We start from the raw sequence: 72,089 nt of genomic DNA, 5'->3' as shown, positions 1-72,089 counted from the left end.
TGACGTACTTGCCATTTTTGCGTCTCGCTTCCGTTCACACAATTTTTTACTTCAATGTAAAACCTAGTTTTGAACAACTTTTCAAACATGTATAATCCCATGTCTCGATCAATTATATCTGAAAACTTACTGACATACTCTCTCCCAATCAATGAGATCTACGATAGTCTGCGTATATTGCATGTCTCAACTTTCATCCAAAGCCGAGAAATTTCATAGTATATGTGATAAACCTGGAACCTCGGGGTTACCAAGAAATGCGGATTGTCAGTGAGAAACTCTGCTCTGGCGCCAGGTGACTTTGATGCCGAGTTGCAGGGACTAGGTGCACCGACGGCGCATCAGGGGAATGAAAACGGTCTTACCAGTATTCTTACAGTTTGTGCAGAAAAATCATAGGATGAAAAACCAGGCGCCATTATATAAATTGCAAGACCCTTCTGGATGGTATAGAGATCGTGCGCGAGTACAAGTAGCGTCGTGAGTGGCCAAATTTGTCCCTATCGATGGGACTTACGTTAACGTTGACGAGCAGTTTGACAATTATATGTCATTATTTTTACAAAAAAAATATTTTTACCGAAAAAATGCTAATTTCCGAGTAAAACTTTATTTTCTGTCTCTATGCGACAGGGCGATTCATAACAATCGGTTCGTTTCGTGTCATGGCGTAGCGACAGAAGTTTGTAATTGGCTGAATCATTGGTGAAGATAGGGGAAAATGACCGCCGGTTGAAGAAAATACGGTCGATTTAGCGCTATCGTGAATTTCGCGCACGGTTTCTCTAAGGGTAGGGCGTTAGACAGTATGGCTGTGCATAGCTGTTAGCTAGCCAAACTCTTAACCAGTGAAAGAGTTTCAAAGCAAAAGGTTAACGGCAACGACAGTAACAATTTCCGGTAACCCAACCTACTTTTTATGTCTCCAAACTGGTCTCAATTAATGATTATAACGAGTCTCACTCTCACTCTCCCTGTTTTCCGCTCCCGAAAACCTGAGATCACACATGAGTTGGCTTTAACAGATGGCAGAAAACCCGTTTTTCACTGGTGTCATGGTTTGCTAGTCTAATGCGAAGACCCTAAAAAAGCAGCGCACAAAGTATGTTCTTAAGATTCGGGTGGTTGGCATTCGGTATAAGAAATGGTTGACAACTTTAAGGTACAAAAAACAAAAAAGCACCAAAAAAGTTCTTTGGCGCAGCGGGCCAACTCACAAGCAAAGAGGGGTTAAGATTTTCTTTTTTGAAACACGGCTGCCTGATCGCAGCCATTATTTATGTCGAAACCCTGTCACCCTTTTCCAAGGGTCAAGTTTTGGAAGTTCTTGAGTGGGCTCCAGGGTGCCCTGCGAACAGCCACGAGGGGTAGTCGTAAACATTGCGTCAGTCACTCGTTATAAGGCTAAGTGTCAAATAATATTTACCTTTAAACTTTATCCTCCTCGAACAAACCATTACAACTCTGCACTTTACGGTTCCAGCAACCGGTATTTATAATAGTTCAGGCAGAAACGTTGAATTTATGTGTTACTTGTCATGGATTCTCACATTTCTCGAGCTTAGAATCTATGGATCGTTAATTTCTCAATTCGCAACATGTTTCCAGGTCTGATGTCCAGTGAGATTTGTCGAAAAATGCATTATTGGCCTGTACGTAGAAAACTGTAGTGTGCGAGGGAAAATCTAGAAATGAAGCATTTGTCGCGAAGAAATTACTTTACGGGGTCATTTAAGTGCAGCCTGTGCATCAAAGCGCTCGTTTCAGGAATGCAGACAAATACGTTGGATCTTCGTACCGTGGTAGGGAAAAGTGGATCGTATCAAACCAATCGCATTACTCCCATACCAAACTTCCGCGTGGTAATTGATGAAGTAGATGAATTTCCCACGCTACATTGATTTAGTTTCACGAGAGAGAGAAGTAGGATTTCGGGGATGAACCATTCTGGCAGCAAATGTTTTAAACTTGCTCAACACAGTTGATTTGAGTCACTTGAATAACTTTAAACCCATCGAGCCGTCTGATGTCCTTCAATCCTGAAGTCAGGTTTAATGTATGTTCTTTCTCAAGATAAGAAAATCCCTCGTAAACTTTTGAACATTGAATTGTTATTATTCATCATCTCGTCTAAGTTCGTTTCACCTCACTGATGTAGTTTAAACTCGCGGTACAGATAATTCGCCTTCTGAAAGCAGACCGGATGAAACCGCGCATATTGCAGTAAGAGAAATAACTTCTTTATAATTTACAATTAGAGTGGCATCAATTTCTGAGAGATATCGATACACAGAGTTCGCTCCGCATATATTTTCTACGCTACACTGCTGCAGGTAATTAAATGAAATTAAACATGACTTCGGAACGCGCTTTTATAACGTTCGAAATCAATTGTAAAGGCGCCTCGTATTGGCGTGGTACTCTTAAAAGATGGAATGCAGTTGAACGTTAGTACAATCTTGCCCTTACCAGAATATTCGAGGATCCTGAACAATTAACCAAATTTGCGTGAATTCGTAAAAAATGATAGAGCCAGGTACACCTCCTGATTACCTAGTGAGATAGAAAATAATTTTGATCCCTGCACAGAAACTGCTTACAGAATGGATCAGACTGATAAACGGATGGAGCAGAAGTTGCCGCGAATTTTCTCAACTGTGGCAAAAATGATCGCAGCGTTGGTCTTGGCGATAACTTGATGAAGATTGCCAGAAGATCAAAGACAGTTTATGTCGTCGTTTTTTCAGCAATACATTAAGTTGAAAAAAAATATCGTACCGTGCGGTGAACGCATATGTAAGTAGAATGCGACGATGCGGTTATGGTAGCAGTAGCAGTGGTGGAGCCACTGATCTTTTTTACATACTGGCTAGATTATCTTTTACAGTGATTTAATACAAACCCACTGCAGAGTGAAGTTAGTCGGTGAGTAATCAGTCCAGAGATCGGAAGATTGTCAGACGATCGACCTTGAACCGGTCTGTGGCCTTCCTTCGAAACACGGCGAGATTTTAATCGCATGATGTTATGTATTCTTCATTGGGTGGCACGGCTAGGATCAAATGCTTTCCTCGAATCAGCGACCTAGGAAACCATGCATGTGTTCCAGTGGTTGAAGACACTGAGTGAATTACGCTGTGCAACTGCAGCATTTGTCCCATTTTCTTCCCATTCGATCTCATGTAGCGTATACAAGGTAGGCATCTTACAAGGCCGTTATTAAAGAAGAGAAGAGGTTGTTGGCTCGAGTTGGCGTTGTGCAACGGTCACGCCGGATCTTCGCATCTTCTTTATGTTTCGTGTTTTATTTCCATCGCATCATAATTCTTTTGCTTCCTTTTTTCTCGAGGAATCGATGGCGGCCTGTCCGTGGGCGCTGAACCACCGAGGAACTGGTATGCTGTATCCAGAGTTCGCAACATACGTACTGGATCAACTTCTGTTTTAAAAGAAACTCTGGACAAGATGAACGTAGGCATCTGCCTAACAACAAATCGAAGGACTGTAAACAAGCGATCAATATTATCCAGAGCAGTAATGATCATCTTATGCACTTTTACCGCAACACATCTTAGCGCTGCGTACATTCGATTAGTAAGTACAGTTTACAGACAGTACCTGATAACGAATCAGCTGAAGCTCATTATTTTTCAATTTTTACGACAGTTTCTAACTAGTATCGAATTCCATTGGATCCAGCTGAACGTCTGCATACATGATTCTATCGCTTGGTCCTCGAACATCCACCGCAGAGATTGAAACACGTAAATGATAATCGAAGACTGACGCCAGCAAAGACGAGATAAAGTCAACAACGTGTGAGACTTGATTGTAAATCACGATGATTGGGATCACAACGAACAAGGACACGTGCATTACGTACAGAGTTTTTTTATTAGTCAGCAAAGGGTAATGTTTGCTTCGAGTTTGAGATCTCGAACTGGATTTGAGCCTAACTTGACTGGTTTACTATTCTAACGTTACTTTCATAACGAGTGAAAGAATCAGAGAGCGAAGTAACAATCATCAGTACAGTTGGTTCGTTGCAGGTGCAAATATGAAAAGTTGACACACTTCTTGTCTGGAATACCCGGGTCACATATCTTGCAAATCTTTGAGTCAGGCAGAGACTTCAACGATCTTGGCACAGATGTGTTTTCGAACGAATGGCCTTTGTAGGAACATCTTCGAATCGCAGAAGCAATTGACGATACATCCTTTATCCAGGACTAGTGGTAAGTTATGTAAGCATTGCCACACGATTTATATGTACATACTTGGTTGCATGACAGTTAGCTTCACCATGTGAATAAGTGCACAGAGAGACAGTTTCAACATTTACTGTATTGGCTTTTTCAAAACATAAAGTAACCAAAAAAATGGCGTGAAACAGCTTAGTTTGTTCGCTGAGCTAATTAGTAATCACGAATTCTGTTGAAGTACAAAAACTGCTCATAAACTTCACACTGATATTTCGGAGTAATGTGGCACTATGGTTCCGCAAATCGGTTACAAATAATTAGTTTAACATCATAAGGGATGAGTTTTACGTTTTTAACAGCACACCAACGATTTGCAGTATCTATTTTTATTTACTCACCAATACCATGTTACCTTATTTATAGTACAAACGCAGTATGATGTTGTTGGTCATTTTATGGTCATGATCAGGTTAATAAAGTGTTTTTACTTTGGATGTATATAAAATGATATATTGAATAAATTGGATATAAAGAAAATCGAGGTTGTGTAGAACGTATTCACACAAAATGATACAGCGCAAGACTACCAACAGAAAAAAAAATTTTAAACACGAGGAATGCATAGCGGCTGGCAGCACGTCACGCACCACACTAGTCGAAACATATTAGAAATATAAACTCTGCTTTGATTTATACCTGTATGTGACGTATTATCTGCACGCATGCGCAACCGAATAAGTAATAAGAGCGAATATTCAAACGTTCCCAACAAATGTTTATAATAATGTACGTTAATTATTACGCGTTTTCAGAGGTACGTTACCTTTCGAATTCAGAACGTAATATTATTTTTCTATCTAGTTTTTTCTACACATGTGAAAGAGGCGCATATAAGAAAGATTTCTGAGCTCTCGTCTCATAATGCAGCCATACAATAAGCACTGTAATACAGATGAAGCCATGAAAACGTGCAAACTTCACGAAAAGAATAAATACCTGGTCCGGTTTTACATGTTTCATTTAGCATAACAGAATGTTATACTTGATGAAATAATGCACATGGTTTTCCATATACTCCCTGGAGTGCATAAATCATCATGTAGCTTATTTCTTCCCGCTTATCACTCTAGAACACTGTTAAAAGCCATTACTATTAGTGAAAGTAGCACATAACTAATGTAAGACTAACAAGGACCGGTAGGTAGATCGACTCCTCCGATTTCGATCTAGTTAATATTTGTTGCAGTCCATCGAAAACTAAGAGATGCGTATATTTTTTTACCTGCTAATAAACGGTTTAGAGAGGTGAAAAAGACTTCTACAGATGAGCAACCAACAGGATGATTTCTCGACATGCTTGATGGATTTAAATAAACCCAACGCTGGAGTGTTTCTATTCATTAACAAAAAAGTTCAGCGTTGGTTTCATTTAAATACATCCAGCGCATCAAGAAATCACCCTGTTGAGTGCCAATGTTTGGGGGTCGTTTTCACCCCTCTAAATCCTTTATTAGCAGATAAATAAATATACGTATCTCTTAGTTTTTGATGCACTATAAAATATACGAACTAGATGAAAATCGGAGGGGTCGACCTACCCAGGGTTCCTTGCAATACTTTTTCAGACTTAGGCTGTTCTCCGAGGAAATTATTCAAGAAGCCCATTGATCAAATGTGCCTGGAAGTTCCGAAGGGCAGTTGTGAGAAAAATCTTTTAACACGGCCGTTGTTGAGTTCACAAAAAATAGTCACACGACATACATAATAGGTGAAGTTAGCTTATATTTTTACCTTATTCTCGATTTTAATCTGCAGTCTATCGATTACTTGGTAATTATTAACTACCATGTTATTGTATAGTTGTAAATATTAAATGTAGGATACAACTATAAATACGGTTTGCAAAATCCGAATAAGGCTTTGGGATTGAAACGTAACTCCCATGTTTCCTTTTGACCTCTGAAACCAATAAATATCTTCCGCTCAATGTACAGAATATATTGACCAAGTATAATATATAACTAAATGAAAAAAAACCATTCCAGTGATAATCTTAAGGAAAGAGATGAAAAGAATCGGTCGAAGAGGAATGCCGCAGAGCCTATTAATTGCTTGACCAAACTCCCAGATCTCATAAATTCTCAGCTGCTTTTTGCAGCCAAGGGCGGCGAAGACGACGAGAGTGCAATTTTTACGGCTCATGTAGTGAAACGGCAGTCGACAATTTAGTACCAGAGGAACTGGTCGGAGGTGTTCTTTGTCGAGCCTGAAAGAAACGTGACAATTACAAGGAAGTCAGCTCGACCCTTGGTTAACTGGGAAGTTAAATAGACCAAATGGTCGACGGTGATTAGCAGAATCATCGACGCGGAACTCACCGATCCTCCCTCTTGGCCACATCGTTCTTTCTTCTTCATCGACGGATCAGTTTCGTACCATTGGGTTTTTGCTATTACGTAATAAGATTTATCTCGCAACCGATCAGAGATGATACCCAGTCCTCGAGCCGCCGGAAGGTCGATCAATTGTATAGCCCATACATATTTCTCTCCCGTGGTTACCGTACATACTTTCGTGCAGCCGCTTCGCTTTGCGTCATTCAATTATAAAACAATCAACTGTACACATTATATCTGCTACCTTCACAGAGTCATCGGTACGAAATAATAAGATATGACGACATTCTGAGACTTGCGTTCTATACCCAAGTGAATAGGTACCCCGTGAAAAATCCGGTACCAAACGAATCCCGTAACCTCGGGTTGGAATCACTGATTGAACAGAGGAATCTCTAATCCATCCTGATTGGAAATTTAGCGCCTCCATTTGACCCTACGTAGGAGCTCCTACGTATAGTTTAGAGGTAGTGAAGTAGGTTCTATTTTAATGCAATATCAGACCCTACTTTGACGCTAAAATGTCCGAAATTTTGCGATTGAACAAGTTTAGGCTGAAAGTAGGGACTGTTTAGAACTTCCTTTAACCCTCCAGAGCTAGGGTTAACCTGCTTGATTGAAACTCTACTTTAACGCGGAAAACCCTACCCCGCTGATAAAGGTGAATCGATTTTGATTAATTCTGAATAAAATACAAAAAATACGATTAAAACATGTAAAATCGAAAGAAAATCTCAAATTAGCGTCAAAATAGGTTCAATTGTCTACGAAGATCGTCAAAGTAGGGTTTGGTACTTGAATTTTTAGGAGTTAGAGGTTCAATGTAGGGTTTGTTCTTGAAGTTTTAGAAGTTAGAGGATCAGTGTAGGATTTGCAGGTTTAATTTCCTTCAAAGTAGGTTTATATAATTCTCGGTAGGGTCAAATGTAGGCGCTAAATTTCGACTTGGGATAGGCCGTCTTAGATTGCATCCATACACAATACGAATGATTTTCGACGAGAACAGAGTTTCGGTTTCCTAATTTTTATAATCATGAATCCAGTCCAATCCAATCCTGGTTTCGAATCAAGTGTGGTAATGACTTTTGTTTATCTAATCTTGAGATAACCACTCAATGCTACTTTGTTAGCAGACCAGTACGTCAACAGACCCAAAAAATGAATTATAAAACAAGAACTAGCATTGGTATGAAAACATCATGAATCCTGACTATATAAGTTCGGTATTGTTTTAAAAACGATTTTGATGAATTGAATAATACGATATGACCTACCCGGTCTTACTCACAGATCACAAATTGCAATGAATTTGTGGCAAAAAACTTTGTGACGATATCTCGCAGCAAGTTCGAACATTAATCAGGGCCATTTAGGAACTTATACTCAATTTTTATTCCACTTTGTTTCACTGATTGCATGGGTACAACAATTAACTCTACAGTTTTCACACTGTCGTATTAAATACTCTTCGAAGCGTGTATTGTTGATGAGACATTTCACGCTACGAGGTATGTAAATAAAATTTTAGCTGCTGAAAATCTTAGTAGTTACATCTCCAATATCTGATTGTCACGATTCAATTGCGTTGAATCGTGGATGAATCAGAAACCGTAAAACATAATGAACTAACCGAAGTGAACTTTGTGCTATTTCCTTTGCGCAAGTACGATACGTCAGACCCGGTTAATGGATATTGAAATTGGCTATCGTTTAATATTCTTGAAGCAAATCTAACCGATTTCGGTATAATTCCGATCGAGTAAGCAATTACTTTCATCTAGCCCCTGAAAATACCCTGTCATCAAAATTCAAACTGTTGCAAAGATGGTGCCATAGAATTCCAATTGACTCCTCAAGCATTACAGCTTCCTGATAAAAACGAATAAGTTTTCCATCAACAGCTAAGGAAGAAGGTTAACGGACTGAAAATGAGCCTGAAACAGCTGGTACGTAAAATTTTTTGCCGAAGCTCAATATCCTGAAAGGGCCGTACAAAAAATCGTCGTCATTTTTAGTAGGAGCCGCATTGCGCAAATTTTTTGGCCATCGAAACAGATCGAGTGGCGATATTACATCGTGTAACCTAAACCTGCTCAATGGACCGGGCAGTAAATTTCCAATTAAAATTTTCTTGTCAAGCAGTTTATCATATCCACTACTATTGATCACCGGATTCCATCTATTACGTTCGTCGAGTAGACAACATATTCATTTTTACGGCATGGGCATTGAAAAGTCCACTTTTTGTGGCATTTTTCGTTCCGTAAAGTGACGCTTTATACGGCAGCGAACAAAGTTGCGGAATAAATCTTTATTCCGCAGTTTTGATGCGCAGTTCGAAGTGCGCATCCCAAACTGCCGAATAAAGTAGCTTCGTCGAACAGATCGCGACATAACCTCACTCTTTGTTTTGCTTTTCAATGCCCATACCGTGAAAAATATTGTATGTGGCATGCCCGTAAACTGTTTTTTGACTCGGATAATTTCAGTACTCGCTTCCGGCTCGCTTCCAGCTCGCCTTCAGCTCGTCCTGAAATCTTTATCCTTGCCAAAAACAAGCGGTTTACGGGCATGCCACATAAATAGCTATTCTAATGAAGCGTATCTGTTTGTAAGCTCGATTGAAGAGGTTCAAGATAGGTTCTTTTACTGTTACACTCAAGTGTCAAAAAATAACTTCTGATAATGTAGAAAGATATTTGTTTGCTAAGAAAAAAAGATTCAAATAATATGAACGAAGCTCACTCATCCGTCACCAATTTATTCAACTCCATTTCCATAATATTGGCTTTTCTGTGCGTTGCAATATCTTTCGGAAAAGACGGAAATTTTGGTTCGACCTTCACTATTTTAAGCACGCGATTGAAATTAAAAGGTTCCGGTGTAAGATTATGCGTCGAAATATCACCGTTAGCTAAATATCAACTCAGGCAGGAGAAGGATGTGGACGGAAATTGGGTTTCTTGACCTTTTCCGTCTCGCACGTCGGCGGCAGGAGAATTTGGCCATAATAAATTCCTCCATCTCCTTGTTCTGGCTATGATATTTTCCGTTGCGTGCATCCAGATAATAGATGCCACAAATTACGAGGTGTAATGCCCGTGAATATGATGAAACAGGCCATTGACATTAAGTTTCGGCTGGGGCTGTTCTCTCACGTGTATTGCTCTTACTCTCTAGAGGTCTCGGGTTATAGTTATGTGGAAACAGCAACAAATCATCTGTGTCCTACCCATCTACCTCGTTTGAAATTAGTCTTGAGCAGTTAAAATTGATCGGCGTGAAGTGAATTTTATAATATGTACACAAACAACAGTCAACTGCTGACGCTGATCCAACGAGTAACAGGTATTCAAAGTTACATTCAAGTCTAATTGGCGATCTCCTGGCTAGCAAAAATTTTTTTCATACACAAATGTTACATATAAAAGTTTCTATGTCAAAGAAAAAAGCAAACCGGCTAATCGACGGTACACGAGTGTTTTGGTGTGCTATTTTAATTTACGGTATAAAAACTGCTCGTAATGTGATAAACTTTATAATTAACACATTGTTAGGGGGTATCATTAGCGCCGACGGGAAATTAAATTAAAAATTCTTACTTCTGTTGCATAGTCTTGAGGATATAAAAATCTCATGGTGCTATAAAGGAGACCAGCGCTGTTGTTAGCTTTTTTTCAATCTTATAGTTCCAATGGATCAGTCGTGGCAGCATGTAAGCGGTTTATTGACATGGCGAGAGCAACTATAGACTTGTGTATAATATAATACGAGACCGAGATGCACAGCGTATCGAATTACTTAACAATCTCCTCATTCTAGGTAGGGAATTTTCTTTTAATTTACTTGCAGTCTCCAAGGTGAGCAATTACGTGTTTATACCTGCATGCGGCTTCAACGCAATGAGAAAAGTCGTAATTAAGTTCCGAAAAACTCCGAATAAACGTAGACAATAATTGCATGCAGGTGCAAATGAGATAAATTCGTTGAGTGGCGAAACAAATCATCGGAAGATAAATGAATATAATTGAATAAATTATAATAATTCACCTGTTTGATCTTTCTGCCTCAAACATAAGCCGCTTTTTACCTCACGGTCGCTGACTCTTATAAATCTTAAGTTTACCGATTACCGCTGATTGAGAAATCCTGAAATTTATTCTTTTGTAACGTGAAGGTAGTCACTGAAGTGTCTATAAGGTTTGAAAAAAGATTCGGAATATGTAGTACCGTGATTACGGCTACTAACAGCAATAACGAGCGACCTTATAACGCGAAACAATTGCTGGTAATAGTCGTCAAGTACACGTATTGATTACTTGTTTAAAAAACCATTCAGTATGCTCATAGTTCTCCTAATATGGATATACGACCACATTTCCAATGGCTATTCTATTCAAAGGGCTGAATCAAGGGCTTCAATTACCGTTGAGTTAATTCTATTCACGTATACATGGCAGCCTGTCTTTATTTATACACTTATATATTTACATTTGTATACAATTTAAAGCCTTTGATATCATATTCCACGTGCCGCAATCGTAAAATAGAGCAAACATTGTTCACTTATGCATAAAAAACATGTATAATCAAACTTTGTACGTTCTAGATTGAATGAAAACATATTCTTCACGATACCACACTTAGTCCATCATTTCCATAATTTCAAGTCTCGCGTATGTAGCGCAGAATACACGATATTATCATGGGGATGTTCATTGTAAATAAGCATGTGCGTATGTCTTACTTCGATTCCGTAAGCTTTGATACGAAGAAGCTCCAGGATCCCTAAGAAACAAATGCAAGTGGCATCACCTGTTGCGTAAAAATTTGTCTGGTATTTTGAAAACGATTCCTGAAGAATGCAGCACTGAAAGAATCAACGTTATTTTTCTCCTCGAATTTGAAATTTTGATTTGATTGAATTTTCACTTTGTGTTTATCGTTATTTTCGATCGTCACATTACACACGACTTGCAAATACATGCTGATGTACTGAGAGCCTTCTTTAATTACTACGACTTGTTCAACTCTTGAAACCTTGAAATATTTTGTATCCTGATTGATGTAACTTGCAGTATTTCAAAGATGTAACTGTTCACATAATCAGTCAAAAGTGCATATTATTAAATTTTTCAATATTCCTAGGGTGGCCTTCTTGAACCCACAGCATTGGTGTGGTACTGGCTACTATGACCACATCGCCAATTGGTTATTCATGAGCCAAGCTCGCAGCAACTCCCAAAAAAGCGAGAGTCGACATATCCGAGTCACGTCACAGCATTATTTGCCTACGGGTGTCAAGCTCCTTGGAACTACAAAGTCGTTACAACTGGCGGACTTGCTGGCCAGGCCATTAACTCCTGTCGTTAAGTATGAGAAAACTGTTTATCTTGTCCAACGAACTCTGCAAAAGTGGAGAAAAGGAGACATAAATTGGTGCAATTCTAACAAATTCTCAAATAACCCGAGGGAGCTAAATAATGAAAGATTCTTTGGGTTTTCTTCTATTGGAAACTGGCAGAAAGTGGAAATAGCGCCAACGATGTGATTAAATTTCTTACCCTCTAGCCGCGCGGTAACATGTCAGTAGTTACCAGTCCGATACCAGTCAAAAAATTGTAGAACTGCCACGCAGTTAAATAATAGAAGACACTATAACTCCAACGTACCGTTTCTTGAAGATTATGAATTCCATAATTTGATACAAGTACACCAGAGACTATAGCTGATGACACAAGTCATGCGTTCGCATTCGAAGCCAGTCGAGGGGCCAAAAATTGTTGGTAGGAAAAATATAAGCGTCCGAATGAGAGTGATGTTGGTGTTCCTATTTGGATATTGGCCAGAAGATAGACTGCATGCTAGAAGAAGCTGAAAATTATTCGAACAGATACCTAGTAAAAATCGATTATGTTCATCAGAAGTATGGCAAAGCACTGCAGTAACGAGTATATATGCGGATCGTCTCGAGATCAAGGATTCTACTTCCGGTTGTTATTACACAGCCGGTTGATTATACCGCAAGATCAAGTATCTACCATATAATAAGGCAAGGAAGCTAAGATTGAAACACATACCTAAATTGGATTAGAAACACCACAGCCTGGATTGAAGAGGTTTACAGCTACAATAAAAGTATGTTACGCAAGCGAATTCCGTCGCTGCACTCCCGGAGATTCTAATTACAAATATGGGTACCTACCGTCTCGCAAGGTGGATAAGTCGTCACAGAGGCCACGTGAGACTCACAGTATCTACCAAGCAAACGAACTTACCAAGTGGAAAGTTCAGATCTCAAGATAGGCTCCGGAGGACCAACTATACAAGCGAACAAAAGTGCTTCTCGGTTTCTTCTCACACACATAGTGACAATGAACTTCCAAGACCACGCGACGAACAGACGTCGCTTTCCGTGCTGTTTCCAGCTCTCGCGATAATAAAAGTCATCGTACTGTATCTCAGTACTCGCAGTAAGACCTGTAGGCAAAAATACTGTCAAACCTTCGTTACCGTTAGACCTGAGCAGTACCTAAATGTTCGGCTATTCAAAGGTCACTACTGAAGGTTTTAATATCGTTCAAATGATATTCTTTGCAGTTGTACCATATTGATCGACAGTAATTTTTTTTCCACGAATATTTTCAAACAACATTGGTAGATCATTGATCGATAGAGTACACTGTTATTTTGTCGAAGGTTGTTCATGATATCAAAGCCATTGTGTAACGATGAAGACTCACTTATTGATTGTCACTATTGACTGCTGGCTTGACAATTCATATAAATGCAACAGTAACCAATCGCCAATTGCGTCCGACCACAGTTAAAACCAAGCCTTCCAAATTCGCATTGAAAGACACCTGAACCATGGACCGCAACATGCAGATGAGACGAGCTTACCGCAAAGATATGAGAGAAGGGTTGAAGATGGGGAGGCACCAAAGACCATCTAGAGGTCCTGCAGTAGCCATGGGCAAGTGTAATCTGATCCCCCGGACAACCGTTCGGCAACATTGGTTGACAGTAAAATATCAGCAACTGGTAGTGCTCACTATAGTCTTGGTACTCGGGCTATCCTCAAGATAGCATCGAGACAGGTAGGAATAGAGCTTACCACAGTACCTACCCGAGGCTCACGCCGAGCTTACGCCGAGGTCTACTGTTAGCCAGATGAATGATAACGGGGCTGGGCGCAACGCAATGTGAGTCGTGGTACAATAGACACTAGGTACGTGTGTATACACTGTGGAGAAAATCTATTGGTCAGGAAGGAGCCAGCTTATTCCTAAATAGAAGTAATATCAAATCGATAACTCTGGTCACAAGCTAGGATTATATAATATTGTGAGATTCAAATATTAGCGCGCTAGGCGATGACGTTTTAAGCACGGTGTCGATGGGTGGGTGGAAGTATAGAGATTTAGCTTTGAGCAGACACTCTGCGAGAAGGCGTTCACACGATCAGTCACAAGGATAATAGATATTCCTCGTAGAGTCATATTTCAATTTCTTTTTAAAGTCTTTATAATTTCACTAAATATAGCGTATCGTCGATGTGACAATAGTCCAATCTCGCTCTCAATTATAATATAACAAATTATCATACATCGAACCCTGTAGGAGGACATGTGTTAGAGCAACGAGGATTATCTTAACTAGAGGACCTCATTTTTCTCGACAACTTCACATAAGCACACGATCGTAAGTGTATCGTGCAACGGACCGTTATTCTTCATCAGAAACTCAGTTAAGTTTAGTACCTTAACGATTGATACATAAATTTACTCTTATCTTGAAAAATTGTGTTTAACTTAACTTCACTCTCTCATGTAATTTAGCGTCATTTGTACAACAGAATTTAAATTTATTAGAATTAAAAGCAAAGAACAAAAAATGTTATTTAATATAAATATATTTGGCTGATCGGTGCATTTTAAATGAATGAATGTGTAATAATCTCGCTAGTATAGATTTTTGCATTCAATTTGCTATTATTTCAATTTATCTATTTATAAGCTGTCAAACTGTATGACCTGATTTAACATAAAATTTTGAACTAAAATAATCTCGTTACAATATAAACTTGTAAAGTAATTGAATTGCAACATAATTAAAGCACCGGACCACGTGCAGTACAGGAAAAGTGGGCATATTTTCATTATTTTTTTTTTAAACAAATGATGAAAAAGAACGAATTCATTGATTTACGTGGTTAATAGGTATATACATATATGCATATATTCAGAAACAAGACACTTTCATCTATAACACTGCACTAAAATGGCGGACCACTGCATTTTTCTCAAATTTTGTGTAAAAATTTAATGAATTTTTGTACAATTTACAACTTGGCCCATGCAAATTGAATGTATAGGTTTTTTTATTTGCTGTCAATCAGATTCAAAAATGTAGTTTTGATACAAACGCGTTCAATCTTTCAGTGATGGATAATTCATACATAAAAACGAAATTTATAAAGTCACCAATTTTAACATTGATTATTTCCAATATATTTATGAGGCCCATATGACTGTCATTGAAAAGTATGGAGGCAATATTAGCAGTAGATTCCTAATAATGGATTTTAAACTCCGTAGTCGCATGCTCGAAACTGTTCACAGAAAATGCTTTATCTCCGTACACTTTCCGAATTTATTTTTAAAATTTGAAAAGTGAATTCGTCCAACACGCATCTTCCAGAAAATTAAAAAAAACGAAAACTTTCGATTTGTTACCGTAGTAAGTCGTGCACCTCAAATCGCTGAAACTTAGGTCAATGACCAAAAGCAACTCACTCTGGATCAACAATGAGAATTTCTTTTCTCCGAAGAATTTGAAATTCAGCAATTACCTCTAGCCAATTTATATAATTTCAAGTTCTGTGGCTCTGTGTGCTGGTGGTTAAGCGGGAACGGAATAAATTTAGAAGATTTAGATTTAGAATACCTGTCTTCTCCAAAAGTACACCGTTGACGAACTGAGTGACTTTGTGAGCGTGTGTTTATTCAACTGGTAGCAAATTGGTCCAAGCCCCAGGCTGAAAATATAACGGATCCTCTAAAAATTGTCTACTCATAATTTGGAATTGTTCACTTTTATTTGCATTCCAATAACGGTAGCACTGAATCAATATTGTTGTCTTTAACATTTGTTTCTATGCTGTGATCAATTCGTACTGGTTTAAATAGTTCGTTATAGATTTCCTTGAAATGTGCTTCTCTTTTAATGGCTTGTTCCTTACGAATTCTAACTCCTCTATCTGCTTTCGAACCTTTTCTCAACGCTTTCAGAATCTCACTTCATGGCATCTACGGAAATGTTTTATGAAAAGATAACATATGCACTTCTGCGAGGTTGACTAATACCAAATAGAGCGCCGGTGGTTTTTTAGGTAGTATAAGAAAATATAACGGTAGCAAAATTCAAGAGAACGAATTAGGACGTTAGTGGATTGATGTGAAGGAATTTAGTTTGTAAATAAACAATTCGAGCTCAGTCAAGAATCACCAATTCGAAATACAGCACCGGTGGACCTATACACGATGCGAGAATAAAGCGCCAGTGGACTGTAAGGTAGAGAAAAGGATTCATCAGGGCCAAATAGGGCTCCAGTGAGTATACTGATAAAGGTTCGGTGGTAGGTTCATAAGTCTCAAAGTTTGGTTGCCAATTGACAAGTTACTCACGCTGAAAGGTAATATAGTGATTCACTGGAGTTTTAATATTATATAAATGATTGTTCATTGAAGAGAAAAGATAATGTGATGAAGAAGCAATGGATGATGGATGATATTAAATTGAATTTAACAGTAATGGTATCCAATAAAAGAAAACGACTCAAAGGTCGGTTAGATAAAACAACATTTACCACGCACTTGCGCTCCGCGTCAAAAGGTTTTGAAAAAGTAAGGGAGATCTGGGCTTTTTCAGAATAATTTTATTCTTGGAGATTTTAAGTTGAACTAAGGATAACTCTGGCGACACGTAGGCAACCTTTAATAAAATAGATGTGTGGGTTAAAAATAACACAATGTGATACTTCTAATAGATATTCGTAAAATTATGAAAAAAGATATAAAGAAAATATAAAGCAATATTAATTCAGATGTAGGGAGTCATAAAATGTACTGATTATTTTTGAACTTAACAGCAGTATCAAAAGTAAAATTGAGTAGGTACACAAATCATCAAATAGTTTGATTAGTTCCATGAAATTTTAGGAAATATTCAGAAATTCCTGTTCATACTTGATGATTTTTTATTTTTTTTACTGCGTTAAAATTTTAACCTAAAACATGAGTTTCAATTGAACTACGCTTTGGTATGCACAAATCCACTTTGATGTCTCGTTTGTTAGGATCATTAGTAATTGATGCTTGTAACCTGTATATGAGTCATTCCACGCCAAACGGCACACTCTCGACACCCTCAGGATTTTAAATTTTATGAAAGTTCGGGAATATACGGTCATTGACCCGAGAAAATTCCCCCAATTTTCTTCTAATTCCAGCGTTAAGCATTTTCGAACTCACACTGAGTCAAAACTGGAAAGAAATCAAAATACGGTGAAAGAGTCACGCATGGTGACCTTCGAACAATCACATTTTCGGGCTTATTCATCGTAGAGGATTAGAATGGAGCTCATCTTGAAGTTAATGAAAACATACTGCAGGATATGTACATCAATAACACTTTCCTAGGAATCAAATATGATTTTCCATTGGTGAAAATATTTAAATAGATCTTTCACTCTGATCTACACGTACAAAAATTCTTAAAAAATACCAGTTTGTTCCTCGCTCAATCTCCAACAGAACCTAGAATTTCCATAATTGAGAGACCCTGGAGTGAGGGCGAAAAAAAACCGAGGAAACCAAAAATGCGTGCAGCGTGCTTCATACAATGTAAGAAAAACGCGGTGATTTCATATCAATCTAATACTCCCAATTTTCGATCTAATATTGTCTGATATTGAAGTTCTAAATTGACCGCAAAAATTCTTTTGTAGTAGCCGACACCCGCCAATTTTGATCAAATTTAACACCGCCCACTTAAACAGTGTACCCAGAAGCATCAGCACCGCAGCATTCGCTCGCTGCCACGCTAGTTCTGAATTGTGAGTATTGCAATGGAAACACTAGGCCTCTCGTGTTTTGTTGAAATTTTAGGCAAGAAGTTTTATCCTGTCAGGTTTTTGTCATTGACATTGATCCATGCATGTGTTACACAATTGAAAGAGCATTATGACTGACGTAACTGTTTTATTGTTACACTAGCAATAACTAATAGTATTTTTTCTGAACACCATCGTTAATATTTTTCCTGTTTGGTTAGGATAGTTAACTAAAACTAAAAGGAGATTTCCGAATAAAAATTTATTCTTGCCAAAGTGCTGTCGAACCATGCTTTTCTGCACGACGATTATAAAACAAAATAACTGCCGAAAAATTTTATATTTTATAAAAAAATATAGTTAATGTAGTACTGTAAATAAGTCTACTGTTTTCGCATCATGAAAATTTCAGGTCTTATTAGAAATTGATCGAGGAACACGTAGATATTTTTCAGAATTTTAGGTTACGTAGATAATAATGAAAAATATACTTAAATATTTACACCAATCAAATAAGATTTTTTATCTGTAGGGAAATGAAATTCTTGTACATCTCCTGAAGGACAATTTCATTAGCTTCAAAATAAGCCCTTTTCATGCCTTGTGAGATAAATAGGCCCGGAGATATGAGCGAATCAAGATCAACATACGCGACTGCTTTACGTTTTTTTTTCAAATTTTGAACCCCATATGTAAGGTAAAGTATTCGCACAAAAATATTGAAAGAATTACATAGATTCTCTCAAGGCAAAGACGATGTATTCATAAACTTTTGTGAAACTTGGAAATATTCGTGGAAATTCCGATCCAAAACTGTGGTACCATGTGGTACCAATTTTGAGCAACCAATTTTGAGCAAGCAATTGGACTGGCATATTAAAAATACTTATGTGGTAACACAACATGGGGTGGGACTTTGAACGAGCTCGAATCATTATGTGAAACAAATAAACAAACGAACACACATTAGGTGAAATATATGAATGTGCGTGATTCTTAGAGCTATTTCATGAACCCCGATGATACCACATCTGGACCCTATCGGGGGTTTTAATCAGGCCTAGACTATGTATTACTATATGAAATTCCTCAACACCCTTACGGTGTCCTACCAGAAACCCCTATTAGGAAATTCCCTACAGGATCCCTCCCTGAAATCACGGACTCCTTGATGGGTTCCTAGACGGGGCTTTCCTACGTTCGTCAGTGATACGTGTCTCATCAACTAGGAGGATGCAGAAGTGAAAAAAGGAAAAAGAAACCGATTGGTTGCACCGGAGGTGAAAGTACTCAGGATTTGTATTCCGTCTAAAATGTAATTGCAACCGCAAATGAGAGGATGCGATGGATTATTTTTTCACTATGGAATGTGAGGTTATATTAAAAATATATTCCGGACAGTTTGAACCCGATCCTATAAATTTTAGAATCACTTATAGGGTAAATATGCGAAAAACACGAACAATATTGTGAATAAAGCTACCTTACCAGTTCAGTTACGACAGGCTACTTTTTTGATTTTTTTCAAATCACAGCTCTCCAACCTAGAAAAATTGAATTTTTACGACTAACTACTTTGAGTAGATCTTGGGCAGGTGATAAAATTTCAAATGGTCTAGACGAGATTGAGCTGTATCTTTCGGGATCCTTGAATCAGTTTAGTTCAACAAGTCTCTTTCTGTCATTGGTATTTAGAATATAAATAATTTACCAGACAAGCGTCTCCAGCACGTTTCATGGATAGTCGAATCTGAACTTAACAACGCCTTGGGAATAGAGCAGGGTAAGAAAACATTATAGTCATTATAGACGAGTTCCTTGGCACACCCGACGCCTGAGCGGTTGTAAGTTTCTAAGCGTTGCAAAGTGATTGATGACCCAATCGCAAGTGCAACGATTCGCAATATATTACCGGAACGGTGCAGCTGTACTCGGCACGTAAATAAACAATATTCAGCGAGCAAACAGAATTAAACTGACTTCACTGAACCACAATGGTTACCGCCTATTGCCTCAAGGTTTCTTCGATAATCTCGGCTCACTCAGAGACATCATTTCTTCACGGCCAAGGCCCGTTCTTGATGCCAACGTAACCGAATGCCGTTTGCCTCTTGTATAGAGAAATGTCTTAATTACAGGCTATATACATAACCCTTTCAGGGTGAATGTTATCACACTCGACCTTCCAGTCCGGTTGAACTTGAAGCCCGAGTGAAGTCCTTGCAACACTTTTTGTCACCAGCACAACAGTTTTATGAACATTCAGTAGAGAGGTCCATCACAGATCATATCCTAGATAGGCTACTGCACTACCTAGTTGAGGGTGTCCAAATTTAAGGATATAAAAATTTTATAGAATTTTATCTTCGTAGCGTCAAGCAGAAACAATTCTGTCATATATCTATACAGGTCATGATTATTTTTAATGAAAATTTGCGGGTTGTCTAATTCTCTTTAGAAAATGCAAAAGACTTTTTCGCCTCAGTTGTTAATGAAATGAATCATGTGGTTCATCAGTTACCAAAATATCATGGTTGCCTCTCAATGATGAATATGGTTATAGTAGTACCGTTTTCAGAAGTACGTGAATCGCGCCAATGGAACTTGGCAAGTCATGATGAACAGCGTGTAGGTAAAAACGTCATAAAAATGCGAAAAAGGAGTTTGCAAGGCAGAAATGTGTGCGTTCACAGGCCTCTCCAGGTCGTCCTGGATTTAACATAACGGCTCGACTGGTGTCGACTTCGAGTGGACAACGAATAGAACCGCATCTAACGGGCCATTCAATGCTTTTATGGGTCACCCAGAACCCTCGACGCGACCTCGGTGTGAAACTGGAAACAGATGCCGAAGAAGGTCGGTACCAATCGACTGCCCTGGCGCCTAATCTATGCATGATCATGCCAAGGTGTGTCTTCGAATTGCTGACTCTATCTGCAAACTTAACCCACTGAATTCGACCAGTTGCTTAAGCTGTTGTGTACGATGAAGTGAAATTAGGTCTACATCACCTAGCGGACGATTAAGGGTATATTTAAACACGGATTAGTGTAGTACACGCAGCTTCGTAATTGCAATGTCATCTGCAGAAGGTAGCATTTACATAAAAATCAGTGTTACGTCCGTTCATTGTGAAACACTCCAATTATAATGATGATGTAATATGGCTCCCTAATAATGGAATTCAAATAGGCCCTGTTGTTGCTAAAATTTCATTGGCAATAATTTTCACAACTTTCGTGTGAGGCTGAATGGAATAAAGACAGTTCACCCCTCTTGTGGAGGGTGGGTAGCTCACTTGGGGAAATGAAGATAATATCTGATTGTGAGTGAAATAGAAGTTATTTGACTATCGTATTTTGTGTGACCAAAGCATGAAACTTAAAAGTAGATCCGGGGTTGCAATGGGGCTAGGAATCTTGTTTGGAATTCAAAATGATGTGTCACCTCGAATTCGCCTTAATTAATGTCAAGACCATCCCCGGTGCAGTAGACTGCATTTTTGCTGGTCATTTTAGCCTGAACCAACCACCAGAAACTGACCATAGCAAAAATGAAATTGGTGATCTCTCTTCCAAGAATCAACCCAACATTACAGACCTCGCTCTACCTGAGGCCTTGAAACTCCTTCCCCCCATTCCTTCCGCTGCAATACTCGCCACGCGAAATATTCGGATCACTAGCTTCTTTTCTTTTACCATTTTCATTCCACCGCAGGCCAGCCCAGCGGTATTTAATGTCACACAAATAGCACAAAAAGAAGGAGATGAAGGAGAAGCATCAAAGCAATTCGAGTTCCGCTGTTTTGTAGCCACCCTCCAATGGCGTGTGGGAGGTAGCTGCGTAAGACTTTACCGTACGAAAGGATGTCAGCCTCTGATTTGACATGAGACACATACCCAACATACGATTACGAGTTGAAGCGTGTAAGCATAACAGGTTTGCTTGAACAAGCTTTCTGTATTATGCTCGTGCATTATACTTGTGGAACAACAGTGGCAAATTATTCAATTTTGGACTACATGAGTAGATTCCTGTATTAGGTCAGTAAATTTGGAAGAAGAACAACAACTTCTTTTTCTCCTCAATTACTAGGTGCACAAAGTCAATAGAATAAGAACGAGAGACGTGATATTTCACTTGATATCAATAGAATAATACTTGATTAAACCGTTGAAGATATTTGATTTTTTTCAATAAACGCGTTATTATGAATTCGTAGCACTGCAGACTAGGTGAAATAAATTTCCAGAAAGCGAAGTAGGGACTAACTTTTTGTTTTCAGAGAATAATCGGGTACACATTTGATGTATGTCTGCATTTTCCTACCATCGGTAATTACAGAAGTTTAAGACACGAGTTTTCGAGGGGTAAAATGCAAGCAGTATTCCCCAGCTTTCGTTTGAGCGGTGAAGAAACATCTTCCCCGTATACTCAGTTTTCTCTCTCGTTTGCTTACTAATTTCTCACGTTTTTAATTCAGCGTATATAAATAATTCCTCTCGAGGTGCGTGGAAGGAACTTAGGACGGATCCTGAGAGAGTAGACCTTATACAAAAAAGTCGTCCGCAGTTCTGTAGCTCTGGAAGAAAACCTGCATAGGAGAAAAAAAGGATCACGCTGTGGAAGAGAAGACGGGGAGACAGAACCAGTTTCGGAACGGCGGTACATCGACGAGCCACCAAGGGGAAGCAGATGTATGTTTCACACGCAAAGACACGTTTCTGCAAACGGTACACCGCTTCTATAAATCTAAATATAGATCGTTGTGCGAATTGCCTCCGTATTAATATCGAATACACGAGTATCATCGTAGGTACCTACTTACTCAAGAAATGAAACTCGCAAATCATCATCGCCTTGGGTTGAGAGAAGTGCACTCGGTTCAGGCTACCCGTTGTCCTCCGTTCAACCGAAACGCACAAGAACTTGGACTGAATTTATAATCGATAGAATTGTGATTATCATTCCCGTTTGTTTGTTTGCTTTCATTTTCTTTTGTTGTTTGCAGGATTCAGGATTCTTAGAAATATGAAATCGGACATTCAAAATGGATCGGTTGAACAAGAAAACATTCAATTCAATGACTTGTAATTGGAAGAATGACTTTCTCTTCTAACCCCTTAAATTTTCAAGAATTGATATCTCACCATTCTTATTATTATACCGTATGGTCTGAAGCTCTCAATTTCTAATCATTCGTAATTATGGTGCTGAAATGATAGTGAACTGAAAAGAAACACTCAAGTTATTGAAACGTGGCATATTTCTGATAGCAAATTTTCCGAAATATTACGCTGGAAATAAATCACCTGATCGTTCAGTTAAACCACGAATTTGTTCTAACAAAAGATTAGACACAACACGATAAAAGCATGCCTTAATCGGCGGAGCTTTATCGCAAGTACCACACTCGCTGTTATCAGGCTTCATGACCACAGATCCCTTCGCAGGTGACTCACCAGGTATATTCTCGATAATTTTGGCTCACGATCAGTGAGTTCACCGTTAGATCGGTTTCCAAGACAAGCGCCGACGACCGCGACGACGTCCAGATTCCCCGGCGTTTCAATACTTCGGAGAAATTCGCCTTCACTGAAAATGTATTGGAGAGGCAGCAACTGAGCACTCTCAGAGACACTCAGCATCGAGAAGCCAAGAAACGTGGTCCACGAGTAGCAAACTTGTTGAAATAACACAGTCGCGAACCTCAAGAATTGCAACCGGTAATGAAAAAGATGAGATGACGAGGGAGATTTCAATCGAATATTATTCGATCGTTTCTTTCGACATTTATTTGTTTAATAATGTATTTATATATTTGAATATATATTTATTGATATTTTTACCACTCAGCCTGGGCGCAGTCCTCTGGGCAATCTCTTCAAGTAACGGGTTTGAGACCTCGCGATACAATTACCTGTAGCTATATATAGATCCGCAGGGGCCAAGTACGAGTGGAAGTATCATGATTAATGGACTATAAGGCAATTACGGCATGATACTCCTTGCGCGTGGCAGTATCGTTAAGAGAGGAGAAAATCATCAACAGAGAAGCTCAATTCCTGCCTTGCGTCTTCTTTCCTTACCGTTAAGATTCTAGAGATATCAATTTATACTCCTTGTCGTTAAAGGACTTCACCCATCCGCCTCAAGAGTTTTGAACCACGATACTCCAGGACGGATTTTTAATAGGGTAAACTTGCGATTATCGATTAATAATTTATTTACTGGTTTCATCTGTTTACAAATATCTACAATATTACATGCAATATTAATAGCTCATGAGTGAATATTTGTTGTACAGGGTCAAATTGGGAAACTATTTCTTTTTTTGTTGCAACAGAATCTGAACATTAATTTTTAGCGTACGGAAAATCCTCTCGAAGCATTGTTATTATCATCATTGTTGTGTCATCGTTGTCATTATCATCACTTATAATGAAACAAAGTCAGCCCAGCAGTAGAACCGTGATACACAGTTATTTTGGAAAATTTCAAGAAGAAACTGTAATGAGCAGACTTTTTTTTAAGCTTTTTTTTAAATACTTAAGAGTCACATGATATGAGACACCATTTAGATTCAAGCTAAAAGTATACTTCTGCTGAATTTTTATTTGGACAAAAACTAACGTTCAGAACTTCTTTCAGTAAAACATAGTATCGTGTGAATGCCTTTGCCTTCGGCTCGTGCTACAAACTTTAAACTCATCAGGAATTTACATCTTACCGCACCTGTAACAGAATCTTAATGTTAAACAGTCGAATCTATAAATCAGTTGATTTACGTGCGTAAAAAATTAATTTTGATTTGTTGTGATAATTCCATGCTGTAACGTTTTGTAGAATACGGTCCAATTGATTCGAATCCTTGGAAGACAATTTCAGTTTTCTACACTTCACCTATCTCAATTTTCACTTTTCTGTACTCCAATTTTCTACATTTTGAAATCCTCGGAAATAGATTTTTTGATTTCACTACATTTTGTGCCTCAGTCCCGCCGGTTTTATCTGATACATTTGATCAAATCTCTATTTTATTGAAAGAAGAAAACAAAAAAAAACTCGCCAATTAATATGATTTCATGTGCTTAATGCGCACATAAAAATTATTTATTCAAAGGCTGAATTGGGCCAACTGTTATAATGAATAATGCTGCACTATAAACTCGGGTTTCTGAATTGTTATTGCATGGTTCTATACACTCATAAAATGGTGTAAACGCTCCGTTTAATTGATCTGGTTCTACTCTCATAAAATAGTTACATTCACGCTTCTTCGTTGAAAGTGTTTTGCTTTTACTCACAGCTGCACTGGGGAACTACTGTGTGTGTGTGTGCGTTTGTTTGTTTGTTCGTTTGTTTGTTTGTTTGTGTGCAAGATACAATATGAAAGTAAATGAATGAAATTATTCCACAGTGATCCTAGCAAAGAGATAAATGATACTTCAAAAAAGTCTATAAAATTTTGATTCACACTTTTCTCAAATAATAACTGATAGTCGATGGAAAAAAAGCGGAAGAAATTAGAGAACAGATGTTTGTGTAGAATGCAAAGGAAATGGTCAAAAAAATTAAAATCTCACGGTAAAACATACAACAAGTTTCGTTTCATAAGGCATTCTACACATTAAACGCCTAAATTAATCAATATTAATCAGAACGAAGAACAGCCCAACGGAGAAAACAACAACTAAACGCCCTTCGAAGTTTCAGTGGGATTCGTGATCCTGATGTTCAATATTTTCCTTGTAAGTTTATGAAATAAAATGAGCCATCGAAATGGTTAGGCTTAAGTATTTCTTACTTCAATCCAGCGGCTGACGCAAACGAATGATATTTTACATAACACCATGCGGATGAATTTTTCTACTTTTTATCCGGACATCTTTCATTAACGTCAATGAGATAAATATCAGTTGCCCGATACATTTATCTTCCCTATGAGCGTTCACGATCATATAAAGCTATAGTGTAGAGATTTCAGTGAGTATTTCTAGAATTCAACACGGTACAATTACAACTACTCAAGATTTTTAATGGGTCGTCGGTAAGATAGGTATAATTTCATCAATTTTAATGATATGTAATAACGCGATACGGTGAGGGGTGCAAAAAATTGCTATCATTTTTTACAATTCCCTTCCGGAATCCTTTACACTTGTTTAAATTGAATTAGTTGCTAATGAATTTTTCGTCTAGGTAACTTCACAATGGGCTTGACAATAATCTGGATTTAAATAGCTTTCGTTATGTATGAGGTACATTAGTAAGTAATTACTTGAGAACTTTCAAAAATAAATTAAAACGTTTTTGGTCGTATAGAACATCACGTGAGATTCTGTGCCTTGAACGTTAGGTTTCAACCTAAAAATACTGATGAAAGTAGATAAAATTGGAGTCACATGATAGTCTTAGTCTTGAAAATTCGAGGTTCGGCTCTAGAATAGTGCATTTTTTGTTTGCCAAAAAAATCGAAGGTGTCGCATTCTGACAAACAAGCTTCTTTCGAACGCTAAAGTAATATGTGATCACAAAAGTTATTTAAATGACTTAAATGTACGCTTTGTGAGTAAAAAATCGTATCTTCACTTGATTGTTAATTTCGTTCGTTAATAATTAATCGTATGATAACTATTTCTTTTTGGTGCATTATGGGCCTTACAGTTTTTAAAATTGAAATTTTAGAAAACTTTACGGCTAGAGATTGGCATGGATGACAGTTTGAGACGGTCCTGAAAGATGAAAAGAATAAACTAAACAGTAGATGATCAAGATCAACTGCATGCCGAGTTAGCTTGAAATACCCTGAATCCATAACGTCAAGGAGGATCATGGGCCGAAAGAAAGTTGGCGACAGACTGCGTATTATTCGAAAAGAATCATAAACTTGCGTAAAACTAGTGACAACGACTCGAGAAGATGAACCACGTTGCAGTGGATTCGATTTCCGTTCAAGGTCATCGTGCGCTTTGTTACACGCTGGGTGGATCGCCGGTCTTCTGCCAACCAATCATCAGTCGTTTCATCTCCCATCCTGCAGAGCGTTCCGGCATAGCCACGGCGATCATGCGGGAATCGGGCGGCGGTCGTCCGGAGACGCGATTGTCAGGGATAAAAGGAGGAGCTGAATGGATGGGAAAGAGGAAAAAGAAGTACCTACTGTCGGCGATCAACCCTGCGCGCCGACCGGGACGATACTCCGAGTTTTCTCTTCTGCATCGGCATCGGCAGTGGCTCAAAAGCCGACCTTGAAGGTAGCCGTGTAACATCCGTAGAGCCTGGTTGCACACCGTGAGCGAATCGCGTCAATAACAAACAAACTTTTTGTCGATTAGCGAGCGAGAGAAAACGCGTGGATGGATGAAACCGGACGATCTGATATTATGTATATATATATGTATATAGACAGCTGAGCCAAAGAGTCCAAGAGCCTAGCCGCCGCGCAAGAAGAGGATGCACAAGTAAAGGCAAAATCGAGATTAGCATGCCCCATTAACTTTTGACTCGGCTCAACGCCCATCCAAGATGGTGGACCTTGGGTGCAGCCAGGGTACCTGCTAGCCTGCCTCGATTCCGGCCAATCCACGGTACAACAGTACAACCATCGAGTCGCCGTTAATGAGTTGAGGCACCTCGGAGATCTCAAGGTCATTCTAGCTCTTCCAAGTGGAAACATTCCTCATCGTTTCCACATTATATAAATATTATTATAGCTTTCATTGGATCTATTTCAATGACCTGCTCTTCAAGGTCATTTGCGGTCGAACATCTCGGGAGAAAACCAAATCAGGAAACATTGTGTCAGAAGAAAATGCGTTTCAGACTTACAAATTTTTATTTGATATCAGTTATAGGTGCAAGACCATGTCTGAATACTTATTTTAATGATACTTACATATGGAACAAAAAAATGATATCGTTTTTGAAATAATTGATAGATATTTCTGAGAAAAGAATTACTCGAGACTTGAAATGATGACGTAATTTTCCAAGCTATTTTCACATTTCTAACATGTGCTGAGTTTTTGAAATACTATGAATAGTAGATTTAAGAGAAAATCAAACCTCGTGATGTAATTGAAATATCAACAGATTGCAGTTTCTAAAACATCCAGATTCTTGCATCAATCTCCTTTTACCAATAAAAACAAACTTTTTTTTTAAATTTTCTGCAACATCTACGTCAATCGAAGCACTAACTCGTTGTTGGCCCTATCCTGTGTAACGTACAGTGAGCGATAACAGATCTTGAAAATTCTAGAAAAGGGAACGTTGATAAATGAGAAATTGCATATCAAGTTATAGCGGCCATGACGTATCCGTGTACAAATACTTAGATCGTTACACCCAAATGTGTATGATACCTCTACGTGCGTGTCAGAGAAACATAATGAAATTTGTAATACTGTGAAATAATTTATAATGGTGTAAATTGCTAATGAATAAATCAGTCAGGTTGTTAATTGATCGTTTTTTAATACGATCGATAAATATTCTCTTAGCTCCATGTGACCGTTGAGGTTATCCGATATCTCGTTACCACAAGATCGTGTTGGGCAATGCAGGAAACGGAAGATTCATCAATGTACCGGCTACTCATGGATTGACATGCCAAAGTGTTCGTGTATGGTCCCATCACCCTTGGTTTTGCTCGGGAAGAAAGGTCGAGATTATTCGGCGGGATTAGTGGTGTAAAAAAACAATAACGACTCGTCACTGTACAGCGTGTAATATTTATTTAATTTCTCAATCAAATCAAGGTAAATAAAAAAAAATATATAACACACAAGTATTATGTCATAAAATTGGAAAATGATAAAGTTTTTCATTTATGTGAGTTTGCGATCATTTAGTCAATTTAATTTGTGACGTTTTAGACTCATTCATCCATCCGCTCGCTCATTCATTCATCCAATACAAATTGTATATAATAAAGCGTATGTAAATATAAAATTGCATATGTGTAAATCGTTTTTTCGCGTATAAATTTTGAATGTGAAAATGTCTTTATCCAACTCAGGGGATTTTTATATTTTATCTCTCGTTTCTCAAAATTATCAATTTCTATTTATTTTAGTTTTCGATTATCGTTACTCTCAATCACAAGATTTATCTATTGATTTATTGTCTTTTAAATGTTCTTCTGTTGTCACCAGCTTGTCGATTACTTATCCTTTATATTTTGAAACGTAGTTCTGTCGAAGTTTCTTAATGGCTACACGTTCGTTGTATCGTGGATTTCCAATTTAATTTTGACAAATATTTATTATTTTGACCGTAGAAGTCTTCTTGATTCGAAGTTTTACTTGAACTTCGTTGAATAAATGTTCTTTATCTGATAAATTCTGCTAGATTACTTTCATAGTCTGACTTGATGTGAAATTAAAAGAGCGTGGAAACTTGTAGGCGAACACTTAAAAGATTTTGTTCCAACGAGAGGTGAGTGAAGAGAGAGATTAACATGGATTACCGAGCAGATATTCATTTTGAATAAGATGCGTGTCATTGGATGGAACCCATCACATGATAAACACTGCTACTCAAATTTGTCCTATAGTTTTTGTTTTGACTGTCGTTCGCGGTAGATTTGAACCGTTACAAGCGGGTAAGACAATGAACTCGTAATCATATTTATGTATAAGCACGTAGTAAACAATGGCTTGGTGTAGACTGGATGCAGGCAGGTATCGGTACAAAGGCTTGTAGGTACATGCCGAGGAGAGTGATCATCGTTTAATTATTACGTCGGATGCACGGTAGTAGGTTTACGACGTATGGAAATCTCGAGGTAATTCGACGTGCGCGTGAGTCAAAGACTTTCAGGTGCTCAGAACGACCTTCGAAATGACGACGACGCACGAGGTCTCGTCTTTTTCTTATTCTGCGCGCTTCTGCAGCGCCTTCTCGCCTAGCTCCGCCTGATTATTTGTTTCTTTTTTCCAGTTCTTTTTTCTTCAGCCCTTTTTCTTTTTCACCTAATGACAGCACCGGCCACCGTTACTAAAGTCTAGTCATACCTATCCCAGGCTTTGTGTAGGATCCTCTGAGACCGGATTTTTTACGGGTTGTTTTATACGCTGTTAGTCACTTTCTAAGAACCCGGACTATCATCCTCCGCAACCTTGTTTATGGTATTAACATATACGTTCGACTGTCTTATTGCGTAAATTATACCATCCAAGGGTAGAAATTACAAAACTGTGAGGAAATACCCACCCTTCCAGTACTACGGGTACTATATAATCTATAAAACATTAAAAGACTGAAGAGAATCCAAAAAGACTTTATGGAATGGTGATTTTGCATCACCTACTATAATGACTATACTGTACAGATCTCACCTTGCAAATTGAAAAAAAAAATAAGAATTCGAATCAGAGAATAGAATCAGATATTTCTATGAATATAAATCCGAACGAAAATTGTTGTACCTTTGAATGCAATGTGAATCGTATGAAACTGTAATCAAATTCGTATTCCGACATTCAGCTCAAACGAAAGATTGATAATCACTGTAGAGGTATTCCGATCGATGAAATTTGCAATACAAGGGTGTCAGCGGGGTTTGAAGCTGGCATTGAGCCAACCAGTTCTCCAGATAATTATTCCGGTCGCAAAGTGGGATTTTTTTTCCAGAACGTTACGTTCGATAAGAAGAAATCGCAAGTAGACATCGCATCCCGTTTTCTGCAGTCGACGAATTTTACGTTGTACAGTTATAAAGCCAGTCAATTTTTTTTACTTGTTATTCATTGGCTTTATTTTTACATTTGCAGTGATAATGAGACTGGTGACTACAGAGGAATTTTACCGTGTAGCGGAAAAATCGAAGAATTAACGTCAATTAATTTTGACTTCCAAGAAATTGCGTATACATAAACGCGACACTGTAGTATATGGAAATAGCAACGGGATACCAGCAAGTGGTTAATAGCAAGATAAAAGCGGAAAGTGCACACACTTGCTGAGAGGAGACGAACATCGCCATGATTGGGAATTTCCTAATAAACGAACATTTGACATCAGACCGCTTGTGTACGGAAACTCCATACCTGGTCCCAGCGGACTTCGAAGTAAGGGTCAAACTGCATTTCCAGCCCACGCAATGTCTTGGGACCTAAGTGAGGCCCTTTGAAACGGTGAAGAACCCGACGGTATCACCTGTGTATTCTACGGCATTCGACATCTAGACAGAACAGGAGAAAAATGTAATCGAACGCGATCCACGGAGTCCACAAGAAGCTATCCATAATGCATGCAGCATGTCGATGAAACCAAAAGAGCAAGTTTCACGTCGCTCTTTAGCGATTCACTAGTCATCATCTGCTAATTGCAATCATCATGTCGATATAGTTTGGAGTAGTTTACTTGGAGTTTTATTTTTATTTTTATTTTTAAAAGATCACGACTCTTTTGAAGTACACTTCGACTGTAGAACGGGTGGTTATTTGTGGTAGGAGGATTGTTGGCGTAATAACACACCTTCGATTTGGAAAGACCCCAAAAGTACGAAACGGAAACACTACAAAGTGTGTCAATAAGAATAATAAAGAACGTGCTAACACGAATTGGTAACAGTCTTTGAAAAATTGATGGTCATGACTGAGAGAATGAATAAAATATTGGTAACACGCGAACGACTTGAGTAGTTTCCCATATGTAGTAACATACCAATGACTTGTAAAACTGTTCAACAATTAAAGCAGATGGCCTGTCACACTTGTAATGATTTTTGATTCATGAATGCCTAGAATAATCATTTGTCAGTGACAAAACAATATGTAACTTGGCCATTTCATTGCTAACATCTTTCTCTACGTAAAAAGTATATGACAGCAATATATAGACCAATCAATCTAATATTTCTTTTCCGTAATTTTCTTTTCCCGCTCTAGTACACTAGGAAAGCATAGCTTGAAAATGCTCTGAAACTGATTCAGAATCCCCCCTTTTTCAACTACGTAAGTATTTCTAGCAAGGTACTTGAAGCCAGGTGAAGGAATCCAACCCTATTGGCACTGTCTGTTGAAGCCATGTGTACTTTTGTATCCACTAATCGAACTCCAGATTGACTCGACCGACTGAATAAAGTGAAGCGGTAAATATTGGGATTGATTGAACGGCTAACTGATATTTTGAATAAAATTCGTACATGAATATTAGGAGTTGCTGCATTGACAGCTAGGAAAGATCGATTGTGACGGTGAATTAAAGTCACAAATTGATTAGTACGTCAAATCGTCCGGGTATTTACACGTGTCCGATTTGCAGAGGAGCCGAGAAGATAAATATGGTCTCTGGTCTCCGTTAGTTTTAATTGAATAACTGTCTGTCAGATAAATCTTTGCTGTAGGTGAATCGTGGTGTTAGGGATGGCCAGTGTCACCAGATCAATTCAAACGCTGGTAGCCATTAATTTGTCGTATAGTACAGACACAAGGCGGATCAGGTCGTCATACCGGGTTTGCCTTACCGCGAACCGCGTGTCGTTTCGCTGCGAGACGTAACTGCAAAGCCATAACCATTAGGTTCGATTGAGAATATGTCTAATCCTTAAGTATAAACGCATTGGTATTCACCGGGTTGAATACTATTTTGTTGTACCTGATCGAGGCGGCATTCCTGAAGGCAGGCACTGACCATTGCCACGATAGTGGTAACAGTCATACCGTTACAAAGTACATGTACCTATAACGTATCCGCGGGATAGGATGGGCATTCAAAGGTTACTCATGTGCCCAGGCATAAGTCAATGCGGAGTAAAGGAATGAAAAGAAATTCTACGAGGGAAAAATAAAGTCTCCGTTGCAGGGTCACGGTGTAGCGAATTTCTCCTTAATGCGTCGTTGCGTCTGTAGTTCTAGTCTCGTGTAAACCTGTGTACGAGACAAAAATTTTCTGTATTAACAGAGCTATAAAACCGTTACTACGTATACGAGTGAATTATGGAGCTGTGAACGTCTGGGCTAATCGTCACGGTGTCATAAAATTTATAAAAAAATGTAAATACACCTTCTATTCCCACCCACGCCAACTCAAAACTTGTTGTTCGCCGCCCCGGGTAGTTTACGCTTGTTTCATGCACGTAGGCATCGCTGTGCACCAACGTGCATTAAGATATATATCGTCTGTCAACCTGGCAAAAAATACACGCGTGTAGCAAAGAAAATTGAAAGATGATAGTCTTACACAGCCATCAGTTGATCCTGTACTTTGTGAACACAATGATTAACAACACCACGATGAACTTTATTCGTTCACTACCCAAGTCCAAGTTGGTGAACCGGCAGATAATACTATTCTTCTACGATAGTAATTTATTGTGCGTATGACTTCAAAACTTTGATTGAAAGTCTTTATTGAATTATTATTATTATATTGAATTAATCGTCTTATCAAGATTGCTTATTCTCGACATTGCGAGGGTTGACAAAATAATTCATTTTTCTATTCTGAAGATTTGATATTCAGCGTTTGGGTTGTTCAACCCTTCCGCGCAGGAAGCCAGCTGTGAATCCCGGGGGACTGGAGGCATTATCTCCGGGTGAGGTCCATGGGAATCGGTGTGGGTCTGTGAAAATGCACTCTTCGAATGTCGCTAGACCCTGACTGCGTGTGTCGCGCCGCTTGCCTTTATTAGTGCAGCTTAAGCCGGTTTACGAGCACTTGAAACAGGCGCTGAACCGTCAAAGGAGTAACGCGACACTGATTACTATTTCGCGAACCACCACCGCCACCACCACTACCATCGTACAACTTTTTGCCAGCACCAGCTCGCCTTCCGGTAGCCAAAACGAACTTCGCCTTTTCACCAGAACCTAACGGAAACTCTCCTGAATGGCGCCAGCCCTTCATGTTGATTTTTTTTTCATCCTATAACTCTTCGAATATCGGTAAATGTAGCATTATCAGAAGGAAGCATATTTGTAGATATTTAATCATTTATTCTTGAATGAATATATTTGCTGATAATCAAACTTTTGAACTCACTTTTTCGTTAGCAATTTGAAGTGTGCTAGACTAGCCATGTTCATAGATTCTCAATTTTCGTAGAGGCAAAATGGTGCTGATTTGGTAATCAATCAGACTGATTTAACAATTATTACGTATTGAATATGACATGATTCAATAAAGTGTAGAGTGCGAGAAACTTTTAGTTTAAAGGTATTATCCGTCACTTGTTGCCAGCCCAGCAGTCCTTTTGGTGTTTCCGCTTTTCATTCGTACCTTAATTGACAATTACGATACAATGCTCGTGTTATTAGCAACGCTGAGTTAGGAATGACGCAAAATGGAGTACCAAAAAAGTAAAAATTAATCAAGCTTTATAATAATATTCACGATCACAATTGCGTTTCTAGCATTGAAAATTCTAATGTTTTCAACGACCTCCGTATGAACCTTCATAGAATTGGAGTATGGAGGAAATTGATTGGGTTTGCAGGAATTGGCCGACTATGTACGAAGCGCCTATTAGTTGAGGTTGTTGGGGAGTTCAGATAGATAAGTTCCACCTGTTCGCCCAACACAACACCAAAAGAATGACGTCATTACCAGTTTCACAGTATTCGCGTCATAAGCTCGACTAGGAACTTATGCTCCAGACGCAATATTCACCTGTTTGGTAACTGCGTTTCATCGCAGTAAACTTCTATAAAGTGATCAACATCCCTCTTGAGCAGAAATTACGACGTAGTTCATTGACTGCAGTGAAGCAATCCGATGTTTGTACACCCAAAAAATACCGCCACCTACATTCAAGTGAATTGATGCTTTTAATAGAGATGTTTTTCAGTCACGGAAAATTTTTGCCGACTCATTGTCAAAGAAATTTTGGAATATAATTCAATCTAATTTGAGTAACGAAATATACTTGGCCTCTTAACGTGTAATAGGTATTTTAAGGTGAAAATAGGTTTATTCGATATGCAATGAAGTACTCACAGTGATTTTGATACGTATGATCAGACTTTGATTTGATTCTGTATGCCTGGAAACCAGTATTTCAATTTCTTCCACCATCACCAAATCGTGAATTAAGAAAATTTACCTTGGTCAGTAATTTTAAAATTACTTATAAAATTAGTAATCAATTAAAAATAACGTGCAAGATACAAGGTACTGAATGCAATTTCTAATTATTGAATATTTCTTCAAGACCAAAAGGATAATTATTTAATGTCACTTTATACGAAGGTAATTAGGATAAAATAATTTTTACGTCGAATTAAAGATTCTAATTCTGTCTAATAAATTATTAGTTCGGAATGAAATGACATTTAGCTGTTTTATAAGGTAATTTTCAACCAAATATTTCCAATTGCTACGAAAAAAAATCCAATAGTTTCACATAGCAAAAAACAGTTTGCATCGATTTGTATAGATTTTAATCAGCAGAAGTAGAACATTTTCTGAGTATACTGTAGAAGAATTTGTCTTATATTTGACACGATTTTACCACCGTATGTAGTCCCAAAACGTCCACTCCGTTTGTGGTGTTAATAATCAGTGTCAAAAGCTTGGTGTTGAACTGAATTTTTGCTATTAAAACCGATTTAACAACAAGCTTTTGACACTGCTTATTAATATCACAAATGGAATAGACTTCTTGGGACTACGCGCGGTGTTGAAATGGTTCGCTATTAACGCCGAATCCATTCATCCTAATTGATGTACATCACATGTGATGACAATCACTGAACTGAATTTCTGTAATTAAAATAAGAACACCTCTGAGGTATCAAATTAACCCTTGGCTGCGTATCAAAAGTCACGAATTAGTTTAACTATGTACAAGAGGATAAAAATGTGACTTAGGAACACCATAGTTGGTGGCTTCAGTTGGAATTAAAAAACTCACCTTAATATGGTTTTGAAAGATTTTGTAGTTTTATTTTCAATCGTTCAACAGATTGTTGTTGCAGCGTGTTACAGTTGGAAATTTGCTGACGAGGAACCAAAGTAGAGAATTTGTGATGTTCCATAGACTACGGTTGGAATCTTGTGAAATAGAAAGGAGTCGCTTCGTCAGGCTTATAATATCCTTGAGCCATATTTGTTGCAGGAGAAATTAATGGCAGTCGATGCCTGGTGGCTGCCTGTGGTACTTGTTATATATTGCATTCAGTGTTAAAGAAACGGAACAACACATGCATTGAGTAAGCCTATAACACTAAATTATGTCAGTCAAAAGTAATTAATCCCATCCCCTCTCTGCAGATACGGAAGGAAATGTATCACGGTGAACAGACAGTAGTAATAGAATAGTTTGTACTGATATTTACATCAAAATCAACCATTTATCACCGACAGGTGTTAATTTGTAGTCTATGCTCATAAAGGTGGTAGTAATTATTGATAAACACCGTACTTTCCTTTACCACATTCAAAGTGTCGTTTTTGGTTTTCCTCGGTGTTAATTTGACACCCAAAAATTTAACTGGAAAGACCATTGTACTTTACACCACCAATTTTTTACAGTGTTTAATTTACACGAATTAGAAAATAGGTGTTACTGCTTCACGATGTGTTTCTCAGTTTCTTTCGCAGTAATTCCATTGATTCTATGATACTGTATTATGTTGAACATTTGGGGTAGTTACACTCACATAAAAGATAAATCAAATCAAACAGAATCAATTTGTATGAATCGAAAAATTTTTTGCACTTCTATGCAGTTTAACAAAACGTTGTTTATTCTGAAATGAAATTTTGGTCCTACCAAGTATTAGTTTGGGAAGATAATCCTATTTCATTCAATGTGAAAAATGTTTTAAAAACACACTAAATTTCTAAACAAAATATATTTTCAAGGAAATAGTTTATTTCTTTTTTGCATTTTGCCAATTTAAGCAATACTATGTTCACTTCGAATACATTTTTACTTTCGACTGATCGAAGAGATTTGAAAAAAAACACGTTGTTTTATGACGAATAACTTTTTCTCCGAGTGTAAGCAACAACCTACCTATTTGGATTTATCATCGATAAAAATGCTCTTCTTCATTGATCAAATTTTCAAATACCGCCGTAGAGTTGCATTGTTGGTTCGACGTCGAGATCATAATATTCATATGGAAGTATGCATAGATCTTCAGGTAATCACTTGATGGAGGCAAATTGTGTTTGCAGAGTTGGAACGACCACGATGACAGGAAAGAAGGTTACATGAAGGATTCCAAACTAATGCCGCGTGAGCTGGGCAAGTCACTAAGCTTGACTGTGCGGGACCACGACTTCGCTCCATCAAAAGAATGTTTCAGCTAAAGTTCTACAAGAAAAAAATTACACGTAAGAACTGGCGTCGAATTCAGTTTTCCCTAAGACTTGAGTTTGTTGCATCCTTGGAGGTACGCGTCTTATCGTCGTGTCTACTTACCTACCTGCATCAGAAAGCTATCATGTCCTCACTCGAATTTACTGCCACGCGCTGTAAATGTACTTTATTATTTTGACGAGTGATTTCGCTGTATGGTAATAAGTCATAACGCCGTTATTATTAGATGAGTGTGCGATTTCAATTCTCTAAAGCAGTGTCTCCTGAAGAACAACCCACCCACAAGATACAAGTTGGAGACTGCGGCCTTTGATCGAGGGGATGAATGCAGAAGTTATTGCGTATATTCGCGTTTGTAAGACAAATACAAAAACTTGACAGGTAGATAAAATATCAAATTATTGACGTTATTTAATATTTCATTAATACTGTTACAAAATTATCTTTTTACCCTTGTATATTTCAAAGTTGGGATATGTGTCCCTTGGAAATTGCATGAAATTCACAATATCGTATGTAGCTCGCTCAGATATACAAATATAGATATCATTTTGGAAGACAGAGTCTGGGTGGAGATGGACTTAATCCCACTACAATTTGCGGTGAGTAGAAGCGGAGTTTTGATTTATTCAAGCTGACAAATGGTGAAACGCTTGTTTTGATTCGAGGCAGGTGTTATCTTTGTATGCTGTAAGTATTAATTTGGTAAATTATAATTAATAGTCAGCTGTGCCAACTTCTGTTTGCTGAATCGGTGTATTTCGAGTTTTGAATTCATGCAATCGATGCTTTGGCGTTTAAAATGCCCTCACTCCTTACTTATGAGTTTCCCGGATTCATGTAGATTCCAACATTGCAGACGAGCTATCAGGTTACTTTGTCAACGACTATTATCGCAATAACAGTTTTGTTTTAAACTCGAAAAAGAGTAATTTTCAATATATTCTCTACAGTCCTCTCAAACATCTATTCTTTTAATAGTACACTGAAAAAAAAGGTGGTCAAAATTGTCCCAAGTCCTCACTTGACGTCAGGCTGAGCTGTTAAAAATGTCATCCTGCAGCCATGAAAACGGAAGTCAACTCACGAATTACCATTAAGACTTTACACAAACATACATGCATAATATCTTCCTCTAAGTGTAACAAAGTTGTGATACCAATGATAATTTGTGGCAAGCATCTGGAGTGGTTTCTTTCACATCTCAAGATTTAAAAATTTTTGATACATTTTGAAAACATATTCATATAAAAATGGAACGGTGCCATGTTTTGTGTTTTGTGTTTCAAAGTGCAATGGACTCAAGACCTTGGGCTGAGAATGGAATTGGTTCTTACTTAAGGAATCAATGTAACCTGATGGGTTTCGATATATTCCCTTACCCAAAACTCGCACCTTTTTTTACCAGTCTCCTCAAGAATTACCCATGATGAGCTAGGATTTATTTCACATCATCTGAATATTTTGCAATAGAGAAATAGATCAAAAACTTTTCTAGAAACAGTAGCGGCTATTTCAAATCATCTTCGCACAACCAGGAACAATAAACGGAATGCATATTTAGTACCACCATTATACAACTAGGTTCAGGATTAGTTTTGATATCGCCACCGTTTAACGCTACATGAGATTTTGTGAGCTTATACAAATATAAAAATTGGCATTAGCTGATGATGGTTCATGCACAATCGAGCCGATGCCCAGCATCAACGACGAAGCACCGCATCTCACCATTCCATAAAATCGTATCAATTTCAATTACCCACTTATTAATTAGGATCGCAATAGAAAAAAAATAGAAGACAATCGTTTGGTGAGATTGAAGCTTAAGGTCTTAATTCTCTTCAGTAATTTGACTATAGAACGATGAGGCGTGCTATAAAAGCTGGATGCTTCTAACGTCACAACAAAAAAAAAAAAAAAATGATCCGAGATGTTCTCTCGGAACTGCTATAGGGTATACCCATGTTAAGAACAGAGATGCAAAAGTTAGTGATGTGTTGTACGGAATTGAATGGAGGAGCGCTGAATGGAGCCTTATCAAAGTCTCGTGGCGGATACGTTTTGCGTCCCAGCGACACGTGGAATGAAGAATTTTCAACCCGGACCCTGCGGTGTGCCCAAGGGGAACATGATTCCTGAAACGTCAATAGACGGATCGATCGATCGATCGTCCGAGCGATTGATTCAATTACCGGAGCATCGATCGTAACGGGACTCAGTTTTAGTTCCAAAAGAGTACCAAACTCGTCCAAACTCTCGGCTCCGTTCCACCGAACGTAACTACAACTAAACTCGAGCTAGGTGAGTTGGGTACATACAACTGTGAGATTCTTGCTCAACTCTTTTGCCCAGTATAGAAAAGGTCACTGCTCTCCTTCTCCATTAACTCAGTGGGAGCTAAAACTTAGGTAAACGCTCTTTAAGAATTCGGTAATACAGTAGTAGTCCGCGCTATCTAGACGAAACGCTGTCATCGCTATTGTATGCAGACCAACACTGGCGGACGTACCCAACTTATTACGCAAGTTTTAAGTACTTCAATCTGAAATTACCTCTCCTCCATCATGGTCCAAAAACCGTAAAAGGTATGGATGAACTCGCGTTTCCGCTTGGCACATCGTGTTAAGTCACCAATCAATGAACACTTGAAGCATTTTTCCTAGTCTATTGCAATGTATCTCATCGATCGGAACTTGAATAGAAATGATTGAATAGTCGTCGTAGTCCTTAATGTTTAATCTCTCGAAATACACAATGTCCTGCACATACATATCCATGCTGAAGACGCAGTACTCGTTCGTGAACATGATTTTTGCCTAAGAGACCCCAGAATGAACGCCTTCCATACTGTATAAAGTTTCGAACAAAATCCGTGTGTCAAGTATCATTCGAATCGAGAAGTGGAAACTACTCATTCTAGCTGTAGAATTCGATTAAATATTTGTATCACTTATTCTTCTCAGCATTAGTCATCCATTAGTGTATTCATCGTCCGACCGATCTAGAATTCCCCAAATAAGAATGCTTCCAGAAGTTTTCTCTACAAGTAAGCACCAGAACAGTGTCAACTTTAGTAATTCACTTATTATTTTTGAACCATACTGAATGTATTGAAGTAAAAACTTTTCCAAACTCATTCAAATTCTACGACTTCCATCCAAAAAACAAAATGTTTCTACCGCATACTTAGCAAAGTACGTAGGATGGCTTTAAAGCCACAACTGATTTCAAAAGCTAGAAGAGTACCCAACGCAATAGTGCCCTACGCAACTAGGGAGCAAAATAAGTGATTCTCGAGATCACCAGCGCGCACGTGTTGCGTGTACTGTTTTTCCAAACAAGGTGTGCAGAATCCGCTCCTAAGGACAACATAATCTATGACATTAGAATAAATAATGAAGGAATAGAGTGAGGGCTGGCGAAGAAGGGGGTGGGGGCAAAGCCCACCCATGAAGAAAAACCCAAACCAAACGTTCGCATACTTATAATAGTCTTCATTAAGTTTTGTTTTCAATGAATTTTCACAATACAAACAACAATAAAGTAGTATAATATTTTATTTATTTTTCTCCATCTTTATTCTTCTTGTACGATGATATTCATGTATGCCTTCCCACTTCCAGTTACTTATTTTTGGTTGGAAACAAAATGCGAATTTCGATCTTATTCGACTTATGTGAAAAAATGACCGACGATGTACCCCATTCTTTCACGTTGACTATCACCCGTCACTTTTTCACACAATTGGTATTAAATAGAAACTTACATTTTGTTTTTAACCGAAAATAGGTAGCCGGAGGTGAGTAGACACACATGAATAACACTGTACATAGTATTAAGAAATAATAATTTTCATTTGAAGATTGTTTCGATTTTTAAATTCGATTAGAATAATTATTTTTTAACCATAGTGATGGTTATAGTACAATTATTAAATTGAAATGGAACATTGTAGTCTGAATTCACAGTATTTGACAGATTTATAGATTGATAAATAATTCCGTTTGAAAAACAATAGCGCATCACAGCTATCTGCAACTCAGATGTTGAAATCCGCCATGGCAACAGATAAATAATGTCAAAATTATATAATACGAATGATGCTAGGCAAAATATTAACCTAATAAAATTGTGGATCGAAGGCATGAGGTTCGAAATTAGTGAACTATAGTTAGTGGAAAAATTAGTTCAATCACATAGCCGCCTTTGCAAGTAATTCTGACAGTATACTTTTTATAGACAACGAAGATGGTTGTTATGATTCCCAATTTGACAAGGGCGTTGTTGAGGCGCAATTTTATCAACGGACATTCTACCAGGCACATCATAAATTACTGTAAATAATCACCTTGCATACGCAGTTCTTTCACGCGCTGCAAACAAGAGGTCTACATTCGGTGGGCTGCGAGATCTCTCGTGCATAAATAAGGCGCTTCTATACTTTCCTCTGGCTATTGCCTGGATAAATAATACGGTTTCGATATGGGTACGTCTGATATTCTCATACCCACATTTGGCCTTCTATTAAGACAACGGTGAAGGGAATTACATTACAAATACGTGTCTGTCGCTGGTCCCCCTCGAGTGATTCTCACAAGCTAACGGATTCATCCAAGCCCTTCGCATTGCGCTTATATGAGTTCTTGTCGAATGGATTTCAAAAGGATTTGTTTATATATATATAATATGTGTGTACGTGGGTATGCGCGTGCGCGTGTGTCTGTATAAATATAAAAAAGGAAAGGAATAAGTAGGGCCCTCGTTAAATCCGTTGGCAACCTTTTTCAATCGAGTTACAGTTATACATACTTAAATGATGCACGTAGGTTGTGAAATAGACGTGTATTAACTCGTTCTTAGAAATAATTCTCTATGGCGTGAATATGTCTACGTTCGACCAATAAAAGTGTTTCCACTTTCGTAAGGAAAGCTCGCAAGTCATCTTCCAATTACGTTCCGCAAACTTCAATTTCTCTAGAGAAACGAGGTAAGTTGGTAGTATTTTAAAGAACGTTTAGAGTTTTCGGGAGTCAATCTTCAGCAGCCTGCAACTGGAATAACAATTCTGTAGCCACATTACAAGAATAAGCCTCCGTCATCTAGCGTATGGATTCTTGATGATGGTGTCAGAAAATTGTGTTACTTGAGTCATGGAACGTGCATTAAATTTGACGAAGACAATTTCTAATCGACTACAGTGGTTTTCACCATGAGAAATTCACGAGATTTTCGATTTCCAGGATATTTAATCATTTTATAGACTTTCGAAGCAACGTGGAAGTCATTTATTTTTCGCGATGGTAACCAGACAAAATCCAGAAGGCTTTATGAAGGTATATCAGTTTCTTATACATGTAGTGGCATGCGAGATTAATGAAGCTTTTATTGTTAAAATTCATGATTATAAACGAAGGTTGAATTCCTCAGAGGCACTGAGTGAGTGTTTAACAAAAGCCTACGTCAATCAGCCCCCCTTCCCCCTCAATTTACTAGCTTACAGATATTTTAATTAACAGAGAGGACCTCGTAGCAGTTACGAAAGCAGCCTTCGAGGATGGGTGAAATCTACCTCCAAATTCGCGAGTCTCGTTTCTTTTCCTTATTTCTGATACTATTCTTTTTCTGTCCCTTTTTCAATGCATTGGAAAATCACAGAAATGAAATTACAACTAGAACATTCAACGTGCGGAACGCCACTTTTCCCCTCCATGAATCGTCCACTTTCCTTGAGTTGAATTTATCATTAATTAAAAAAAAAAATGAATAATATCATATCATATCCACCATCAAAATCTATATGTACGTATACAATCATTTTTCAAGTTTCTTCATTATTCTTGTTGATATTGATTCTTATTAACTTTAAGAATGTTTGATAACAATGTCGAGTTGGTCAAGTCTTTTTGTGTCATATCTTCACTAGAAGAATCCACTATATTACTTTTTGCTCGAATAGATCTGTTGTTGTTGTTTTCAACACCTGTTTTCTCATTGTATCCAGAGATTTTCAATTTTTTCGGTCTCTGTAAAGCTGGTTCTGCTTGGGCTGTTGATGTCGATGGCATCTTGCCGAAATTGGTGGAGTTCTCGAACTCGTTATTGTGTTGCAAATTTTTAATTTTATTTGAAAGGAATCTTCAATACAGCCTTCAGCAACACTATTAGATTCCCACCGTCCATGGCATTTTAACGTCGTAATATCACTTCCACCGCTCACCAACAGTCTTGCCGAGGTTCTACGTCAATTTTAAAAATGTTGTTATGTCTTTCGGCATGCTACCAAATTTTATTCAAACCAATTGGCTGGTCCGTAAACTTCCTTTCTAACATCTTCAAGAAAAATCGATCGTTTGTTTTGTTATTCAATCGCATTTCCATGTATTTTTCGCAGGTACTACAAAAGTTCTCGACGACAGTAAACAACTTTTCAATCCCTGTTTTCGTTTTTGGAATGCGAATCAAAATCGTTGTATCATTCTACATCTTTTACAGATAAATTTGTGAGTTCCTCGCGTCTTAACGTACCTGTGATTCCGAAAACAAAAACAACCTGTGAACATATGATAACGTAAACGTCTTTTTGAAAATTAATTGATTTTGAACAGGGCTACATATTCTATTTCATTTATCTTTAGAACTAAACATTCACTGTCTGATGTTCCGTTAACATATTTGGCGACGTCAGCCGCAGTAAACACTTTCGATTTCTTTGGTTTCTAACCAGCGCTCTGCTTTTTTAAAAAAGCAAGTAATTTTGCATGGGTAGAAATTTCGATGTTATCGTATGCGTTAATACACTAAAATACACTATTAGAACGTCTTCAGCAAACGATCTGGTATTGTTTGTTTTTCGCCATACTTTGAAACTCAGTATAAGTAGCCATGTAACGTCTCTTCCATTTTTCCAGCAATAAGTTTATAGTAAAAGTTTGTGCTGCTTCAAGGATTTCTATTGGCACTGTATCCTCACACTCAGAATCACTCATTTTTCCAATCTTCACTCTCGCACGTTTCGGAAGTACTGAGCTATCGGGACGGTGACATCGAGCAAAACGCAACATAAACATACAGAAAAAACATACACAAGGAAAAGCTAACATGACGTGTTATTCTCCGAGCATCGCCTTCGCTCCTTAGCGCCGCGTTTGTTTACATCGATTATGAGACCCATAATCTGCATACAGTATAATCTGGTAAATACACAGTGCGTAGGACATTGTTATTACAATTCCAGTGATCGCTGTAAAGGCAACATTCATTTACCGCACGCTGTCAAAAGAAAAAAATATTTTTACAGAATGCAATCTGTCATGTTAGACCAAATTATGATTTCTTTTTCATCGATTTACTCTTGATTTCCTTCTTTCTCCGAGTCAATTTTTTCAGTTTTCAGAAGAAATTGTCGACAGAAATCTGGTCCTGGGAGTTTATGAGGTAGCCTATGAACACGAAAACGTCTGTATAAGTTCGTCCGGTATCGTGACTTTAGGCGTCTAGATGTTTCTCTGCAATGAGGTTAAATTTTACGTCAATCGATTACTTGTGCTGTACAAAGCTTATGAGAAGTTAGATCAGACTAATTTTTCAAATGTTTGTTCTTAAAATACGCAGTAACCAATTATGTTATTTTATTATATAGTAAGTAGCAGAGGAAACCTTTGTTCTTTAAAAATAATACGCATGGAGTACTACGGCCGTATTGTAAGGTTTCGCGAAATCATCGAGTTTTCATGATAAATCAAATTTTCAACAAATATTGGTATTAAATCATTTCTACTTCGAAATTACTATCTCAATAATTGACCTGACTTTGTTAGATGTTAGTGAGATATCTTTGAATGTATAGATTGAAATAATTGAATGATTCCCTTTGATGATTGATTTCCAGTAAAATTTATTAATATTGTTTAATCAACTTCGGTAAAACGTAACTCTATTTAAATCGAATCAATCGTGATAAATGTTTCGATTATTCATCATTATTCGACATCAAACTTAATTTGCATGCAATTTTTGATATTACAGATAGAATTATCAAAAGTAAACGATGAACTGTAATTGATTGATATTATTTATACACATGTTTCCAAGTGATTGGCTTAAATGTAAATGAAGGTGTGACTATTCATTCGGGTAAAAATTTGCAAAAACTCTGAAAAACATTGTGCGCTAATTTTTATGTAATTCAGGGAATTCATTTCTAATCTCACATTTGATATAGATTCGTCAACACGCAGTGACTCTGAAACCCTCCTAAAGCCAATGCTTATGTTAACAGATGGTTTTATTTTTATGTAATTGTCAGCTTATTTGATTCACTTTTTACAATCTTACTATTCCCTGATTAGATTCTAAAAATTAACGCACACCATATTTATTAAAAATCGGTTAATCCTTTGTGCTTCTGTCCAGGTTTACGTATCTTTTCATCACCATCGCAACATCTGCGTAATGAGAGCGGGTATGAGAGACTTAGATAAATAAAAATAAAAATTCCAATTCGCCTCTCTCAAGTAAACAGCACGTACAAGAGACAACACCCGGAGGGGTATAATGTTTTGAGAAATCCGGTCATAAAAAAATTACGCCGAAGGGCAGGGTCCTTCCGAGATTTCGCGTACTTTTTAAGACGCCAACGATGTCTGCAGCGGGTGTCGGAGATCCGGTGAAGATCGAAGCGGGGTTACGCAGCGCTCTGGGAGGCTGATATTGATGCCGTAGTTTCGCTGCTGGTGAAACGACCTCGGAGGAGTCGTTAAACTTGCATAAATCAAGTGAATTATTTCGCCGAAAAGAATGGCGTCGGAGATCTGTAGGGTCTGTTGCAGGCCGACATTTCTAGATATTAGTCTTTGAAACCTTGCCGGCGAAATCTTTTTTGAATCCCCTTTCGCTGTTCTTTGATTTTTCCTTTTTTTTCAACTTCTTACGATTCTAGTCATACATATATCTCTTCCCTTTGCCAAACCGCCAACCGAATACGCCGAGTGAGGAAGTAAAACACCGATAGACAGAGGTTAACGAGGGCAGGGACAGTGATTCCATTATTTATCTTTTAAACTGTTCTCGGTATTGGTCAGAAGTCTTAGTCGATAAGGCCACAAGGAAATACGCATGTAAGATAGATATAATTCATTGGTCAAAAATAATAGTTATACTGAAATTAAACCAAAGTAGTTATAGTAAAAAGTTGGATTTCGTGAAACAAGCTTTAGTATTTACAATAGGAGTGCATTTATAAAAAAATACAGTAGTATACTTGACAATAATTCTTTTCGATGTGTTTTGATCGAAAAGATTTCATTCGAATACGAACCTAGTATAGATGATTCACTTATTGCGACCAAGAAAATTTTATCTGTTCCAATTCAAATTTATTTTAACCCAATCAGGTTTTTTTCGAAAAAGTGAATTTTTATTTTTAAACTTATTTTTATTTTTAAACCAAAATGCAGTATAAATTTAACAGAGCTGGTCATTCTATCGCATTGACTGTACTCAACCACTATTGCGTAATATGACACAACACTATACTAATTTGAAACAGTGTTGAGTGAAATTGTAATTAGTTAATGATAAGTATGAGTAATAGGAGGAAATAAAATACAAATTACAATGGTATTTTCTAATTATACATGGAAAAATACAAACTACATTTGTATTTTGTAATTACAATAAGTTGCCAGCTTCCCGTTAATAATCTTACATGTAATGACATTCAAGCATATGCCTATACGGATGCCCAAACTGCATACTCTTCCATACAGCTAAGTGCTCTTTTTTTATATTGATAGATATTTGCGGATAGCAAATATGCTGATAATCCGTGAATATCTTTCAGTGGAACATAAATTCGATGTAACTTTCGTTTCATTTTGTCCTAATTACGAATTTGATTTGTCTCATGTGTTTTGTCTTTCAGCCCGTCTTACTTGCAAAAGCCTTATGTAATTTGTAATTTATTTCTTTCTAATTATAAATTACAATTGAAATTTTTTAATTTTTTTCATTCTAATTACAGATTACACGGGTGTTTCGTAATTAAAATGTAATTAATTACGAATTACAATCATGCAGTACCCGACACTGATTTAGAACCATCCTATTTTTTTACGGAATACATTTTCTTTATGCAGATTCTGTTGTCAATTAATGTGATATTTCAAAATGACCAGAATTATTTTTAATTTTCCGAGAAGTTCAAGAGTCTGTAATAAAATCTGCTGATTATGCCTCAAGTGAACCTTCAGAACATGCTAATTATGATGGGCAAATTTTTACGATTGGCGAATTCCATGATATCTCGATTAAGATTTTAAGTCGATGTCTCAAATTCGCTTCATCATTTTTTTTGTGAAAATACATGAAGAAAAACGCAATTGCCATTTTTTCAGAATTTTTTAACCAAGTGCATGTGAAGTATGATTTAGAAACTTGAAAAAAAACCAACGTTCTAAAATCCGAAGAAAATTCAGAAAAATTTTACAGAATACAACAAAATTTTTGACACCTAGGAGAAGATGGAGATTTCATAACTTCAAGAGATAAATAAGAAAAAAATCATTATTACTAAGATTATATTATTGTTATTATTAAGAATGAAAATTTTTATGTTCCTTCTTATGTAAAAAATGGAATCTGATAATAATAATAATAATGTATTTTTATTTCTCTTATTAATCTTTTGAAGTTATAAAATCTTCATCTTCTAATATGTGTCGAAAATTTTTTTATATTCTATGAAATTTTTCAAGTTTCTAAATCGTATTTCAGATACATTGGGTTGAAAAATTGTGAAAAAAATTGCGATTGCGTTTTTCGTCATGTACTTTGACAGAAAAAATTATTAAGCCAATCTGAGACATCGAGATAGAATGTTGATCGAGATATCATAGAATGCCTCAGTCATACAAAAATGCGTAAATTTACCCGAATTACTTCCTAACAGAGCTTGTCTTTTCACGGGCGCGTTTCTCGTCGAGATTCGAACGTCTGTGGCAATTTCGTGATGCTGTAGGTGTTATTTATTTAAGTGGCCATCCATTATCCAGGGCGCATTTTGGTTCTTACCGTTTCCCGTACCCGCCTGCCTGCCTGCCTGCCTGCCTGCCTGCTTGCTTACTTGCTTGTCTGCCGTTTGTTCCTCCGTTCCTCCGTTCGATTGACGATTTATGCTGGACGAGCTAAACGGAGCTCTCTGCGGAACTCGCGGTCTCGCCGTCATTTTACTCACAAATTTAATGCCCCCTTGTTACCGTTTCGAAATTTACGAGCAAATTCTTTTCCCCTACGCACAAGCCGATTAGCAAGTGTTAAACTCGTTCATGTAATGCTCTGCGGGAGGCTTGATGCTGATTTTTTTGATAAAAACTTAAGTCTAAAACTATCAACTAGATGTCGTTTCAATGATCTCGGGTTGAAACGAATTTCCACAGATCTCGTTACGAGTTTTCTTGATCTGAACTCACCGAGAATTCGAAATATCGTCTGAGAATTCTTCACAATATTCTTCAACGGGCTTACGAAAAACTTTGGAAAATCATATATCACACAGGATTGATTTTACAACAAAAAATATTTGGTCAAATTCACCAAATATGGGTTTCACTTGGTAACGCAAATTATTTTTCTCACCAAATTTTTTTTTTTTATTTCAATCAAATAACATTTCTTTAAATCAAAGAAACATTTCTTGCCACGAAGGAATCACTAATAAACTGTATTTTGTCGTTGTCTTTCAGTTTGCATTAATAAAAATTATATTACTCAGATTGAATTTTGTGAAAATGTGAATGCATGTGGTAACCGGATACGAAGTTGATAGATCAATAAGAGTATTCGATAAATGAATTTTTCAATCAGTTTACGTTAAAATTTTTTTTGTGTGTCCACTAAGTTCTGTTTTCAGGAATCATTTTAAGATAAGAATGATATAATATCGAGTCAATTATCGCATTTCCCACAACCAGAAATTTCATTGAATCTCGGATTTTTGAAGGAATTATAATCTGAGAATATGGTCGACATTTTTTTCAATTACAACAATTTATGTAACAATTATTGAAGCCAGTGGTTAGATAAATTCGGTGATTTCAATCGGTTTGATACTGAAATAAATATTCGTAAACTGTATAAAGTAATCAATGATTTAGAACAAAAGGCCAAAAAAAAAAGAAACAAAGGTAGAGATTTCAAATTCAAGTACAAATAAACAGAGAATATTTATATACTTAGATTAAATAATAAAACGATGTAATACCTGTATCAAAATTCTTCCAATTCCCTGATGTTACATGTAAAAAAATGTTCGAATAGTCCAGTGTTAAAAAGTAGAGGCAATGATTTGCCTGATAAATAAACTACAATCAAGGATCAGGTAAATATAATTACAGACATTTGAAAGAAATATGACATGACGGACGTCGGGAGGTCAGGGAACAGACGAAGGAGCTTCTTTGCCTAGCAGGAAGAAACGTCCTTGCCGAAGGCAATCTATTTATAGGTGATGATAGCCTAGGCAGATTCTTTTCTCCTCGCCGTCAGCTTTCCAGGCTCAGCTAGCACACAGTGGGTAACCACTGAGCCGATCATGCAGATTGTGTGAATCATCTTGTTTGGCATCACTCAGCAGCCGCCGCCGCGTCGTTTTAATCTCCGGTATACAGGTATAATAAGATATAATAATGAAAGAGACCGTGGGTTGTTCGAGATCGCGACACGTGTCACCTGCGAATTTCAAATTGGTAGGAAAATAAAATCCCTGATACATTTTGTTCAAGAGCATAGCGTTTTTCGTTTATTTTTATCACGCCAATGAATGCTTCATTTTGTTAACCAAAAAAAAAAAATATGCCTCATTACATAGAAAAACAAAATTTATGTGGATTTAGTCGTGCAAAGATATTTCGAATGATTTGAAATTTTTTCAGAGAAATTGTATACCTTTTTTATTTATAAGGTGGCAAAAGTGAATAAAAAAATTAAAAAAAAAACGCAACAAAACACGACGTTTAGTGAAAATCTGGTACGTAACTTAACTTTATTATACTTTCCTGATATATTCCATGAATATTCTCGTGTAAGGATCACTTCTTCAGAAGTGATTATCGACTTTTGGTCCTGCCATGTGGAGGATTTAAGACGGTGGTGTTGCACTTTTTTCAAAGTGCCTGTGCAGCCCTGGCAAAAGGAATATTGAATGTTAAAATTTGATAATACGAGGGAGACGTGAAGCTTTGGGGGCTTTGATCCTCAAAATTACTTTGCATATCGTTTATTATATTTTCACAGCGTCTTTAATCCCGGGATTTTACGAGCTCAACTAAATATTTTTCTCATCAATATTCAGCACGTGAAGCGTCAAAAAACGATGGTGCTGCAAGGATCGGCTTAAAGAGAATTGCAAAATTGCCCCTAAGTCACCCTCTTGATGATGTTTTTAAAAACGACGAGATAAGTTTGCAATCTCTTTGAAGAAATGAGTTTTTCATACCCAGTTTGGATAAAAATTTCCGTTACTACCCGAATTGCAGGTACTTTTCCTAAAATTTTGTCAATATTTATGGGAAACCAAAATGAAATGAAAAAAATACTTGTGAGGTCTGTCTTCTTTGGCGAAGAACATGTGTAAAATTAATTCAACGAAGGAATTTTTTAATTTTCACTTTATGTATGTTCTAAAATATTTTCATTTTTCGCCAAAATTGAAAAATGTAATTCTGGGTTATACGAAACGAAAACGAAATTGAAATGTGTGATTCCGTCATTATTCAAACTGTTATTACAACAATATGAACGAATGAAATCAACGAATGAAATTTTTAAAAGTATTATACTGTTAAAAGCAAAATTTGAAAACTCATGTTTTTTCTAAATGGGACAGGAAATATTAATTATTAAGTTAAACGATGCACTCGCTGTTCCAAAAAAGTCATTATTCTGTAATTGTCGAAAAAAATATTTTGGATGGATGAAAAAAGATGTCTTTTCTTTTTACGCATAGCTTGTGTTAAAAAGGTTTCCATCGGTCTAAAAAAATACGTGGTCAATTATTGTCCGGTTTGACGTCGAATTGCCCATTACACACACGATCGACCGGCTACGCCGAGTTAATAATTATAGGGTATTGTGTATTGGATGCAATGGTGATCACAATCATCTGGTTACATTAAACCTGCTCATCCCGAAAAAAATAACTAACCTGATCCTTCCCAAAACAGCGAAAACAAGGACTTTGTCGGCTTATATGATAATGAAGTTTCAGGGTGACCCAACTAACAATTAGCAATTTCAAGGATCATATTCGGAATTTAAGATCCTGAAGATAATATGGTAAACAAAATCCAAAAATGTGAAATCTACAATCAATTTCGTCCCATATTGTGCTATAAGGTCGACCCTAGTGCCTATGCCTTGCAAAGCTTGAGGAGTCTTACATTATATTATGACTTTAGAAGGTTTAATTGTTAAAACAACTTCAGCAAACTCAATCGCGTCAAACTCTACACATTTCGAAAAAAAAAATCATATGAATCGGTTGATTTGAGTAGAAATGGTAGGCATTGGAAAAAATAAACATTTACAAAATTAGTAAAAAAGGAGTTTTTGGTCAAAACAATTCAAATTTCCCTACGGGAATTGGATAATTTATTTAAAGTAAATCAAACAATATGGATCTCCTTATCCTCCACGAAATAAAGTATTAAACGGGCAAAGAATAGATAATATAATCAAATCAATAAAAAAAAGTCCCCACGAAAAAAATAAGAGAAAAATAAAAGAATAAAAAAATCGAGAATAAACTGTGCGTGTCTAATTTTTTATTGAAAAATCCATAGACTTCATCCGACTTTGACGTTGAATTGCGAATGTAGATTTGTTTAGTTATATGTAACTAGATTAGCTTAAGTAAGACTTTGTAAGCTTTTCATTGACTATTTCTTTGTTTTAAGAAACTTTTTGACCTGACTCTATGTCCTATCGTCGATCAAATGACTTCAATTTTTATTCTGGACAGACGTGAATGATTTGAAAAGAAATCAGGCTACATTCGATATTTACAAAAAACATATTATGCGCATTGTTGATAAAGGACAAGTTGAGAAAACGCCAGAATATTCTTACACCACAAAATTGCTGGATGTCTTTTAACAGAGTATCGAAGGATCTAGAAGAACGAATGTGTAAGCCATGACAAAAAATCCATCAGTTGTATGCACATCTATAACTCGATAACACGATATAAGAAATCGTCCTCAGCTGGAATGATTTCGAAAGATTTCGAACCGTTTGTACCTACGTTGAAAATCTCCATACGCATATACGCATATGCATGTATGTATATATATTTATTATGTACTGGCGGCGCAAGGTTTAATTGACAAAAAAAAAAAAACAAAAAAAAAATGAAAAATAAATCCTAATTTCAGCCGGCTGCAGTAATGGGGTTGTATTATACGAGTGAATTCCTTGTCGACTGATCAAACGTTGGTACATACAAGTTCAAACAGTCTTCACGAATCGCTCGTGAGGTTATCTCCAAATGGATTGCCTACGGCGCGGAACCATACATTCGGAATTTGAACTCCATGCGAAGAGGTCAGATACGTGCCAGAGTGGAAGCTGCAAAGAAGCGTCGAATGATGAACAAAACTTAAGTGTGTTCGAGTGATTTTCTTTAACCGGAACTGCTGAAAAATCTACGTCTGGGAATCTGCAATGAGTAGGCATTGAATCCTGCAGGTGGATATTTATCAATTCTGAAATTTTTCTGACCGTAGTACACCTTCCCAGAAGACACGGACACTCAGTGCCCATGATGTCATGGATTATTTTTGTTTCGAAAAAATTTGCGTCGATCTGCCTCCAGGCGGTCGGTCACGCGCTATCCCAATGCTGTCATCGATAACCGCGTCGATTAGGCGTCCATAATGTGTGTATCAGGGTGCAGATATTAGTAGAATCGACAAATTCCTGTTCAACGCTTCATGACTAGCATAAGATCGAATTTCTTAATATTTTCATTGAGGGTAAAATTAGAACAAGTTTTAAGGGAAAAAGGAATTATCAGCGGCTAGAAGACAAGTGCAGGAATTTTTTGACGGATCGTTCGTCGAAAGAAAAAGAGAAGATTTACAAAAAATCATTGGCGCGCGTATATGGTGTTAGACGATTGCATATGTCGATAAAGTTATTGGACGATCCAATACGAAACAGAAGTGACGCCGAGCGGATTGCACAGGTTATTAATTATGGGGGACATCCATTCAAAAGTAATCTAGATTTTAAGTCACATTACTTCTATTGCTCGTCATGTCGTCGACGTGATTCACGGATAAGTTCAATCTGATAGTCAAACGAAATGGAGACTGCTCGTGCTTACGCATCGCCACGAATGCTTTATAATACCTGCGCACTATCGTCACCATCGTTCATTGATTAATGCCTCTGAACTCACAATTCGTCGTAATCTTGTAGTTCTCTACACTGATGATGTCTTCTCTCAATTGATATTCCTCTTCGGAACATTTCTCCGAACAGGTATGAATCGGTCTTTGTTTTTTTTTATTTTGAAAAGTTTTGGAAGAAATTGATTCTTTTACTTACCGAGTAGATTCACCGTTTGCGTAAATTGTTTCAGTGATGGTAAGTGCAGCTTACATTGAGAAAATCAGTGAGAAATTACTCTTCAATTCCGCGAAAATATTTTGGAAAGTTTGTGAATTTTTTCCAAAACTCAATAACAATGTATTGATTGTAGATCCGTGAAATAAATGAAAAAGTTTCCAAAGATTAAAAGAAAAGTTAGAGAAAAGTTTGAAGTGCATTTCGTAGAATATAAGTGTAATTAAACTTTTATTAAAATAATGTAAATACCAAGAAATTTGAAAAACAAATAACATTTCATTTGAAGGACGTTGCAGCTGACAATAAGTGCTAAGTCAGCAAGTTAGCAGAAAAGTCAATTCAGAGTTATTCGTAGAAATTTGCCGCAGGACGCACAATCGGGGCGAGGACCTCATGAGAAGCTCGTGAGCAGAGTTTACTTTTCTAAATGATGCGTCGCGTCAGGGCGGGGTCATCGCTTCTTAACGTCAATTCCAGTTAAAGGAGGATCCAGAATTATCACAAATATTTATAAAGCGAATTTCGACGCAGCAGCTAGTGACTAGCATCGAAGGTATCACGTCGGGCGGTAAAACGAAAAGGAATAATAAGAACACGATTGGGGCTTCTGAGAACCATTCAGGCCAGCATAACTTTGTCAGAAGTCAAATGCCACCCGCTTGAAATCCACTCGCACGATTTTCAAAATGGCGAGAAAAAAATCTAGGTACGGAGGCTGACTTATCAACTGTCGCTCAGTTTTTAAGGGTCCCAAATTGAATCTGGCTGCAATTCTGATATGCTATGGTGTGCAGTAAGATGTGAAAATCCTGTCACTTTCAGGTTTTGAGCTCTTACCGTTTACGAAACACGCGTTGATCAAATTTATTACGTTTTTTAATTGAACCTTTGTTTTCGAATTTTCAGCACTTTCCTATGGTCGAAATAAGAGTTCCATGGCGTAATGTATTTTTCGTGAAAAAAGCCCGATCTTTCCGAATATCAAATCTAGTACTTTTTTACAGAAACAAATCAAAACTATTCATTTTTTGGTCTATCGCATGTACGGGACTGAAAAAGTCTAAAAACGTTTTCTTTAGGGGTTCCTGAAAATCTACCTTAAAATGGATTTCATATTCGGGATGATTATTTTTTTTTTATAGAAAAGACATGTTAGGTTAATTTTTCATGACAGAATATACTGAAAATTTGAAAGTTTGAAAAATTTGTGGGGTAATATTCACGCGAAGTGACCAATTGGGGTTAACATTTTACTATTATTATATAATTCAATAGATCATAAGTTATGAAACGAGATCAAAATTTTTACCCTAAAATGCTGGCTATAAATTGGATGATCAGCCCATATATATGGGATATTCCACATCAACCGACATCGGACCCCCAACGATTGACGATTGTAATCGTATTTTCGTTTTTAACTTTGTTCTCAGAAAATCCTTAAATACTTGACAATTTTATATTCTCGGACGACGTTCTAACTGAAATTAAAATTCCTGAATGTATTATTCTCGATTTAAAATCAGAAATAAAACATAACTTAGTAAAACGCTAGAATAAAAATTTGAGGACAGTAATTATCCATAACATACAACCAAACCCAATGTAACAAAAGAATAAATCAATGAATAAACGAAACTTGAACTTGAACTTGAAATGTATTATTCTGGAAAAATTTTCCACCATTTATGGATTCGGAAGATTTTCTAAAAACATTCTTTTTAAGAAAATCTCCTTTTTATGCATTGTTTTGTGATTTTCAAATAACATTCTCACGATTCACGGTGTGAAATTTTATTTTTATTTTATCATAGTACCGTGATTATGAGAATATCAAATTTATTGTTTGATTTTTGCAGATGAACTTTAAAATAGATCTTATCATTGCACTACATGTGACAAGTTTAGAATAAAACTGGAAACAATTGAGAAATTCTACTTCCGAAAAAATCAAAATATTTTTATATAAGTGGCCAGATTTTCCTGAATTGAAACAAAAGTATATGGTCGTTTTTATTTATTCGGAAAAAACATCTGTCAGAGTGTCTAGATGGTTCTTGAAGGAAAACAAATCATGTGAGAAAATATTAAAGAAATCTTGGCATAAGATACACCATATATAAGGTTTGGAGAATGGACGACGGGGCCAACGATCAACCATTCGTCGTGGAAGCGCGGCACAGTTCACGTATTGTAGTCTAGAGTCTCGCGAGACAAATTTCAGGGCGATTCGAATTACCCATACACGTATGTGATAAATGTTGTTAAGGCCGTTGATTGTGCGTTTGAACCGAGGAATTGTCCGTCGGCCAACAAGCTTCTCATTCAAAGCAAGAAAATCTTGTGGAAGAGGATAGCGGAGAAGGCGGTCACCGCACGACGTTTACATCTGGCTAACCTGGTTGATGAGCAGTAATGAATTCCTTCTTTCTCCAACGGAAATCCGACAGAAATCAATTTATTTATCAACCGATCATAGAAATTCAAATTTCAAAGCCACGAGCGTTTCTCATCATTGGTTATCGCTTATAGACATAGCTATCGATAGATAACATAAAACGTTTTTGTTTAGTTCAGCTTGGTTCGTAGTTGCTGCACAGTGCTTTCCAGTAGCCGTTTTTTCAAAAACTTTTTTAACGACGCTTCACTTTTGTAAATCGCATCATTTTGGCTTCATTAGACAACTTATGAAAATTATCAATCGCATTATATCAGTGTCTTTTTTTTTGCCTACATTCAACCTTGCGTAAGGCAACGTAATCATTTTCTTTCTAGTTATACCAGCGGAGTTACAATATAAATTCCATAATTTTTCGTAGTTGTACATAAGCACATTTAATACGTATTTTTTCACATCTAGTAAAAGTTTTGCCTTATTTTGTTTCGTGTTACCCCTAAAGATGATTTTGATTATCCTATTTTATATATTTATAAGGAATGCTACTGCGTTTTCATACGCTGATCCCCAAGCCAAGATTTTTAGCAAGGCTTCAACGCTTTGTATTTTAATTAATTTTTTAAATACAATAACCCTTAAAGTTTTGGTTATATGGGTTATGTGGTGTGTCCATTTCATGAAGCAATCTATGGGCACTAATAAAGCAATGTATACGGCATTCACCGCCAATTCGACCTGGGTTTTACCCTTGACCTCTCAGATTTAGCACGCAATTTTTCTATGATTGTTCTCACTTTGAAAGTGACTCAATTTTTTTTTCGACTTAATTTGAATTTTCTACAATTTTTAGAAGCGATTTTAGAACGAATTAAAAATTTGAAAAAATTCTGAAAAATCCTGCGTTAGATATCAAAATTTTTAAGGTTCGCCCCGGAGTGGGCCGATTTTCCCCTCTTACTGTTTTCAAGCTTTTTCCGAAAAAAAACTTTGAAAAAATTGGAAGCGAGAGTCATTTTACCATGGATCATTTCTCAAACATTTTTATACATCACATTGGATTATTTTAAATTTTTTCAGATTTTTTTTCCTCTTCGTTTTGCTGATAAAAAAAATTGCAAATCGTAAAATGGTTCCGAATATAATTCATATTATATTTAGTAGGTAACTAATAAGGTACAAGTAGGCTTCAAGAATATTGAGTCCCTTATGCTTTTACTATTTGATTTAATACTAAGATAGCAATCAGCCGATGCAATATTTTGGGCTAGGTTTTTACCTACCGCACTGAAGAACTTATTGAATTTGTTTCCAATATTTACATCCTCAGAAATGACAGATTTAACACAGTATAACTTGCTTATTTTGGTCGTTTTCTCAATTCTTCTCCTTTTTTTTATTAGCAACATTTTTCCACATTCCTTTATTATCATTCTCTATTTTTTTTATATATTCCAAGTCATTTTGTTGCTCTGCAAGCTTAATAATTCCATTCAATTTAGTTGTATATTATTGTTATTCTCTTTTTTCCCGGTTATTGGGATCAGCTTTCCATTTTTTATATAGTTTGTTTTTAGTGTCACAGGATTTAATAATAACTAATAGTGATACGAGGTTTCCTTGGGAGTCTCTTTCTATTTCTTTTTTTATTATTTTCAGATTTATCAACAAGGTCATTTAGTTTTTTTACTATCTTTTCGAGAGCTGTATCAATAGTAAGGATATCGTTTAAATCAGAGATATTCCAGTCACCCTGACTCACCAAGCCGTTGAATTTTCAAAGTTAACTTTCCGATACATTTCAGTTGTGGGTAAAGATTTTAATGGAGGAACTGCATCTAATTGTAACAATATTGGATCATGATCCGTTAAATTGCATACAAGTTTATGAGCTTCAAATTTAATTCCATTACTTTGAGTGCAAAAGTTGTCAATGCAGGATCCACCACCCAAATCATTCCTCCTGGTAGTTGTTGTCACAAATGGACTGTATTCATATTAATACATATTATTTATCAATAACTCTTGGGCTGTTTCAGTTTCAGCTTTGATCATATTTGTATTGAAATCACCGGCAATAACATGGTTTTTCACCGGTACATTAGCATATAGGAGTCCAAGAATCTCCTTATTGAAGTCAGTGACCGAAAGGTCATTAGCCTTGTACAGGGCGAGTCACTTCCCGTATCCAGAATGGGAGGGGCTTAGTAGACGCGAAGGCACATCCCTTCAGCCAATCAATGGGATGAAAGTGTGGTAAGCGGTACCAGTTGTGCGACGAAAGTTCTGGTGATTAGCTGAGGGATCCTCGAAACGTTAATTCCGAGATCTATTAATAATAAACACGTTAGCTGGATTAATCTTTGTTGATACTTTTTCCCTGTAACAAGAAATTGGTTTTCATTGTTAATCAATTTTTGGTAGCATATGCGGAGAGAAAAACTTAGGTTGGCCAGACATGCCTATTTCAGATTGATCCAGCCGTATTGTATGGTTGGCGTGGCCACTAGCATGCCACATTGATACGGCAGTGTGAATTCCTAACCACTGCACGTTCTCTTGACTGCTAAAATGTCATGCACTTGCGTTATAATCAGAGAGCAGCTGTTTGCCAGGGCGACCTACCGTCATAAATTCAGGCTGCAGTTTATTGCAATTCATGTAGTCTCAAAATTTGTACAGTTGTCGGTGGTGAGCACAACTGCCAACAATAACTGTCAAAATTTTTGACGATTTGTTTATGACAGTAGGTTGCCCTGGCAATCAGCCGCTCTCGAATTGTAGCGCATGCGCATTAACTTTAAGTAACGCCAGACCATGCAGCCGTTAGGGATTCGCTCTGTGTAGCTGAGCAAGGCGACGGGTATGGCAGATTCAAGTTATATACATGATATTCTTCAGATGACACTTGTACCATACGTTTAATCGCCACAGTCCAGCTGTCTGACCCATACTCTGGCAAGAGGTTACGCGCCACGTTGGCATGTGATGTAGTTGGGTGTTATTGGTATGCATATTAACGTTGATATCTTACGTGTGACAAATATCGATACTTATAAATCCAATGCATAATAACGTTGGCTACATAGACTTATGAGAATAAAAAAAACCGAGCGATATACTTTATTGGCTCTGGCTTCACAGACTATATGCTGTAAACTCTGTTATCTGTATCAGTGCGCGGGATGGCAAGCTGCGGTGACAATCACAGGTTTGTTTGTCAGTTTGTTAATGTGATAAATAATTTGACTTTGGCAAACATAAAATTTATTTGCATGGACAATATTTTGTTAATTATAGTAGTACTCGTGTCCGTCAGATACTTTGTTTCTCGGTGTAGAAATAATTATTGAAAATAAAATGTGTACGGGAAAAGTCTCAGCTCGTATAGTAGTCAAGTAATATTTAGACACTGCTCCAATCTTTGAAGCCAGAATGCAATCTTCGAATGGAGCCATGAGTTGGGTCCCAACCACTTGAAGCAAAATTAATAGAAAAGTACGTTTCGATTGGAAGGGGGATTAAGTTCTATATGAATTATAGCAGATTACAGATTACGGGTGGTGTGGTACCGTTAGCAATTAACGAGTTATTAATAATTCACCATAACGAGTCATTGAATAATCTGACCGCACCGCCGCTGCAGTAGCAGCAACAGCAATCATGATTCGCATCGGTGCAAGGAACTATCTGGCGAGGGTAATTGCTGAGTCTAATTATACATTCAATTACCATATATCGTGTAATGGGCAGGTAATGCCTACTTTGCGCACGCGTAGCATAGACGCCCGACTTGTGTTAGTTCGTAACGAGTTACGAATTGCCGAGCTTGTACTTAGTGAACGTCAGCTGATCGGATCTTCCGGATCGTGTAGGAATATAAAATTTTATGGTTGTGTTATCACCATTTTGTCCTTATCACCCGTTGGAAAATTAACTGATAATTGACACCTGATTAATCGCGAAAACTGTGCAGACGGTATACGAAGACACAGTACATGGAAATCAACGTGTGTGCTACTTGGTCGTTCTGGTTATTTCGTCGGAACCAGTTGACCCTTATCTGGATCTGAACTAAACGGGTTTTGAACAGTGTCGAATTACCATCTGATGCAAGTACCCATGTAACTGTATGACAGAGAATAGAGCATCGACTCGTTTCTCATAGATGATGCGAAAACCGAACGGAAAAAATTATGTCGCAGCCTTATCTGAAATAGGGAACTTTTCGAAACTAATCATAAGTCTGGAGGCTTAGAAATAATTCCAACCCGTCTAGATCGACACAACCTTACACCAGTTTAAGGAAAAAGAGAGCTGAGACCTTCGTCAATCATTCAGCTGCCAGTGTCCATTATTTGTTAATTAAATTTGCGGTACTGTAGTCACCCTCCCACGTTGCAATTCCCGCAGCTCTCTGATTTGTCACTCGTGAGAAGGTCTTGGCTGATACTCCACGGCAGTCATGTTAGCAGCATAGACAGATGGAGTTTTCCCCCTGCATGCTGACGAGGGCCGATCAATAAAATAAGAACCCCCGAAAAATTCTAATGTATCCCGAAGTGCCTGGGGACCATCGTAAACCAGGGGTGCACTCTAAGAATAACGAACTTCCCCAGAGCACTGATGAATCTCACTACACCAACTAATCACTTAATCCAGAAACCTGCGTAAGCTGTTCTCCTCGGGGATTTCGAGGAATTGGTTGGAGTTTTTGCGAATATATGCAAAAATGGTACACTGGCAAATAGTTTTTTGAATACCTGCTGTATCCTAGATGGCAATGTTCTTGTTTGCCAAGAAAAATAACTATAGTACCCACCTCACGGCCCAAAATCGTGAAGAAAGAATTTGTAAACACAATTCACAGTAAAAATATTCATGGTAAAAATATATTCTTATAAAGAAAGCAATATACTTTTGTTAGTGACTAACTTATAAGAATAATCCGCACAGTCCGAGGTGCTGAACGCAGTTTCTGATTGTTAAATAGCTTCTTGAAGACAAGTGGGATATTTATTCAACGTTAGGTTAATTTAAATTATTAAAATAAAATATTTTATCGCCATAATAGAAACTTTTATTCTTCCTAAGAAATTAACTATTTTTGGACTAAAATAACATATTTAATTGTTTTGTGCGGTTATTTTTAATTAAAAAAAAGTCTGATAGGTTCACATGCTGATGAACATTTTTCATTGACTTAGATAGATTTCAGTGGCCAGAAGTAGTACATTTCTTTGGATGTAGATATCTAGCAAATAGTTGTTTGATACGATGCTCTAGTTAGATAATCCAGTGAAGCACAAGTGCGCCGGCTTTTTCCTTCGGAATTGCGTATCTTGCACAAGCTGTCTCTGGAGTTCAGATGGACTAGGAAGTCAGTCAGTAGTCTTGGGGTTCCCCCGAGTTGGACAAGGTGGACAAAAGCGCCACTCGTATGTGTACAAGTGCAGAAAACAGACAAATTACGCTGTGCCAGGGCAAGTTTCCTGTCGGTCAGCCACACTCGGATTTCCGGTAATGTAGGTAAATGGATCTAGATCATTGGACCGGCAAACGCAACCGGCTCGTGCGCGTCAGCTGTTGCGTTTTCACTTCCAGGCCGCGTGTTCCACTGAGGTAATTATGATCTAATTGTGTCATGAAAACGACCTTCCAGACAACTGCCACCATTGTCTAGACTCCGAGTGTGTGACTCGCGTCAATGCTGGTTACTACTCCAGAGGCCACTTGGCTGTAGATTTGAGAACGGTATAACGGAACTACTCTCCTCCAGCTACAGGTGAGATTTACGACTTGCCTGCTCACTCGTCGTTGCGCCCTCTCTATCTTTCTATTATAAAATGATGAATTTCCCCGGCGAGGAACTTTGCTCAGTCATTTCAAAAGAGAAAGGGACCTAGAGCTGATGCTGGAGGAAAAAATGAATTGAAAAATCAATGGACTATCGCGATGCAGTATAAGTTGGCAATACTGCAGCTCTCCCATTAAGACATAGCGATACTATCTTATGCCCATCCTAACACAAAGCCTAATTAATCTTTGCTAACCCTCGGGAACTCTTTCCAATAGGTTATAGGTTATGCACACGAGGATGATGCCAAACTGTTCAGAGTAACGGTTATAACTGTTGGAACACTCGTACAAGTATCGACCTGAAGACAGTAAGTACCCGAGATACAGTGTAAATAAAATCAGAGGGAAACCAAGTATGGTGAATACTGCCCGGTGTCCTGGAGTAGCAAAGATGATTTTGGAACAGATGTGTGCGTGTGTCGTGTCGTTTGAGCGTTTCAATGTGCTCGAGCGCTTCGAAATTCTGATTAACAATTCAAGTAACGTAGGGTGACCCACACACCTACCTTCTCAAGTCGGTTTATACCTTGCCTCAATTTTAAATAAAATATTCGAAGAAGTCATCGTTTGATCGAGGAATCGTTTATCACATCAAGACCAAAGCAATGCATCGGTGTCCTGTAACAGCTGATGAATTTTTTTATATTGCTTCTTCCGTCTTATTTCACTTCCCTTCGAACTTTTTACCGAACCTGGCTCATCCAGGGGTGATACTCGTCCAGGGCTGGGCAATCTTGTCTAATTGTGACGGACTTCTTGAAGTAGTGATGGGTTCGCGACAGATGCGGTAAAGCGGCGCCTCTCGTCGTCGTTCTTGGAAATGCGTCGAGGTGCACCCCGGGAGCCGCGCGACAAGCTTCGCATCCAAGAGGAGTGGGCACTGAGAACTTCGATATTTATAGTGGCAAGGGCTGGCTGCGCCCGCAAAAACCAGCGAGGTTGGCAATCCTGAAATAACAGGTTACCGCGAGCGCTCGCTACCGACAGGTTGACGATCCACCGATCCAGGACCCGGAGACAACGGTCCCCAGCTCCAGAGGATTCTATTTATATCCTGGCAACGTATCAAAGACCTTGCCGGACGAAGGGTCTCCGACCATCGTTCACTTCATCTCGTCAATTTTTCTTACAGGAATTTCGATCAGAGCTATTTATAACCTCTGTTATCGTTGTAAATGGTTCAGATGTCAAGTGCGGACAAGCAATGAATAGTTTGCACAATAAACTGCAAAATAAACTGCGAATTGTTACCATTTGGCCAATGGTAGCTCATACTAATAAATGTGTTGATGTTTACAATTACGGAAATTGTTTCGAGTGATAACACTTCTGTCAATGCTACACTAGGTATTGAAGACGTATAAGTTACCATTCCAAATCACTTGTGCCATGAACAATCATTCGAATACAATGGAAGAAAAGCTCAATGCTACTATTGTCTTGGGTAACTGTATGTGTTACCATTGGCGTTTAATAGTTACTATAGCCATTATTTGACTTTAGTGCACATCTTAACCTGCATCGCAGTTTCAATCGTATATTTCCATTCGGAACGGTTTCTTTTCGACTTCGACAGTGACAAGTACAACTATCATACCTCTGGATCACGGTTTCTGCTGCTATTTCTAGAGGTTTTCCTTTGCCCCAAATCTGACATTGATCGAAAAAAGGCCCAACGGATGTAACTGCACATTAGAAGCTCCATGCTTCAGGTTGAAGAAACACTTATAAAAAGTCCATCAGAATCTGTGATCCGTAGGGCTGATACTCTTTGTGACTTGAGTTATGCTTCAAATTCACCTTTACAGGCATCCACAGAATACATAAGTATTCTTCTTATCGACGTCAAGTTGATGTTTGACAAAAAATTAGTGTTCCATACTCACTGGACTATGCCCCATACCTATATGTAGATATCAATATTCATAAATACTGAAAAACGCTTGCGACTCAGCCGCTCACGTACAGAGTTTCTTGGTGCAATGGTACGGCAAATGTGGTAAAGCTTCGGTACCGATTCAGACGTTCGAGAACTCTCAAGTAGTCAAGTTCGTATGTTTTGGCGATGGAAAGACGCGCTACGTGAAATATCAATTCAAGATGCAATCATGTAACGTCAGTTTCTTCGCGACCTCGATCGAGACACTGGATGTAGCAGCTGACCGCCGCGGTCGGTTCATGCTTCCGGGTCCTTGTTTTTCTAGCACTTGTCAGAGCGACGCGTCACAGGCGTGCCAACGTCGAAACCATTTTCGTATCCAACGAGATGATTATCATCGAATCAAACAAAAAGCTTTCATGACAGAATTTTCCATACCGTTTAAGGTATTTTGGGAATCATACCCATACAGTAAGAATTTATTCAAATTTTTAAAAATTCGTTCATGTAATTTCTTTGAATTTGAAATTCTTTAACCATTTTCTTTTTGAGAAATTTTCAGTCAAAGTTTGGTTCTTGTATACAGGAATCTTGTATACAGGAATACAAAATTGTAGTGAACACCGTGAAAAAATTAAAAGCCACTGTAAAAAATTGAAATAAAGTTTTAGTATCGCAGGATGAAGCATTCTGAATAAGTAGGTACGTGAAAACAAACAAATTTTCAGCCATTTAAAGTCATTGCATCGTACAAGTAGCGTGGCTACCACATAAGACTTCCAAGGCAATCCTAGAGGTTAGATTGCACCATCGTTCCGAGTCTGCGCAGATCATTTCTACCGCGCACGCGCCATAGAACGCGCGATCGAGTACGTAACAAGAGTGGAACTTCTAGAAACTACACACATGGCTGCCAAGTTTTGATTTGAATTTTCGTGAGCTTTAAAATGAAATATTCGGGGACGGTTCTTACTAATTCTATTACGATATATTGATAAATAATAAGAAAATATTAACATACGAAGAGTTGAAGAAGAGTGATGAGCACATTTACGTCTTGATTCTTGTTATGAAACTTCTTCCAAAGAAGTTGATACTGGCCAGGCCTTTACATTTGCAAGCACAATCATACACACAGAGAAAATGGTTTATTAGTTTCAAAGAAATACAATTATTCGAAACGTATATATTTTATTGAAATGAAATATTCTCAAGCAGGAATGAATATTAATTTCGTGGAATGAGGGTACCTGTTTGTCTCAAATAATACGATTCATTTGAAATTTATTTATTACATTCAGTCGATGATTCATTACTTCTGAAGAAGGGCACTTATTTAAGGCATTTTATTTATTTTTTCTATTGTAAAAAAATATTTCTCGGTGAGAAATGAATATTTACTCTTCACAACTAGAGGCATTTACTTTTTTCAAATAACAAAATCTATTCGAAATTCATTTCTTACATTCAAATAAATTTGTAAAAAATATGCTTTCAAAACAAATATTTATTTATTTGAACAGCTCGTTTACTGTTTTCTATGAAGTTCACGTGCGTTTCAAAAGTAATTAAAATAGATACTAGATATGAATTATTAATATTCGGTTGACCAGATGTATACCTTGGTTAGCTGAACTATTTCACTCGCTATTTTACTCCCTTGAGATATTCGAAATACTAACAACATACTAACATCCGTGCATCTTTCCACACGATCTCTCAACATCTTCATGCACGACTCGCAAACTGAATAAGAAAAATTTGACGAAAAATCTGTGCGATGGTGTAGCATAATCGGCAGAGGTGTGCGACTAGGTAGCTAGTAATATAGGTAACGCAAGTGGTCCTGGTTTCTAATACCGATGAAAGTGGTCAACGTTTTTTAAAAAATAGAAATTGAGTTTTCACTGATGCTCGATCATCAACAAATAGTTTAAGTGTCAACAAGTATGCATGACAAATATTGAATAATAATTGCCGCCATTGGCCGAAGTTCTCAAATTTATTTTGAGTCAGAACCACTCCACTCAACATTATATTTAGGCTGTTAGGTTAATATACTAGTATTTCTTTCACAGCATTCGAAAATTGCATCTGAGTCTGTATTATGTTTTTACAATGTATCTGTCTCTGTCAATACTTTATCGAAATAATAATAATCAATCTCGGAATAGATATTTTAATTTGTATAAATTTTCATGTCGTACTGCTTATCTCACACGCTATCCAAATACGCAATGTAAAAAATTTCGATCCCATCCATCACCTACGCAAGTACTGATAATCAGCAATTATCGTATATTTTTTTGAAACAAAGATGATCATTACGAAGAGCTGCTGACCATCTTGGAAAATTTAGTTCGTCAAAGTACCATTGAACTTGGTCAAAAATCTAACTCGTTATAACTTTGCTTAGGCCAAGACGAATGTTCATGAGAAATCTGATTAGCGCACTCCTTAGCGAAGATCAAGAGTCCGGACTATGAGAAAATATCTGTGCAGCCTTACAAAATCTTTACCGCTAGCTTCACACCTGCGTCGAAGAACGTAAAACTGCACATTACGTGGCCTGGGTCCGCCCAGCTGATTGGTGGTTTCCATCCTGTCTTACATTAGCGACATGACAACGTCGTCGTCGGGACCGTCCGAGATTCCGTATTATCCGCAAGAATGATGTATGTGCGGGAGAGTTACATACAGCAATATAATACATAACTGGGTACCCACGCACCAAGTCTCAGATGTGAATCCGTGCATGATACATGCTCATCGGATGTACCTCGAACCGCGCTCGCATGTGTGCAGGTGTTAACTCACTCTCAACTCGCAGGTTGCGCAGGTGGGTTCAACGATACGGGATACCCGCTGCGTTAACAATGCCCTAACTGTACACTTGGACTAATGTAAGTACTAGCGGCAAATGGACCGGTCTCCTCCTTCTTTCCATTCTTCTTCCTGCCACCGTCACCTTCGCCAGAGAACTTCGATATCTTACGAGGTTCCAAACCTGTGGAAAGTGAGGATCTCACTTTAAGGCATAAAATTCTGTTTGAACTTGCGCTAAGTCGATAAATTCTTTTTACGGAGACTATGTTTGTCTTATTAAGTATTCCTCTAATGTAGAAAAGAGATTTTCGGAGTATGGTAGTGCAGTGATCAGGTGGATATTGAATGACAACTTGAGTTGGTACAATCAAAATTATAACATTTCAAAATTTGACATCCTGCATCTTTTTGCCACTACCAAATTGCTAGACTTACGAAGGTTAAGACTCTTACAAACGCTGATCGGCCGTTCGCAGCTACCAACTTGCTCTTCATGGTCTTCCTGTGAGACGTTATGCCGGCAGCTGATCGAACCTTACCCACATGCGGTAACAAACCCATTTACTGTTAATTATTGAGTTATTCCTATGAATCGCTAATTGCCGGATTGTACCGCAATGATTGAAATTCTCTGAATATAAGCAAGAAACATCGCTATTTCTATAGGGATAATAAATTTCACGTGTTTCATAAGAAGCTTGAAATAATTGTGCTGGTATATGCTGGAGTTGGTCAAGGGAAATGCCGCCGAGCGATAGGTAGATAAAACGGTTTACGATTCTATCTGATCATTACTTCAAATCAAAAGTTGCCGTTGCATGAAATATTCATCGACACATTAAAAGTCTCATTTATTGCAATAAATTTTATTTCACACAATGAAAAAGAATATCAGTATATTAACCCGACAGATATTTGTTGATCTCAACTCTATTGATTTATTTTAATTTTCATACTGACGGTAAATAAATATGTGGTAGCAGAAAATCGTGATACCAAATAAATATCTTATTTAAATCGAATGAATTTTTTTTTCCCTAGAAATATTGTGTTCACAGGGCTTAAATATAATGTTCAGTTGAGTGGCTCTCATTCGAAGTAAATTTGAAAACTTTGGGCCAATGTCGGCAATTGTTATTCAATATTTGTCATGCATGCTTGTTGATGCGCAAACTACTTGTTAATGATCGAGTATCAGTAGAAACTTAATTTTTAATTTTAGGAAAGAGCTAACCACTTTGATCGGAACCAAGGATCACTCGCATTAATAAACAAAAAATTTTTTTTATTTAATAAATGAATTTGAAATAGATTTGGTTATTCAAGAAAAGTAAATAACCCTACATGTGGGGAATAAACAACTATTTCCCGTTTAAAAATATTTTATTTCAATCAAACAAGCATGTCTGAAGTAGGTGTTTTTATTTAAAAGTAATGAATCATCATTTCAATGTGATAAATTAATTTCAAGTAAATCGTATCATTTGAGACCAATAGATACCTTATTTTCGGGAATAAAAAAAAATGCTTTTCAACCAACCGTTTTCCCATAGAATCAATAAGCAATTTTTCGGGATGTGTTTGCGAAATTTCTCTGTTCGCGCAACTCAAAGTTATCTGTGAAATCAATTTTTCCCATTTGTTATTAAAATTGGACAATAAACATTGCAGCTAGTTGATTGTAGATACTGATTACACAAATGCCAAAGATGAGTCGTATTGGCCAATGAACGTTGATAATTTCATAAAGCATGAAGGGCGTATAAATGAACTAATCGATGATAAACGGGCAGTATATTCGGACAGAAATATTTTTACGACGGTTACAAATCAGCCAAGCGTCTGCCTCCAGAGATTAGGCCTGCGGTCTGAAAAGCTGGATATGATTTTCATATGCATGGAACTTGGAAGAGAAGGTTAAGGCTAGCAGGGGCCTTATTAATTAGAATTAGCAAGGAGGAGTTGAAGAGGGATCAGCGAAGCGGTAGAAGCACATAAAATATTGCCTTAAATTCTATACTTTATCACCAAAAGAAATCCTTCACACGCATTTGAACTCGGGACAAAGAACTCTTCACTGATGCAACACTCCAGTATACCTGCATATGAATATTTATCATTAGGCCTTAGACACCGGCCGTAGTTCAGTCTTAAAGATAAGCGTTATTGACAAAACGAGCGGTCAATTTTAAACAAAACGCACGAATTAATCAATGTCTAACTCATTCGTATAAGTCTCTTAAATTTGGTGACAGGCTAATCAATTGAAAACTAATTACGCTACACCAACGCAAATACAAATGAACATTTTCATCGTCATTAATCGAAGGAGTTCCAATCGTTGGAAGAACTATTTTACATGCGAGTTGACGCATAATACAATTATGTATTCCATACTGTTTAAAAAATATGATCATTTTTATATACTCGGAGTGCATCAGATGATTCACTAAAAATTTACGTCAATTTAGCATACTCGCATTATGATTATAACGGTGAAAATAAAGTGATGTGTTAAAATACGGGTTACGGATACAAATTTTTGCTTTCGCAATGATCGCACATTTCATGAGTACGTACTTAGCGTTTTCAAAAATTGTTCGTCTGATTCATTCATCCTGTACTTGTTTACGCATTCAATTTTCTTTCTACGGTCTTCAGACGGCATATATTAAGGGGATAAATCTCCTTGTTGAAATGAATAAAAGTGAATGGTATGACGGTGAAGAGTGCATATGATTATGATGTCAATTTATCCTTACGTCGGGAACTTGAAAATAATGTGTCAATCGTGAAAGACAAAGATGCACAAAACTTGATAGGCATATACAAATTGGTTAAAAAACTATTTTTGAGAAAAGAAACAACATCAATGCTGTTTGTATACTATCACAGTAAAAGATGAAACTTTCTACCAGAGTACCTATAACAAAAATGGCATAAACTCGACTTACCCATCGACAATATAAGACGTGTTTCCCTTATTGAATACCATGAAAAAATCTAGCAGCCAAACCATAACAAGTACAAAGTGAATCCCAGACCGTTAACGCCCTGGATGTCCCATTGTTAGTAAAACGCAGTATAGCCGGAATGTCATTATGTCCAACTAAAATTATTATCCTAACGGATGTGTGAGCCGCCTAAGGAATGCATAAAAATGCGTAAACGCGCGCGCACACGCCTCCCATACTAATTATCGACTGACTGTACCCACAAGTACTTACTCGACGTGGTATCGAAGTATGTGCCTGCCTGCGTATGCCCACCACTGCAATAAGCAACGAAGAGAAAATAAAAGAAAGGAAAAGCTTGACTTGCGCATGCAGTTCTGTCAAAAGTATGCGCATCCCATCCGCGCACACAGTGAGCTCATCCGAGAATCGCGGATACTCGTCGCCGTAGTCTCCGAAGATAATTAGAGGCTCGATCAATTAACCAATCCCGACCAGAATCGGTCGCTCGTCAGACTTCTAACCGCAAATCGCCATGTCCAGTGGGAATATTCCTGATAAGGCGAGACAATGATGTGGTACCGAGTTATACGTACACTATGAAGACAGGCGTGTAATAATTCTTTGAGAACTTTACCAGAGACGGTCGAGCGCTGCTTCCGGTATAGGATTTCCACGCACGGAAAGCCAGCTCGCATCCTCCCGTGGGTTGTCAGCTTGCCTCCTCTTGACACGGAGAGTAGTTTTTCTAATATTTGAGCATATAATTCAAGGGAATGCCTCCGTGCATTGAATCAATTCAGCAGCTCGAGAGAGCGCGGGAGAGAGGGAGAGAGAACGACAGAGAGGGAAAAGCTCGTGAGCACAGGAGGCGACCGGAGAAAGACCTGCGAGCTCGCTCAACGGATGTCAGGGCACGGAGTCTCCGCCTCGGGACGTGTGGGAACGGATGAATCTCGTGTCGGAACAAACTGCGAATTTATTATAATCACGAAACGCCCGGAGGCCTGGGATAAAAAGTTCTTACCTTCTCGATCAAGGATCAAATGTCAGCCCTCGACCTAGCGTTAATTACTCGTGACGATTTCTCGAGACGTATGCAGACCGATGATGAGAAACGATAATAGGACTGGATTCTAAGGAATAACGATTGATCGCAATTTTCAATTCAGATTTGCCAACAAACACTTTCTGGCGTGTCGCGTTTTTCAGTTCATATTCAACTGAATTGAAGATAAAATTGCTTTGTTAGTTGTGCAAATAGATTCGCAATCGGTATTGGATAGCCCGTTAGAATTTCTTCGGTTGAACTCATATAATGGCGACGAAACCCGGTATTTGTTAAAGGGGACGTACATCCTTTCAGTAGTTTCAAGAACATCCTGGAATTTATTAATTGAAGTTAATAACAAAATGGCGTCATGGAGCCTATAAGTAGCGAACGACTCCGAACTCGAAGGCTTCTGCGGTGGCACAGCTCCTGACATCACTGTCCAGCCTGTAATAGGAAAAAAAATTTCTAGTTAGAAACACCTTGTCAAAAAAATTCCTCCCAAATATATACTATTACGAACAAAAAATTCATTCTTGCAGTAAAAAATTGTTAAAAACATTTGATTAAAAAAATTTTGGGATTGAAATTCAAAAATCTAGCCACGAACTCGAATCGATAATAAACAAGTTTTAAAGATTGTGTCAAAATCTCAAGTAGATTGGATAAAAATCGACCGAGGAATCAGTGCCACCGGATTGGAAACGTGATTGTTCGCTACTTATATGCGTCATGCCACCATTTTATTATCAATTTCAATGAAAAAATTCTAAAATATTTTTGAAACTATAAATAACAAAGTCCTCAAAATCTAATTACTTTGAGTGTTTTCATTTTATTTTTAGACTCTCCAAGCTGTACACCCCCGCCCTCCCCCCATAATGGTAAGAAATTGTTTGAAAATCTTAATGATCGAAGTTCTAGAGTTTCTTTTCCAGCCGATTTTGGTCTTGAAATACTTCAGACAATTATTCGCTACTGTTGAATGCCGAGCTTTATTCATCTTGGCATGGTACAATACGAACTTATGCCAAAGAGTATTCTATACTGAGTTGACACAAAGTAACAGGATTCGTGCAAAAATATTTATGTAAAAAAATCTGCACGTGGCAGTCGGTCCGGTTCATGACAGTGTCGCAATAGACGCGTTATGACTATGTCATCAGCCACGCGCAAGCCGTACACGCAATTAACCAAAGCTGAGAAGGAGAACCGTCATTATGTAGATGATGATGGCAGATTCAGACAGAGTTATATTCACTGAGTTTTACGACAATACTTCAGGCTCATTAAAGAAATGCTGAAAACCTACTTCAATTCGAATGACAATCACCGATCAAAGATGGACAGAGACCACTGATACCTGGACTATTATGGCTGCAAGAATGGCGTGGAATGCATATTTTCAAAAGGTCCTAACCTGTAAAAAATTACGTCAATTTCGAGGGTTTGTTATGCCGAATACATTTTTTTTTTTTTTTTTTGCGATATTTGAAGTTTTTG

The sequence above is a fragment of the Diprion similis genome, chromosome 9, assembly GCF_021155765.1.
Source record: "Diprion similis isolate iyDipSimi1 chromosome 9, iyDipSimi1.1, whole genome shotgun sequence".
In the NCBI taxonomy this organism is placed as follows: domain Eukaryota; kingdom Metazoa; phylum Arthropoda; class Insecta; order Hymenoptera; family Diprionidae; genus Diprion; species Diprion similis.
This window is presented reverse-complemented; position numbering follows the sequence as displayed.